This window comes from Neopsephotus bourkii, unplaced genomic scaffold, assembly GCF_033783945.1.
Source record: "Neopsephotus bourkii isolate Nb327-2 ecotype Australia unplaced genomic scaffold, CSIRO-AGI_Nbou_v1 NB_107, whole genome shotgun sequence".
NCBI classification, from domain to species: domain Eukaryota; kingdom Metazoa; phylum Chordata; class Aves; order Psittaciformes; family Psittacidae; genus Neopsephotus; species Neopsephotus bourkii.
Genome location: NW_026900624.1, coordinates 1,754,998 through 1,824,078, shown reverse-complemented (window position 1 = coordinate 1,824,078; position 69,081 = coordinate 1,754,998). Strand labels below are relative to the sequence as shown.

Genomic DNA, 69,081 nt, shown 5'->3' with positions numbered 1-69,081 from the left:
ACTGCCATCCTCTTTCCAGCAATGTGCCATTAGTTCTGCTTACAACTGGATGTGTTGAAGCAATCCCAGTTAGAAAACCCAGGAGAACGAAAGCAGGCAACGTCCGGTGAATGCTGGCTTCGCAGGACATAGTGATGAGAAGTCTTTGTGCAGTGGCCATCCGGTTCACCTCCTGGGCACGTGGTCAGAATTAATGGCCCTAAAAATACCGCCCTTCTTGGTTTTCTCCCTTCAGCATGGTGGCAGAGGCTTATTTTTGGAAAGCAAATAGAGATTGCTGACATGAAACTAAAGCCCGATTGCAGTTGAGTTGGAAGCAGAGACAGGCCGGCAGGACTCGAACTGGTAGGGACCATGTTTTGTAGATCCTGCTCTCCCGTGGGCAGCCGCAGTTATATTTGATTGACCCATCTTTATAGTGCAGAGGCTGTCCCTCCCCGCATCATCACTCTGACATCAACAGCTTGCCAGAGGTGAGCCTGCCATGGCTGTAACACTAACCTGCCGTCCTCCCAGGCTGGCTGAGGTTTGATGAATGCTGTCACCCAAGACCGGAGGCAGGAGTGGGGTTTCATTGGCTGCTGAAAGCAAAGGGGTCAAATTGGTTGGGCTGCCGGAGGCCAAACAGGCAGCTTCCTTATTTAGAGAAGAAGGTGTAAAAACAGTTATGGACCTCATCAGAGAGCAATGAAAACTTTGCAGTCACTTCCTTGGTGGCACGGTCACTGGGTGTACATCAGGGCAGCTCAATATCTGGGGAGAATTGGCTCGAAGTGGCCATTGCTCTGTTTATGCATACCCAGCAAATCCAAGCCCTTTTTTACTGTAGTGGCCCACGTGCTAAAACCTGGTCTGTACCTCTAAAAGGAGTGCTCCTGGCTGGCTAACAGAGAGGTAAGTTATGTTAAAAAGAGGGGCTTGCTCCCACTGTTCTTAATGCAAGCACTTTTCTGCTGCTTGCAGCAGTGATCCTGCTGAGCAGGGTGCACAGGCTGGAGCATTGATTTGAGTTACACATAGCTGGGGACATGGATGCGTTCATGTTTTTCACCGAGGTGCCTTCCATATGATCACATTTCTTTTGGGAGGGTGTGTGCCTCTTGCATAGAACCAATTGTGTTTGTGTTTCCAAGTCAAGGTAATGTGTTAAAGAAAAAGGGAAATAGGACATACCTCCTCACTGTTTCACTGTCTCTTTTCCTTAAGCCCAAATACTCTTTTTATGTAGTAGTTTATGAGAGTCTTAATTTTCCTCTCCTTCCATTTGCTCTTGTTTCCCCTCATTTTGCTCTCTCAGCTTCTTTGGAGCTGGACAGTTTAGACTTCCAACTTCATTATTTTCACATGACTCATTAAGACTTTAATGGGAGAAAAAAGGCTGAGATTTATGCAAATACGTTTTTCCAATATGCCTGTAAACTTTTCACAGCACAGCACTTGCGTTGTCTATGTCATTTGAGATCCCTGCATCTTAATCAGGAGAGTACCTGGAAGTGTGACTGAACTGAGCACACCCGGCATGACACCCAGTTTCACATTAACAGGGGTGTAATACGAGGCCTTGGAAACTGGAGGCTCTCAAGCAGAAGCACCCTGAGCAAACAGGGGGAGACGGCAGCCCTGAGGCAGGTGAGCAGTTAGATTCAGTGACGTGGGAAATACTGATTATTCTCCTGGGAGAAACTATAAAAAGACTGGGAACCACTGGACTAGACCCTGGCTTGTACCAGGTGGTGTTTCAAAGCCTCTCTGCGTTTGTTGAAGCAGCACTAGGAACATCGTCTGCTTTTTTGCTTGCAATGAGAATCTTCAGGCCTTTCCTCTCCTGCCTTCTATTTAATTCCATGATTTATCAGCTATGCAAAGTGCATCTATAGTTTTTAGCATGGAATAATGCTAGTATTCTACACACACACACCCCCGCCTCAGCATAGCTGCAGTCCTTGTGAGAGGCCAGCATCAGGGTGAAACCAAGCCCAGGGTCACTGTTACAAGGATGATTTCCTAAGCTGTCTTATGCTACAGGCTGAAGACCTGCCCATTCCCAATGCATGTGACTCCTAAAAATATCGCCTGATGTCACAGCCATCACTGTCTGTAAAATATGCATTCTAATTCTTTTTTTTCAAAGATTTTGGTTTTCCCCAGAGGCTGTTTCAAGTGTAATTTTGGAGTATGCTTATGATCAGTGTCCTAAGAGGGAAATTAGAATACAGCTGCCAATCAGCAGGCAAAACAGCATTTGGGTTGAGAGACAAAAGTGCAGAGCTGTCTTTCTATCACTGGCTTTTGATCAAAGCCAATTATGTACATTACCTTTGTGTCTCATTTTTCAGGTTCCTCACAGAAAAGCCAAGGTACGGGCTAAAAGATCTTCTCTAACCTGTGCTGGCACATCTGGCACTGCAGATTCCCAACAAGTGGCCAAAGTCAAAGGAGCCCTTGGGATGCACCCTGTTGCACCCTGGTACCCTTGGTCCTAGGATGAATACTAGATGGCTGCATAAAATACATGGGACAAGTTCTGCCAAGCCTATGGGATGCACCTCTTTGGCTTTTAGTCAGCGGATCTGGGAAGTGACAGAACTTATCTGGCTTGATCCAGAAACCAAAACAAACAGCTAAAAACTGTGATTCCATTGCGACATCTGGCCCTCATAAGACCAAGAGTCCTGGTATCTGGTCTAAGACCAAATGGCGTGCAGCTGGGAGTCTTGTAGTCTTGTGGGCTGCTGTAGTTCTTGTAGTGCTCAGCTATCCTTCAGTGGAGCTGAAATGCGTCCTGAAGCATTCTGTAGTCTGATCTGTGTCCAGCAGATTGCTGAGTTTCTGTGTATTAGCAAAGTGGTCTCAAGATGAGCTGCCATGTAAATCCTGGAGCTTCTGATTCAATTAGGCAAGCTGTGTCTCCTCTAAAAGATGTCTCACTGTGGTTAAACTTGTCTTCTTGGCTCATGAAGTAACTGGTTCCAGTTACATTTTGATTTTCAGATCACATTTTGTCTTGACTTCATGCACCCAGTGAAATTTGGAAGGTGTCATGGGAGACACCAACAGCACTGGCAGTAAAATAAATCCTGTGAAATCCAAAAGAGCAAAAATCTACTTTGGCAATCAACCTCCACTTACTCAAAATCTCAAGACCCAGGATGACAGTGCTTACTGCCTAATCAAAGTAACAAGTATTCATTGTCAGTATTTTAGTACAATATTAAAATAACCCCCCTTTGGAACACAGCAGTAGAGATCCACTTTCAGATAGTCTAGGAAAAGCCATGCAGCTGAGCAGTAACGTGATATGGGTGCAGAGCACGTCTTTCAAAAACAAATGATGACTTAGGATCCCAAGTTCCATTTGCAAATCTCAAAAAAGTCTCCCCCTATTCTAAGGCCTGGAAAGAGCAATCCCTCACTCAAACATGTAACGACAGACTAAAATTATTCACCTTGCCTGCGGTGAAGACACAGGCTGCTGGTGGAACAGAGGAGAAGGGAAATCTCCAGGTGACAAATCTGGCTGTTGGGGCAGGGGAAGTATTGCAGGCTCTAGATAACATGCATAAAACCCTGTTAGACCAAGTATGACCACGGAGTCCCATCAGACCATCATTCAGCTAAGGGAATTTGTTGGCCAGTATGTAGAGATGTGTATGTTAGCCTTACAGATACCCAAAATAAACAAGACAACAGACAGCAGCCTTGCCTGAGGCTCTTGGAGGCTGAAGTAAGCAAAGCTACTGCAACAAAAGTACCACCTCATTACAAGTGCTGAATCCTAAAGCAGATAAAAGACCTGTTCAAACCCAGTCTGTCATCACCAGCCAAAAGGAACTCAAGATACACAGTGAAGACTTAACAGAGGATCTACCTTGCCCTTCATGTCAGACACAGAGCAATCCTGGCTAGGCCGCTGGGACACATGCATTTTGGTGCAAGTGAGCACTCGGGTAAGAAAGTAAGTTAAACAATGTGGAAACAGTTATCCTCCCATTTCTCAGCAAGGGCTCTCCCTGAGTGTTCACATGCAACTTCCTACAAGCAGGCACAAATGACAGAACAGCTTCCTGTTATTTTGTGGAGGGAAGAGGGAAAAAGGATCCACTCCTGAAGGAAACCATGGAGGATTTAGGACTAGATTGCGAGCTTGCTTGGAAAAAAATCTTGGTTTGCCACTTATTTTTGCTAAATTCATATTGTGAAGAGGGTATGTCAAGCACAGGTACAATCAAATATACCTGCCATTTCCATTTCACCTGAACCACAGAAGCTAGTTCATAGGTTCACAGAGTAACTTTGCTGTGCTTGCACACAGACAGGGTTATGGGCAAATCTTGCTCTTTATGACACAACCACAAATTCCTTCTTGCAGCAGAGTTGTTCTCGATGTCCCACGATACATCAAAGCAGAACTTGCATCTTTTATCTTTACTGTTTTCTGCACAAGATCTGTCCCTAGGCTTTTGCTTGTGTAAAGCTTGGCATAGAAACCCAAAGGCAGGAAGCCCTCCATGAAAGGAAATTGTCTCAACTTCTATTCTAGGGGGTGGGCGAAGGTTACCCGCAGCTTGCAGAAGCAGTTGGCAAGGAGGTGGAGGGGGAGCAGCCAAAGCTGCCGGTGACTGTGTTGACTCCCCTGTGGAGCTCTTGCCAGTGCAGGTTGAAGGAGACTTGAAGATTTGGAGCTCTCTGGGAGTGCATAAAAATCCTTCTGAGGTGCTGTCAGCCAGAGGTGCATTTCAGGGTACCTGGCTTTCTGGTCCTGCTCCATTCATGGGCACAAGAAAATCCCACCCTGAACAGTTCTGAGATGGCAGTATCTGCCTCTCCATATCTCACTGAGGTTGAAATGGCTGTTATAAGACAGAGTGGTGACTCCCTGGTGAATGCATGGGTTCCCAACCTGGTGTTCTGCACACCAGCCCACACTGCTTCTCTCATCACCTCCTCAGCTGTTACTGCTCTCCAAGGACAGGCAGCCCAAGGGCAAAATGCTAAACTGAAAAGAAATGACAGCCGCCAGCCCCCACAGGGATCTGCTTGGTGTTATTTATTAGAAGGGTGGAATGACATGGAACATGTTTAATTTGGTTTCAGTTTGTTACATGTATGGTTTTCTCATTACATCAGTAATGGGGACATTACAGGAACAGGGACTGCTAAATGTCCCACTTAGGTAACATTATTAATAGGAAAGCAAAAGTAACTTGGTTTTGTTGTAGTGGTGGTGATGACATTTTGTCCAAGAGCCCAACTGGATGATTCCTGACCATGGAAACTATTCAGATGATATGCTGTAATCCAGAATATAAATTTGGAGGCAATTTCTGCCATTTGCCAGATAACTCTGTCTTCTTTGTGTTGTGTACAGTTACCTCAGTGGAAGACTTTTTCTTGCACGTTAATTCTTCATCTGTTGGTCTGGATTCCTCCTCATATTTCAGGGGAAAGTTCTGAATCCTGAACCTTTTGTGCAGTCATCTGAACTCTTTCTTGGTTTTGTCAAGCTTTGCTCCTACAAGGCAGGCAACACTTGAAGATCTAAAGCTTGTAATCCACCTTCAATAGCAGTTGTGATTTATTGTTTAACTTTCATGGAAAGGATCCTATCTTTCACATCTCCTCCCGTCCTTTCCCCTAAGCCTCTTCCCATTGCCCCTGCTGTATTGGTGAAGGAAGAGAAGATAGGAAGATGATGGGTGGATAGAGGTGAGGGAACACAACACTACTTTGTGGTTTTGCTGCACTCACAGCATCTGAAGCATCCAAAATCCCACAAGGCAGACAGGTGTGTAACCCTTGTTGTTGTGTTGCTTTCCACAGTGGAAGGCTGAATTAATTACTGGAGAGTGAGAAGAAGGGGTCAATATGCAGGGCCTCCCACCATGAGAGGAGAGCCTGGTCCTAGCAAAAAAGTCCTTAGGCCTCTTGGAGGGTGGGGAAACTGCTTTGTGTTCAGGCCCCTGTGTGTGGGTCCACAGCATTCAGTGCAGTCACTGTGATCTACTTCATACAGTCAAGGAGCCCATAACTCACACAGCTCACCACCCAGAAGGTGTCTTCTTCGGGATAAGCTGAAGCATTCCAGAGACTACACTGCCTTCACTGACAAGGTTCCACAGGAGCTGAAGCACATGAAGACACCTAAAGAGAAGTATTTTACTCTGGATTTGAATCACTTCCCTGGCACCCAGCAGCCTGTCTGGGAACGGAGCAGCAAACAGACTGTAGGTAAAAGTGTTTGAGCTGGTGTTGGACCCAGAAGCATCTGCAGTGACAGTGTCTGCTTGGAAACCTCTCTCCCAATGGCACTGACATGTTTCCCAATTAGAGTCTGAAAAGCAATCTCAAGTCCATAATCCGAAGCCCCACAAACTCTTCACACACGTTTGCAACCCTAGGTATCCTGACTGCAGTACCTCAGATGTTTTCAGGGTGTTTCAAAGACCATGTTCCTTTGTTTAGTGCTGGAGCATTTGCATATTCCCAGCAACACAAGGGTGAGTGGTTAAACTGGATTTATAGGAGTAACAGTAGATATTCTCTCTTTGAAAATGTGCACATAAAACTGTATCCTGTTCTCATCACCAAAGGTCTAGTAAAGTTACAGAATACATTATCAGAATGGTACCTAGATGGGTGGCTAAATATTCAGTGACCAGATATTCTTCCAAAGGCAAAGTTCATTGTTTAAGTGAAGAAATTGAGTCATATTGAAGAAATTGAGCCAATTGACGAAATTGAGCCATTGAGCCAATTGACCCAGAATAAGTTTTCATACACAAATGCAGCAATTCAGGTTTTGTTCCTATAGCTCCTTTTCTGAATAGGGGAAAGAGAATAGGATAATTTTTCACCCCTCAATAGCAGGACAAGTAATACAGCAGAGGGGCTCAAGCTATGCCATAGCTTATTGAGGAGCTCTGGATTTGTATAGACCTTGCAAGGGACCAGGAATGCAAGAGAGGTGAGCTGTTTAAGTAATATAACTGACAAGACTTAGCTCTGCAAAGAAAGATTAAGGGGAGAAGTCTGTCTAGGAAATGGAGAAAAAGGAAGAATATCAAAACCGCATCTTTTTGAAACATAAAGGTGGTGATGTGGTATTCAGGCTCACGTGTGGAAATTTAGCTGGGGAATTGTGAGGAGCACACCAAATCTGTAGGGCCATACAGGAGAAATCAGAAAAGTGCAGAGCAAACACTAAAAAAACCTATGGAGAATAGGTAGCTAGTAAGTATTGTGGATTACACCATCAAGGACCAAAGATACTTGGCAGGTGGCTGGGATCAACCAGTACCTAAATCTTAGCAAGTCGTACTTTTGGAGTATGTGGTTGTTGGCTCCCATGGAATCTGGGAGTTTTCACACACTTAAAATTAGGCACATGCTGCTGCAGATTGCTGAACTGGACTGACTTACAGCAGTAAAGATAGATAGACACAAAGTAGAAGTGTTTATTATCAGAGCATTAAGGGGCAGAGGGGACAAAATAAGCAGATATGAACCTCTTTTTGGTATCAGTATTAGAGAAGAGGTGAAATAGATGAGATGGCCTGTATCCCAGTGGCATAACAAGATTAATACAGAAATTATAAAAAGAAACATGGAAAGAGGTAAAATATGACATTTAAAAAGGGAACTGAGCCATAATATGAGCTCTGCTCGTTCTATGAGACCTCTTCTTGCAGAGAGCTGAGATGCACCCTGTTAGCATCTTCTGTGCTTGAGCAAGGGATACATTTATGACAAACTTGCAGTGTTCAAATATTGTGAATTCTCCACAGAAGGAAGACAGAATGACTTCCCTGATGATACTCAGGACTTTGTTCAAAAGGCTTTTTTCCAAGACAAAGAGAAGCATTCCTTCTTTCAACTTGGTGAGGTGCAGAGAGCTTCTCTTTGAACATCTTCAGCATGCTCCCTGTGCATCCTAATGGCTCTCCACTGGACCTCCTCCAATCTGTTGACCTCTCTTGTGCTGGGATGCCCTAAACAGGACATAGCACACCAGATGTACAGGAAATAATAACTTCTGTCAACCCCTGACTGCCTGATCGCGTTCTTGCTAATGCAGCTCAGTATGTCTTTGGTCTTCCTCACCATAGCTACTAGTTTAGGTTTGGCTCACACTGCACCAGGATCCCAAGATTCCTCTAAAAGTAAAGCTGCTCCCGCACGAGTCAGGGTACAGCCTGTACTACTGCCAGGAGTAATGTCTTTGCATTCGTTAACGCCAGTCTACATAAGATTCCTACCAACCCATTCCTCCAGCTTTTCAGGGTCCAGATGGATGTCAGTCCTATGCTCACTGTATCAGCTTTTCCTACAGTTTGTTGCTGTGAGGTGCAAACTTGGTGAGTCTGTGAATATAAACTAATCTGGTGCTAGTGATGGAATCTTCCTGAAATGCCTACTGCATTTATGCATCATGTTGTTTCCACTCACCAAATTGTCGTTCAACGTGATTTTGTACTGTGTGGTTATCCCACGGAGTACCCATAGTAAAAAGCAATATGAAAAGAAGTGGTTGGGTTTCTGCCAGAAAAAAACTCATTCTTTAACCTTGTATTTTTAACACCCTCTTTTAATCTGTGTATTGTTTTAGATGTTTTGCTTCTAATCCCTGACTGTACAATACAATTAAACTGACTGAAGCTTCTTCCTCCTGAGGCACAACCCAAAGTTGAGGTGAGATCAGTTTTAAGCTCATTGATTACAATGGCCATTGAGTAATATTTTGAAAGCCTTCAAGTCCCGTTTTCAGAAAGGAACCCACCTCTCTGTGTCAAAACATCCTCTGTTCCCAGTGCCCCATGGGCTCCTCAATACTAGTGCTAGTGGAGTTTGGGAGCTGTTGAAAAGCTGTCTTTAAGTAACCAGAACATCAGTGCCCTCTCTCCAGATATCATGCAGGTTTCATGACTGCCTCCTTCTTTGCCTTGAAATTATAATTTTTGATACTTACTCTGCTATGACAGTAGCAAATCGGAGCACAGAAAAAACACTTTGTCCTTAAGGCTGCAGCCCCCTTGTTGTTTCTTCGTCAGGAACCACAGTATAAGGCATTTCTTGTGATGCCTTTTAACATATGGAAGATCAAGATCAGATTCCTAAAATATTCTAAAAACCAGTTATAGCTTTAACAGTGACTGTAGTTAAATATGAGACTAAGCACTTTGTGCTATTAAAAAGTCTGAGTCTTATTTTTATCAAATGATGTTATGAGGGCATGTTCTAAATCAGCCGAAAGCTCTTGTAGCTATAACAGCTTCACTCCTGCAATTTTTAACAGCCCAATTAAGTCAGTGTGGCTTCTCTGTGCATTTTGATAGCACAGAATTCTTCCCCTGACACTGAGCAGATCAGGCAGACTCTAGAAGATTAAACATTTGAAGAAGACACAGGCAAGGGAAATGCAAGAGCAGAATAACAATGCCGAGTTTAATTTTTCCCTGCAAAGATGAGTGTCACTTGGACAGGGTCAGGTTGTGACAGACGCACTGGACTAAGAAATAAACCCACACATTTCATGCATTCATGTGACACTTCTCCTCTTGACATCCCTTTCCATACTATCGTGCACTTTTCCACATGCACAGGCCCAGTTTAAGATTACGCTGCTAATGATGATATGCAACTATTCCAAGCATCCTTTAACCAGAATGTGTATTCTATGCAGGATTAAAGAACAGTTTGATGCACACTAGACAGGCGGTATGGAGCAGGGTCAAGGCAAGCATGTAGCAGAGCTCTGAAATTTCCTTTTTGATCAAGCAAGTATTGAGCATATGTTCGCAGCTGGAATGTGTGCTCAACTTACTTTAGTGGAGTTTCAGCACTGACCTTTTGCTGCATTCCTCCAGCAGCAGTAAAATGGTTCTGCTTAAGTAAACTGACATATACCACGTGCAAACCCAGCTGTCTTCTCCAGCCCACCATTTCTCCTACTGTTACAAAAAGCCTGAGGCATGGGAATGCTGTAATGTAATGTGTAATAACCTATCATGAAAATAATGTTGTGAAAATTAATTGTGCTCATGGCACAATAAAATCCACCTTAAGAAAGCAGTTTAGGAACTGGCCACAGGAGTGCATCTTAATAGGTCCTAGATTGTTGTACTTTATTACTGTCTGACATAAACACAGGAGGTTAAAGCCTCTTCATCATCTGCTGCTGAATCTTGTTGCTCTCACCAGTTTGACGCATCCTTTCTTTGCTTGCTTTGTGTTTGCCACCTTTGTTCTAGTTTTGTTTTACTAAGTGTCTGGCAGGTCTGGACCATTATGACTGCATTGTAAAAATTAAGATGGTTTATGCAGCAAGTAGGTGATCTAGCAGGCAGCTCTTACTGGGCAGAATGGTTCTTTACAGAGCTATTCATGACTGCAAGCACCACGCTCAGTGTGAGCAGATCACAGGGCAACAGCCAGATTGTGCCCCTATACAGTGGCATCACATTGCGCACAGACCAAGGCTTTCCCAGATGGCTTGTGATTCCAGGTACCCCTATTTATGAGGTGCATTCAACTTCAGACATGTGGGCCTGTGTTTCAGAAAGCACTGAGCATCCCCCATCTGAAAGCCAACATGCTTAGGCTGCCTTAGTTTGGTTCCTCAAATATGAAGACATGGCTTGGAGTCTGGACAGACAGGAGAAAGCTTTCCTTTATGTGCATGGAAATGCTTCTCAAAAGTCATAAATGGATGCATCTTTTCCCACAAAAACACAGAAAATACACAATGACTGATCTAGTGTGTACTGTGTACAGCCTGCACCGTCACATTCTTGGTGCCTTTTTTGGGTGTGGACGCTGAAAAGCCCTGGTGAATGGGAAGGGAAGTCAGGATTGATCCAAAGACTCTCTCTTTTTTGTTTTTTCTTAATCCTCTCATAGGAATTAGGGTGATCTCTCCACTGCCCTGCTCAAATTAATATTCTAGCCTTGATCGAGCTTTCTTCTCAGTGTCATGACATCAGCTGAAAGATTATCAAATGTGCAGCTGCTTGTTGCTGCTGCCTTTCAGTCAAACAATGGTGGGTCAGTTTATACAGGGCAGCAGAAGAGCTCTTCTGACCCACCTCATTTTGCCGGTAGAGGCTCAGGGAGCATCTGGGGGAGAGTTTCACCCTGTGGCACCCTTCAGCAGAGAGGAAGGCAGCTGGGGTGACCAGCTGCAGGCAGTCACCCTCTCCATGGGCAGAGCTGCAGCCAGAGAACAAGTAGGGTTCAGAGCTCCAGCAGATTCCCAGCCTCCCTTGGTAAAGCTCCCTTCCCAGTCCTGGTGTGTTTACTCCCACAGACATGCTCAGCACTGTAGCACTTTGCTTACTGCGTGCTGAATCCAGAGCCCCATCGGGCTAATTACCAGCAGAGAACACTAGTCACCCTGAATGACGACAGCCAGCTGACTACGGAAGCACCATCTACTGTGATTATAAGGGAATACTAATGGGTGTCTGCAGAGGCCACTGGATTCAGGTCCTCCTCTGAGGTCTGTATTTTTAGCCCCAAACCCTTTTTTGAGGATAGGCACCAAAGATGAATGACAGTCAACCTGCTGTTTTCTGCCATGGCAGGGATGCCCTGCATTTGTATATATTTTTTGCTAGTATGTAAGACTACAATCGATCTCTTTGAAGCAGGAAACTAAGTTTACAGGCCTCTTACCCTACTTGTGGGTAGTTCAGTGTGATATTCACCAGCAAGTACACACACACTGACACCCACACCAACACAATAGGCATGGTCTCCAGTCTCCCCAGTTGCTGGCTTCTTAGTCTCATTGACCCTTTATGACTTATGGGCTTCTTGCCAGTGGCTGGCATTCAGACCTCCATACACACACGTGCACCCAGAACAGAGGGGCCCTCACCCAGGAACAATGCTTAGGAACAAGAGCTTAGTAAGAAGAGACTGTTGTGACCAGGAGCAAGGCAAGGCCAGACAAGTGTGCTGACCAGCAACTTGTTATGTGCAAATGTGTGTTTTTCACCCCTTATCCCTCTGGTTTTTTATGCTTGATCCTCCCTAGTCTACCTTGATCCCTCCCTCCCCACCTCTGGTCCTTTCCCTAAACATACCATAATATGTCTGGTGCTATCCCAAAATGCTGTTTCCCCAGCATGCCCCTCTGAGTCCCACACCCCTATAGGGAGCCACCCACCTCATCCTGTAAAGGGGCACGGAGAGAGCCTGGTGGGTCTCATACCCAGAAAAGGGGGCTGATCATCCTCATCAAGAAATACCTATATTGACTGTAAAATAAATGTGGAGAGAAGAAAAACTGTGAAATGTTATCCGCTTTCAGCAAATTATTTGCCACTGTAAGCAAAAGTAAGATATAAATTGTTGTCTGAAGTGTGGTGCATACAGATAAAGAATTAACAGGACTGAATGTCCCTTCCTTTAAACTCTTTGTGTATGAATACCCTGGATGAGGTCTGCACATCCCAAAGATTTTTCAAATATGAACATGGCCCCTTTAATTGCAATATGGGTGTGAGATCATGCTGTCATAGCAATGTTGGTTGGAAGAGACCTCTGGAAGTCATGTAGTCTAACCTCCCACTTGAAGTGGGACTCTTGCCAGCTCTAGAAAAGATCAGGCCATGGCTGACCTTCATGCCATATTTCCAGACGTAGAGAGATAGCCATCTAACTTAACATATGATGATTACTATAGAGCTAAGAATAATTTTGTGACTAGGGTGATCTTTTGAATACACTGGATGGTCTCTAATCCCATTTACTGCATAGACCTTTTGCAATGGATTTTTTCTCTCTCTTTTTTAACTGCAAGTCAAATGTTCAGAGCTTTCTCTTTCACTGCAAGGGACCAGACCTTTTGAAAACATAAGCACCTGAATAACTTTACTGATATGAATTAAACATGTAAGGGTCTATTAATTTGCTCCTTTTTCCTGAGATATGCATGACCTACACTGATACACTGCTAACAAGGAGGCTTTGTATATTTGAATGGTGAGGAGCTGTATATATTATGACCGGAAAACCATCTGCCCACTTGTGGCTTATGCACATTATGACACTTATCCAGCCCTCTTGTACTCTGTATCTCAGTTCTGCAAGGGTTAGCTTCATAACCAGTGGTTTTCAAATGAAGAAGCTGAAAGGGGATATGTTGGCTAAAGATGCTGTGAGGCATTGGTGACACCAAGGAAGTGAGTCTTGTTCTTTGAGACCCAGTATGGATTTTAATTAAGCCTTTAGATCTGGTTGCCAGATTATCTTTCATTTAGAAGAGCTGCAAAGATTTGAAGTTTTGAACACATTCATCTTCTTATTTAACTATTACATGCTGCTAGAAATGAACTGGGAAGTGAAATCTGGGGCCCACTGCAGCCAGTAACAAAACTCACACAAAGTTCGGAAGGGCCAATAGTTAACATCGCTTTGCTGTAAAAAGCCCTGAATATGGTTTAGGCATGCAACTGACTGGAGAAGACTGACTATAAAGTCAGCCAATATAATGGTATCCAGCAAAGATTCATCACATGAAGGTTTTGGGCTTTAGCTTATCAAATTATGTGGTTTCAGTGTAAAGAGCCTTGATGCTGCTCTTCAGAGAGCAAAGAAGTTTAAACAGGTGGGCAGAGATTTTATAGGAAATATCTGGAAAGATTCACCTCTGGCTTCCTCACTTGCATCTCATATTAAGTACTTGAAAGTTACTTGAAAGCCTTCTTTTAGTGTCAGTTGGAGTCATTCTCTTGAACACAAGTCTTTTGTTTATACCTGCATTATTCAGTTGATCAGCAGAGAATTTTCTTGTTTTCACTATGTTTTTCTATATTTTTGAGGTGAAAAATCCTGCTCAGCTCTCCTAGGTAGTATTTTATGTATGTGAGAATTAAGACAGGCTCATGAACAGAACTGTAGTTAATCTGATAACACAGAGATAATAGTCATGGAAGAACAACTGAGCCATTACAGTTCTCATCCTGCTGTTTTCAAGGCAAGAAAACGTAGCTGTTGAAGGACATTGGTCTGGCCAGAAGATCTTAATGGTCTTTTTTCTGGTACAGGACTGCAGTTATAAGTAATTAGCTTCAATTGACCTGTGGGTGCTGGTGTTTTCCTCTGAGGCCTTATCAGAGCATGGGCATGTTACACCACTACATATCACAATGTTCTGAACAGCCGTGGTTGCTGGAGTGTTTGGCTACAGAGGCATAAAAAGCCAGGGTTGTGAGAAAAGTCTGGCCAGACTTTAATAATAAAGTGATCAAATCTCTTTGGATTTGATCTGATGATCTCCAGTGCTCTTGAGCCACTGTTTTTTTATTTTCACTGATTCCAGTAGCCTTTGAGTTAGGACTTCAGTATCATGAAGTACGTAAAGGATTCTGATCTCACAGAACTTTGTGTCCTACAAATAGTGAATTAAGTGTTAAAAACAACTAACCAACAAACACAAAAGCAACAAGCAAGCTTCCTTTCCACTCAGGGTGCCTGTGGTAGGGTTGACATGAACCTAAGGCTGGAGAGAAAGCTATGGGAATGAGGAGTGGCCTCTGCATTTCACAGAGGAAAGCTGCTCCCATCTGTGTGATAGAACATCCTGTCCATCGTCCAGGTGATTTCTAATGCCCAGGTGATTTAAAGATATTTTAACTTTCCTATAGCCTGATAATGCTCCCAGTCAGTAAAGGTTTCCTGATAAACTACATTTTACTGCTTCATATTTTATCCTACCATTATCTGGCCCAGCTTGTAGCTTCATAGAATCATAGAACAGAGAATCATAGAATCATTTAGGTTAGAAAAGACTTCTAAGATCATTCAGTCCAACTGTTAAACTAGCACAGCCAAGTCCACCATTAAACAATATCCCTAGGTGCTACACTTACATTTCTTTTAAAGACCTTTGATGGTCCCTGTCAGTGATCAAGGCCAGGCTGGACAGAGCCCTGGGCAACATGGTCTAGTGTGAAGCACCCCTGCTCATGGCAGGGGTTTGGAACTACATGATCCTAAGGTCCTTTCCAGCCTTAACTATTCCATGATTCTGTAATTCTATGATGACTCCACCATTTCCCTGAACAGGCCTTTTGGTGAAGAAATTGTTCTCAATACCCAGTCCAAATCTCCCCTGGCACAGCTTGAGGCCATTTCCTCTTGTCCTATCACTTGTTACTTGGGAGAAGAGACTGACACCAGCCACATTACAACCTCCTTTCAGGTAGCTGTAGAGAGCAATAAAGTCTCTTTTCAGTGCTAACAGCAAAAATTCTTCAAGTCTGCTGCCTATCTTCTATGCAACTGTCAGCTATATATCATTCAACCATTTGAGTCTTTCCAGTTTTAAATCAACTTAGTAAATTGTTTGATGCCATGGCAGGCAATTTAAAAGGACTATGTAATTTGAAACATACAGAGTTTGACTTTGCTGGGTACTGGGTACTTCACAGTGATGCAGCTAATTCCCATTAAGGCTATGATAACCAGAATGTAAAGCTTTGCCATGGTCCGCGTGCCACAGACTGGATGTCCAGAGTTTTTATGCTACTCATGTTGAATGCTACATCCATCACTTAGCTTTGCCTGTACACAGTCACCTCTGTTGGGTTCCATGAGAATTATCAGATACCATGTGATTCAGAAACACAAGTAGAAAATGTGTTATGGGAAAACTCTGCCTTCCCTGAGGACTGCAGAGCACATCCATTAACAAAGGCAGAACTGAAGAAGCAGTGAATCTGCACAACCAATTCCGTCTATTGAAATGGCAGAAACTGGTGCTAGTAAAAGCATCTGCACCAAGGAAAGCACAACAGGCAGGCAGGTTCCCTGAATTATTCTGTAGGTTTAGAAATCAGGCAAACCTCAGAAAGATGCCAATGATGTATTTTTATCTGGAGTTCATATTTCTTAACAGGAAGACTCCATAAAAAGAGCTGAGAGGCACTAGCTATCGACACAAGGGTGATGTGTACCGTTTTGCATGTAGTAACATCAGCTTGTAAGACTTGTCCATAATTTATGTACTGCTTGAAAGAAAGAACCACTTCCATGGGCAGGAAGAATTTTCCAAAATGGCTAAAAACATATCCAAGATAACAACTGGTGGTCAGGCCGCGGTTTCCAAACAACTACTCAACAGAAGCACTCACATCCTCTTGTGTAGCTGGTCAAGATTGAGGCCAAGCTCGAGGCCAAGCTCCTGTCATGGGCCCACTGCAATTTCCACCTTTTATTGGTGAGCAAGCAAAGATTCATTTCTCAAAAAAGGAGGCTTGGCTGCCTTGTGCTGGTTGGATTTCCGCTGCAGAAATAGGCACATACAAGACTGATAACATGGATGCTGCACACAAGGAGTGGCGGAAGGAAGCAGGCCCCTGTTTGTGGAGCGATGCTATTTCTGCTGGCATTTAAAAGGGTTGTTTGGAACAAAGTTGAAAAGTGACTATAAATGACTTGCATGAGTGAGTACAGAGCAGTTTGGAGGATTATAATTTATGCCGGGCAGGAGCTGTTATGGTTCAGCTTAAAGCAGCTTAAAATAAGACTTCTGGGACACAACCAAACCAGCCTCGACTCTGGTAACTTCCCAGTTCAAGATGCTCCTAAATTTGTATGGACAGGGTTTCTTACTACACAGGGCCAAGGGCTTTGAACTCTTATTGAAACCACTAGGTCTCAAAGATGCTCTGATGTTTGGCACTGTTACGAATGAACCAAAACCCATTAGGAAAGCACTGGCAGTGCCATGCAGCATATGACTATCTTATACCCCTTATCCAAACCTGAATTAATTCAACTTAAGGATTTCTTCCCCCAAGGTTTTGTCTTTCACAGAAAGTACATCTTGAAGGAACAGAGAGCTTTTTTCTCTGCTCCTGTGTGCAGATTTAAAACCAATCAACATATTAAGTCAACCAGGGACAAACCATGTCTGTCTGGACCCAGATGGTCGTGCATGCGCTTCCCAAAGCTGGAACAGGAGGGAGAAATCAATCCGTTTCAGCTGGGCAATTGGGAAGGCAGACGCTTCCCAAGGTAAGCCCTATCTTAACATCTCCCAGGCAGCTTAAGAGTACTTTATAACACACATAGTTGTATCCTCCTGTCATTTTGTAAGTTACACAGTGGGTACCTCTCCATTCTTAGATAAATTTTTGTACATTATGATAGGATTTCCAAGTTTTTAGAAATACTGCTTCTCTAATTCTTACATATTTTTCTTTGCTTACCTTTATCCGTGTTAGTGAAGTCGAAACCCTTCTTGGAAAACACACAGTACAAACCCGCCTCCTCTTCAATCTTTGCACTCTTTAAATATTTACAGATGGTTTTCATATTCCCCTTCAGATGTCATTTAGCCAGGGTTGCTGTATATGTCTTCAAACTTAGCACCCTTGGAAGGGCACACGAGGCCAAATTATGCTCTCAGTTACATCTGTGTAATTTTGGAGTAAGTCAGGGAACTTCAGTAGACTTGAATTTACACCAGCAAAATGTAGATCAAAAGGTGACTCTTAAATAAAAGTGAATGCCAAATAAACCTAGGAAGACAGTCAAAACTAACATCAAGTCCTGCAGGCCCTGGACCGCACAGGGTTGGTGGATTTTCTATCAGGGTATCTTCTGCTGCATTCAGTGACTGAAAATTTACAAGACATTCTGAACCGCAACAGCCACCTGAAAGGTGTCATTACCTACCATGGCTCTTCTGAGAAATGCAGGTAGAGCACTCTGTGCTGAGTTCTTTTATGATTTAACACTGCTAGCTTTGGGGTTTTTTTAATGTGCTACATAGAATATTTGGAATATTTGCTACTACATACTTCATATTTTTATGTCTGTGAAAAACATGACACAAGAACATTGTTTTGTTCTGTGACTCCACCTGAGAAAATGTCTCTGCCTCTTCTGGGCCCTGAACAGGGCTGGTTGAAAGCACTGTCCCGTGTCAGTTCTGAAAGCAGAAACTGGTCAGTGAGACAAGAGCTATGTACCATGTGCTTAAGTCTATAGTGCATTTTCCAATGAAAAAAAACTTCATGTGGGAAGAAAAAGCCCCAAAAAAGCTTTGCTCGCCAAAGCTATTTTCCCGAAGCTGCGCTTGCCACCTCACTTTACACTATCTTCCACCACCTCTGCAGTCTTTCTGTGGCATGCTCAGTTCATTCTGCCACATTCTACTGAACATCTAATGAATGTTTCACAATCTGCAAAATTACATCCGTTATTTCCTAGCCATGTCCTTTGGCCTTGTCTAAGTTGTTGCTGTTCCAGCTGACTTCCTTGTACTATCACTCTTCTGTCACAGCCACATTAAAGACTGTTAATGCAGTCAGTGTTTTTCCTTGTTGAAAGGCATTATTAAACTTAGCAAAAGAAGAGCTGGCTGTTCACTGACAAGTTTTTCTGGGATGTTTTACACTGCATTCTTCCGTTTCCTCATACCAGTAATAGATAGGATTTGTGGCTGCTCTCCATTCCTTGTCCACTCAGCCCAGCTATTTCAGGTATGATGCCTGTCACTGTACAAATTGCCATTACCTCTGCAGGTTATCCACTTCCCCAGCCTTAATATGGGCCTAGTGACAGGGACTGCCTCCAAGGAGGCTGGTAGAGGTTCTCTCCTCCTCCACAGAGAGCAGCCCTTCCTCATACTTATTCAGTGGGACACAGGCAACGCACTCGGTATCTTTTTCCTTGCCAGGGTACACCAATATATCTGTCTGAGCTGATGGGTGGGTCACTTCTGCTTCTTCTGTTCCTCTGTAACAACACTCTTGGTAGGTCCTCCTAAGCAATGCACTTTGGACATGACACTTTGCATGGGACAGCTTACATAGCAAGGCAGAGCTTTCAAGACTTACTTCACATCTTACATTGCCCATTTTCAAGTACTTTTTTCTTTTGGACCCCTTATTAAAAAGGGCGAACACTGTTTTTCTCCCTTTACAGGTTATTCTGACAGATGTGGGAATGGTAATGAATTATGAACCACCTTTCTTTAACCAGAATCTGGCCTGATCTAAAAAAAAAAATCCTAAGAGGTTTAAAGGTTTCTTATGAGTTCCTTTATAGCATAAAATCACCACAACAGCCTGTATCATGTACAGAATACCACCCTGTTGCTGGAGGCAGTCCCTTCTTTCTCTCGAGCATAATGAGTTTTACCCCAGTTCACTGCCATCTTGCTTCTGACGACTCCTTTGGCTGCTCTTCGAGAGCTGCTCCCTGTGATGAGCTCTTTGAGAGCTGCTCCCTTGCTTTGTTCCACTTGCTTCTAAATGTTGGGGTAAAATTACAACTTAGTGTTTAAATGTGATTACAGCATAAAGTCAAGCCCTTCAACTTACACAACCAGAAATAAGGTTGTTTATACTTGTGCATAATAATACATTATTCTAATTCTGTGGTCCCATAATTCCGTGGTTACCACTGGCTTCTACCACATTCAGTGTACAAGTATGAAGTAATAAATTTATTTTTATGCAGCACTGATGGTCTGACCTGATACCTCAACAAGGCAAAGATACAAATAGAGCATAAGCATCTCTCTATCCCTCTGACCTGGTGTGAATACCAGGGAATGGTATTGTACTTTTGGATATAGTACAGACAAGAAAGAAGAGTAAATGTGGCATGTAAGATTAATGCTCAAAATATTGCACAAGCATAAACAAAACTCTGCTCTAATGAGGGGAAAATGAAGTACAGATGAAAAAAAAGATCAACTTTTAAGCTCACAGAAGCTTAAAAGAACTGGGTTGGAACACAATCTTATTCATGATTTCCTCCTTTAAATTATATCCCCTCTTCATAATCACCTTCTGTAGCTTCACTTATCTCTACAATGGGAAATTATAAAATAACATCTTTCAGCTGTGCTTCATTAACTTAGAATCCAGACTGAGCTACTGTAAAGGAAAGAGCTCAGATGCAATTCTTTCTTCTCCAGGCAGTGACATCTACTAAAAGTGAAATTTCTGGAATTGCAACAGGGTAAAAGCAGTCTGGTCAGGACAAGGTCTGTAAATCTAGTTTTCAGCTGTTTGCATTCTTCTCCTCCTGTTTGTCATCAGTCACCATGTAAGCAAATGGACACAGATCCTATAGCTGAGGATTGAAGGTCACTTACTGATGGCCTTGACAAATTCAGACTCTCTAAAATGACTTTTTTTTCTTGTAATAACCTCAGTTTGGATTCTGTAAAGGGCAACTGCAGTTTATACTGGTCACCATGAGAAGGTTAAAGAAGATAAACAATGTTATTTGCTCCTCATCTCTCTTGGGGGCAAGAGCCATTTATACAATTTTATGCAACATTTTCAAGGCATTAAATATTGTCATCCTTCCAAGGAATGCTACACTGCGTATACAAATAGAAAACCTCATGCCTCTTGAGTCATTTTCCTCTTAATCTCAAATAGCTTCTCATGACCCAAACAGGATTTCTCACATGGCTTTACCCCATAAATTGCAGTCTGCATGCTACTGTTCTGTATGGTTGCCAGGTAGAGATCAAACAGAAAGTACACTTTAGGTCATCCCATCTCTATAGTCTGTTTTTAGACAAAGACAGCTAAAAATCTGCTGTTAGCACTACTTCCTTCAGAATAGATAAAAAAAAATGGAAATAAAAGATGTTGTATCAAGAACCCTTTACGCAAAGATTCATTTTGGCTATCCAATTCAGCATTTACAAGGGTCAGGCTTCGGTACAATTTTAAGTAGAACTAACAGTTTTCCAGTACCATTCCTACCACTGATTTCTCAAAACATCACCACTAGAGCTTGCTTGTTCTTTTTAGAATCAAAGACCAGTCAGTTAGTACGCTGAAAAGTTTATATGTAATCCACTGAAGACATACGGATTCAAAAACCGAAAGGTAAAAAGCTCAGTTATTTTCTTAGAACTCAGTGTCCGTTTTACAGAAGTGGTACTAAATGACATGGAGTCTTTGTTTTGGCAAAGTAAGGGAATTTGGTCATAATGTTTATCAACAAAGAGCCTGTATAAGCAAGATGACCTGTTCAAGAACTTTTGGTGTTCCACAGGCTACTTGTTGGTAGATGGGCTGACTGAAGGACTGAAAGTATCAAATATGTAACACAGACCTTTTCCCCAGCACAGATAAGTCTTACAACTTATAAAAAGGAACAGTTCTGTTACCACACCTTTCCCAAACAGAATAGTGGTTAGAGAACGTGCTTTTCTCATACCAGAGTTCAATTTTAGCTTAAGGCAACTAATGTAAAATGAGCTCTAGCAGAATTAATCAAGCTCCTTCTAGATGAATTTACACCCTTCTTTTCTAGAACACCAAATTAGACCACATTACTTGCATGATTCTTCTTTAGAAGTTGCTGGCAGAAATAAAAAAAAGCATGTGACAGTCCAGCAATGGATGTTTGCTAGGTTACTTCTGTACAGCACGCAGGACTCGATAAAAATACTAAGAGTTTGCTCATTACACAGTGACTTCATAAACACCATAAACTGATTTATATTCGATTATCTGTGAAAATTTTAAGTCATGCAGCTTCACCAGAATAGACCTTTGTCATTTTCACATTTATCAAACTAAATTATAATGAGAATTGGGGGGGGGGGGGTGTCACAATGAAGATATAATAGAATCATAGAACCATAGAATCAGCTAGGTTGGAAAAGAACTTTAAGATCACCAAGTCCAACCATCACCCCAGGACTGCCAAGTCCACCATTAAATCATATCACTGAGGACCTCATTACACGGTTTTTAAACATTTCCAGGGATTGTGATTCCACCACTCCCCTGGGCAACCTGTTCCGATGCCTGACGACCCTTTTGGTGAAGAAATTGTTCCTAATATCCAACCTAACCTCCCTGACACAGCTTGAGGCCATTACCTCTTGTCCTATCACTTGCAACCTGGTAGAACAGACTGCCCCCACCTCTCTCCATCCTCCTTTCAGGCAGTTGCAGAGAGTGGTAAGGTCCCCCCTGAGCCTTCTTTTCTCCAGACAAAACAACCCCAGTTCCCTCAGCTGTTCCTCATCAGACTTGTGCTCCAGGCCCTTCACCAGATTCATCGCCCTTCTCTGGACCCACTCCAGCACCTCAATGTCTCTCTTGCAGTGAGGGGCTCAGAACTGAACACAGGATTCAAAGTGTGGTCTCACCCGTGATGAGTACTGGGGCATGCACTGCACTGGCCCTGCTGCCACAGTAGCGCTGATACAGGCCAGAATGCCATTGGCCTTCTTGGCTGCCTGGACACAAGCTGGCTCTGCCCATCAGCACCCCAGCTCCTTTATCCACCGTGCAACGTTCTAGCCACTCTTCCCAAAGCCTGGAGCGTTGCATGTGAGCGTTTTGGCCCAAGAAAATAATTAGCTTTTTAGCTGGCTTCCCGGATCTCCAGTTTTCAAGGGAATTTCAGCAATACATGGAAAGAGATTTCAGATTCAAAGCCAGCTCTGAGAGGATCCCTGTGCTTCCTGTCTAACAGAACTATGGACTTCAGAAAGCTACCTGGGACCTTCACACCCCAGGTGCTTAACTGTGAGCCCGACTCAGTTTCACACAGGGCTTTCTGGGTGCCCAGCCTCTGCACTGCAGGATTGCTTTCAGCCTCCCAGCACAAGAGTCTAGAACACAGTAGTGTTCCTATTAAGTTGTTGATGAAACAGGCTCGTCGATGTGAAGCAAAATGGTAACATACTAAAAAAGGGAAGAAATAATTTAAAAATCCAATTACTGTCACAGGTGTATTATTTTGAATTACTTTTTTCAAAAGAACACTTCTGTGATTTACAAAACACAGGTTAAATATTTGTTTCATGTCTTTCATTTTGTAACAGTGAAATGAGGCTGTAACAGATTTTATTTTGTGGTCACTGATGCTGGAAAGACAATGGTGACAAATTATGTCAGTTATTCTAAGGAGACACCTGACATCATTCATATTTTCTTAAATGTCACTGAGCAAATTCAGAAAATGTTCTCAAAACCCAGCCGCCTGAAGCCCATCCAAAAGATCCTGTTCCTACCATAAGCTCTCCATTCCTACTACTTCAGTATGAGCACCACCTATGTATTTCTGTTGTTTACATACAAGGTTACATTGAATTCTCTCAGATAAAGCTGAGGAATTCAGCATTAACACTGTGATGCAACAAAGCAAGAGGCAAAAAGCAACTGCTACTACCCAAGTACAGACAGCATTTATCTTTTATTATGATGTCATGATTTTTGAAGTTGCAACAAATACCACTTCAGGGTCATCATCCCTCAAAAGACAGACATTCCAGTCCATAATCTCTGCAATCTCACCCTGTGGCAACACGATACGTCTTACTGCCACACAACATTCAGTGCTTAGAGGTCAGAGTCAACGTAGAGGATACTCTGAAGATTTGTGGAAGCATATTACTCAGTTGGTAAAACATTTCCTCAGAAATTGTCTGGAAAACAATATTAAAAAAACACACCAGTAAGCTTTGGCATTTTTGCTGTAGCTTGGAAGAATTAAGTCTCTTTGGTTTTTGATACTTAAGAGATTTGCTGTTTTTCAGAAGACTATAAAGACTGTTTTGAAGCTATGTGTTATAATTCTATTTAACTCAATCAAAAGGAAAACACCCACCTACAAATACTGTTTATGTATTTCTGGGATATACCTGTTTCCAGTAGATTTCTTGTTCCAGTAATTGATTATTTCTGCCCAGCATGACAATGCTGTTTATTATCTACAGGACTCCTGCTCTCTGAATTCCAGGATTAGATTCAACTTCAGTACTCAAGTTTATTCTTGGCTTCCTCCCTGCTCAACAGTTTACTACTTCATCAAGAAATACATGCTCTTTCTTTCCTAATATAACTGATTTTTATATTGCAGTACTACTTTCTAGAACAAATACAAGTTGGTGCTGGCCACCTCTGGAAAACTTCCAGTTTCTGAAGATCAGCCAGAACATCAAATTAAATCAATTCAGAATCTTAATTTCAACTGCCTTCAAAAACCTGGAGTTAATAATGACTTCGGGGAAGCCTGACTGAACACAGCGCATTGCAGTTTTCCAAGTTGTTAGGCAGTAAGACTGACAAACACCTAAACTTCCTTAACGCAAGTTAGTTTAGCCATCTCTAGTAAGTAACAGCAAAAAGATTATATTTTTCAAAGGTGATATACTCCTGATTTGTAAAGGTGAACTTCCCAGTTTGAAAATCTAACATCCTTAGAAGATACCAAAAAAATAGAAATCCCTCTTATTCTTGTTTTACTGGCAAGGAATCAAACCCATAGTGGTTAATATAAGCTCACACAAAAAGAGCAGGGGATAGCAAAGAAATAAAAACTAGATCTGCTGAAATTTAACAACTTCTCCCAACAATCTCCTAGGTTGGTTATGAACTTGATTTAACCTACCTGTGGTACCAAGAACTGTACAGTCCGAGAAATTCCTCCATCCCATGAGGCCATTTCCATCATGAAACCTATAAAACAATATTCATACTATGTGCAGTCTTCCCCATCAATTAGATCATTACCAAGCCATAAGGGATTTTTCACATACAATTAGGATTTTTACTGCCTTAACTGGGAATGTCATTAATTGCACTTAAATGAGACTTAGCCAACCTCCTGACTGAAATCTGCTTTAACTGGAAAATCTAATGAGGAATTAGGGAGAAAAATCAATATACCCTTGAAGACCAGAATAACCAGTCCTATGTATAGCACAGTACTAGCCAGAAGAAGTGTGAGGTTTCTCCAAATACGTGTGTTATGAGTTCTTTCGATGACTTGCTTTCACTGAGAAATAGAACTTTAGCTCTGATGTGACCATATCCACATTAATAAATACAAGCCTGTTGCCAAAAGTACACTGGCAATCTGGCAGCAACAGAGACTATCTGGACCTACTTATACGGAAAAAGCTCAGCACTCATTTACTGATCAAATTATAACATGGCATTTTGTGCTAGTATGTCCTTACAAATGAATTACAAAGTCCAAAGGAACAAACTCATGGCAAATAGGTATACTTAGAAAAATACCTGATTAATGAAAATAGTTATGTGGATGATACTCCATTGTGAATTACTAAAGGTCACAATAGCAAGAGGTTCCTCAAGTAGGTGTAGAAAGAACATTAACAGTATTAGCATTTTAAATACTCTAAATGACTCAAGTATTTAAGTGCAGCACACAGAATGCAGCAAGTAGTAAGACCACTTGGAAAGGCAGAAAACCAAGTTGAGTCACAAGGACTTCTCAGCACTGAGATGAACTAGCCTATAGACTAGCCTTGGAAAAATGCAGGGAGTCTTCATTGATAGAGGCAAACAAAATACAAAAGCCACTGGAAATTATACTGCAGAGAATCAGCAGCTTTTGCCCTCCTTTAGAGACAGGTCAAAGCAGCAGTAAAGGATTTTTCTTCTACTGTCTATGTTTAAGTTGCAGATATTTTCACATTTTTAGTCTCTATTCTAAGTGTCTGAGACTGCTTCCTCTGAGACTGAGACTTCTATGATTCTATGATTCTACGACAGTTAATAATTTTAAGAGAAAATTATTTATTAACCATCAGTAATTATTGAAAAATCACTTTTTTCTGAAAATACTCAGCCTCAGCTAAGGCTGGATGTGACCAAATGAAGCATAGACAAAAAAAAGAAACAAACCCAAAACAGTGTGAAGCATTCACTGACATACCTTTTACGCACTTGAACACAAGTTCTGCCCTCTTCAAGCACCATGGAATAGTCATTTCCTAAAAATTAATAAATGAAAAGCCTCAATGCTCAATGGATCTAACCAACATGAGTAGCAGTGAAGACAATAAAATAACACATTTTTGCCATAGAACCCCATTTTCCCAGCAGGTATTCAAGCACCATTACAAGCCATGAAGAGGCCTATATATCTTATAGGTGACCATAAAAGCCTGCCCCTGCCTACTGGTAGAGGAGAGCCCAGTGTTTTTTAAGCCGAGATGTTGAAGAAAAATACTGTTCATAATACTATTAATATGATTGGAAATATGGTTATTTAATTCCCCTATGGAGCTTCAGAAAACTGTGTAACATCCAATGGATAACTGTCAGATTTATGCCTCAGCCAGCCAAAGATAGATTCCTGACCACACCTTAGCAGAAGTAACTGGTAATTCCTAGCTCTTCTTGATGACTGTTTTAAGGTTTACTGGCATACCTGTCAACTTCAGCAAAAAAATCTTCTCTAATATCAGAACTGGAAGAAGCCCTTCACCATTAAAGATACATTTATGGGAAGTGTTAAACCAAACAGAATTCATCTTCATCTCATGGTGGAGTTTCAGATATAAACATACAGCAAATACTTACCTAACTTAAATACCAAGATGGGATATGAAAACCACAGTGGTTTAAGTTACCTTAAGATATGGGTACAAGCACTGGTCTAAATAATTTAAGCAATAATTTAAATGCTTTAGTTTATTAAAACATTCTTTGTCTGAATGTTACAAAGGCAATTATATTAAGATGAATATTGCTAACCAGAGAAAGTCAGTGTAAATGCTTCACAATGAAAGAATGCTTATGTTTGTTCTGATGTACTCTTCAACATGAAAAGGAGCACTTGCTAGTCTGAATACAGGAATACAGACGTGGAAACAAAAGTAACATTCTATGCACCTTTTCAAACGTAAGCCTTACATAATTTTCCATTCAGTACAGCCAGCCTTTATTTTGCGATCTGTCATTATCAAAGAGGTTAATTTCAGGATTAAAGTTATTTGAGAAGCAAGATTATCCAAGAATGCCAACCAATGACCCCCAAACAGTACACTGAATATGGCTGTACTAAACTCTGAAAGACAAAGTTCCTACTTAAATGAGAGAGCCTCTTGCGCTATGTTAAAACCAGCATAAACTAAAAATATCTTTCCAGAAGTCTTGCTTTTATTATGTAAATCAATGCATCAGTAGATGATGTTTTTAGGGTATACAACAGAGTAATCACACAAATGTTGTTGGACATTTTTTTTTTCCTTCATTTCTAAGCTTTCTGAAAAAATACTTGATTCTTGGTCTTTGCTATAACTTATGTGCCTATGTGTCACAAGTAATGTAGGCATTCATTGTTAGTTCTGATCACTGTTTTGGCTTAGATAAAAAAAAAAAAACAGCGTCTAAAAAGAAAGGTCCTGTTGCTCTGAAGGCAACTCAGAAGTTCCTTGCGTAATCAGTAAAGGGAACTAAGCCTTTAAAGGACTGATTGAAACAGCAGGATGTGACATTATCCCTTGGACTATTTCAGAGGAACATAAGTTTTGTGGGCACTTATGGAAATAACAGGTTGAATACAGAATGCTACTCCATGCAAGCCACAAGAACTGAAAATGACACAGTAGTGATTCAATTCTAATCCATCTTTAAAAACCTAAGTTCTCAGGGTTTTGCCACACTGTCAGGATTCTTCCCTAGACGCAAACTAAGTAAGGGTTGTGGAAATGGTAAAGGGTCAGTTACGTACCAATTCAACATACAGTGCAGGAGATGGGGGGGAAGGGGTGGGGAACAAACACCCCATCTCCTAAAGTGACTTTTGGTTAATAACATTCAAGAGAGTAAAAAAAAAACAAGAACACCTGGGACTCCTGGGTTTGTTCACTAGCAGAAACCACATCACTCCTTAGCATGCAATTATTTTCTATCAGATTTCTTCCACTTATTAAAAAACAAACAAAAAAAAGGGGGCAGGAAGACCAAGAGAGAAATCTCCACCAACTTGGAAAATGTGCTGCAAACCTTCTGATGCAAACAAATTTATGACAGACTTTCTATATGGGGTTGCCACTTTTACTAAGCTAAGGGTTTCATGCCTTTGCAGATGACATCATAACCAGGTAATGAAAATGCTGAAGTCTGTAAGTGCCATGTGGGATGAAGATTTCAAAACAAATTTCAATGTTTAATTTAGTAAGTTAAGAATTAGTAAGACGTTTATTCAAAGTACATCCATGTAAATCCTATATAAGCAGCTATACAATTAAAGGCAGGAAACTCAGACAAGTATTTGAGGTTAATACACCCATCAATAATTTCTTTGTATACATAAATCATGTTCATAAATATTTAACAGTTATACCTCTTTAATTTGTACTTTCACCCCCCCAAACATTTTTGTTATGGTAGTAGAGACATGTTTCTCCCAGTGCTGCTGTGAGGACAGCAGCAACAGCTCCTATGTTGAAACTACCAAAGAAGTGTGCCAGCTCTAGCAGCATGGCATTGCTAAAAATGCTATGAGAGCCATTTTATTCTCAGTTTATGTATTAGTTTATATCAGGTTCAGAACAGTGAGCAAACAGTAACATCTAATTTGCCTGAATTTGAACTTGTCTGCTTTTGCCTTTGCCAAGTATCAAACCCAGTTTCTTCCCTTCATTTAACTTAATGATCAGAACAGATGAATTTGATTTTGTTGTTCTCATCATAAGAAAAACTAAGGAAAACAGAATTCCTTTTTTTTTCTTCATAGAAATAACAAAATCTAATGACTTCATTACTTCTGTGAGGATATAAACACTATGGTTCCATCCATAAAAGACGAAAATCTCTGGGAAAAGCATAAAGAAAAGTCATGATGAATGCCTGTCACAGTGAAGCATGCAAACATCTCTGCAGCTGTGCTCCTGGTAAACCACTTTACAAAAATGTTCTCATGTAGGTGGTAAACACAGATTCAAAACCGGGGCTGCTGAAGGCATCAAGTTCAGGTTAACTTTCAGAAATCTGCTATTATTCACTTTTCCCTCAACAACATGTTACATATGTGTGTGTTTCAAATTAGGTCAGCCAGCTGCAAAGCACTGTAATAAGCAATACTGCTAATACATTTCACACAGTACAGTTTTGGCTAAGCATACACTTACAATACAGATCACTTTCTGCTTACTCTGTAAAGACTTAAAACTTAATATAAAATATAAAACTCTTTTGCCAGGACCCTGCAAGAATCCAGCACTAGGCATGAAGCTAATTCCTCAGTTTCAGACATCCCAGCAACAAAACACTGCCAAAGTACACTGAACAGGTGGTGGTGTGTTTTATTTGCACGTTAAAATACAGCTATGCAAATGAAAAGCTAAAACTAACCAGATTTAAAGAAAAAAGAAAAGAATATAGTCAGATGGCAACACAATTAAGAAAAAAGGAATAAATTTATGAAACACAGTAACTGGGTCCCACGAGTAACCCAGGCTGCTGTCCTGCAAGTTGATTATTTGTATTCGTGCCCCCTCAAAAAGTCTTGATATGACTTCAGAGATAAAAATTTCAGAAACAGTATCATCAGTTCCTAAAAGTCTACTTTTATGTATGGAAGTATATCCTTCAGAAGTTTCAGATTAGACATTTTTAACTTCTGCACTGCTTGTACTGTCACATTAACAGATCCTGCAAAGATCTTGAAAGGGGGCCACTTTTACACTGCGTTCGAATCAAGTTTCCCCTATAAAAAAAGTCACTGTTAAAGGTAATCCTTTATCACGATCCTTTACTTTGCTGTGAGCCAGGCACTTTCAAAGAAGAAAAGGCAGTATTGAAATTTATAACTGAAAAAAATCAAAGGGTTACTTAAGAAAAACCCACAACAGACTATAATTACACATACAAGGTTACAGTAATGGCAGTATTATCTTGTTTTTCTCATTTTTTGAAGTTTATAGTCTTTCCACCTCCTGAGGTGAGGCATATGGCTGCAGTGTTTGTCTACTGCTTCTCACCCTGCCTCTCCATCCCCTTTTCATCTCCGCTAGTATCTTGTCAGCCACATGTGACAGTGCAGAGAGTGTCAATGGTATTAATGTAATATGCACTGTTCAAAGTTACAAAGTACAAAGTACAAAGTTAAATAAGAGACGCTTACGTTGTACTTTAGTGTCCGCTGAAGAAGTAAATACGAAAAGTCAGCACAAGGAAGCACACTCGTATCCACAAAGAGCATTAGCAATACGCTGCTTCTAGCCCAGCTGATGTTTGGGGGACTTAAAAGAGAAAGTAGGGCCAGAAATTAAGGATGCAAGTGATTAGGCAGTGAAGACCACAGTTCAGAGCATAGGTGAAATTCAATTGCTGCTGCATAAGGTTGAGATGGTAAAGAGTGCTATTTAGGGATACAGAACTCTAAGGTCAGCTTTGCTAGTTCTCCTTCTCATAAAGCTTAGTTTAAGGGATTCTAGCTAGCAACAATTAAAACTGGGGAGCTGGTATCACTACTGCATCAGTGACTCTGGAGGTACACTTTCTAAGCAAGAGATGTTGCCAGAAGACTTCTAGTAGTTCCATCCTTCAATAGTACAAGTTTGCAATGAGCTGGATCAAGGAAGCAAAGTGTCCAAAATGAGGGGTGGGAATAAAAAGCCAAAGTCATTCAGCTGGCTGAAGTGCTTGTAACCGGTTCAGTTCTTAATTTGGGTCACCATATAAATGAGTGTCAACATAATGATGTGACAGGAGCCAGTGCAATGATGTGGCAGGAGCATGTGACTGACATAAACTGTCCCATGTGGCTTAAACTGGCATGAAACATACCCTTTTCGAAAATCACTTTTGTTGCATCCTACAAGATAAAGCCAAGTTAAATCCTTATATTTACTTACTTCTGACATATCATGCACCAATAGGAGAGGAATACTAATGGTAGTAATGTCGTGTGTGCAGCAGACTTTGAGAATGTTTCTGAGTCCCATGATTGCAGGATCCCGAGCAGTTACGTTACTGGATCTTACATTATCATCCACACAGAGATGAAAAGCAACATGAATTTCAGAAAGGTTTGAATGGCGTGTGATGTAGAATTCTCCTGCAGAATAATATAAACCAGGAAAGCAAGATGATATGGTAGTGATCTATACTGAAAAACAATTGTGAGACAATGTAAGGATAGGGTCAATTAAGACAAAAGGGAAATACAAATACACAACAGAGATCGTAACACATAAATAAGAAGATTAAAAAAGTTAGAAACCAACTAGCCCTTTCACAATTTATGTCATCTCTTAGAACTGCATCTGTTCCTACTGCATGGCATGAAGGGTGATTTCTTTGGATATTTCAGCCAGTACACAGTATTAAATAGGGTATGTGCATTAGCCAGTACACAGTATTAAATAGGGTATGTGCATAGACCTCATAGCAGCCTTCCAGTATCTGAAGGGGGCATACAGGGATGCTGGGGATGGACTCTTCATTAGGGACTGTAGTGATAGGACAAGGGGTAATGGGTTAAAACAGGGGAAGTTTAGATTGGGTATAAGGAGGAAATTCTTTCCTGTTAGGGTGGTGAGGCACTGGAATAGGTTGCCCAAGGAGGTTGTGAATGCTCCATCCCTGGCAGTGCTCAAGTCCTGGACGAGGCCTTGGGTGATATGGTTTAGAGCAAGGTGTCCCTGCCCATGGCAGAGGGGTTGGAACTTGATGATCTTAAGGTCCTTTCCAACCCTAACCATTCTATGATTCTATGATCTAAGAATCCCCTGGAATATCATTGTTCTATAACATACCCTACACTCACTTTCCTGCTTTGATGGATTTCACTGGCATCATGGACACCTGGTGTAGTGAGACGTAACAGTGCCAGTACAGGCGGATATGATCTATATATAGTATGAAACAGAAAAACAAACACAGAGGAGGTGTAATACTCAAAATATATAATGTAAGTACTGAATTGCAGACAGATGTGGGAGGCGGAAACACCAAAAAAGGATGGGTTAAAATAAAGGATGCAAAAACTCTGCAGAAAAAGATAGCATGTTATATAACATATGAGATATGTCCTAGAAGACAAAGGTATCACTGATCATTAGAATTCAAAATAATTCATAGGAATGGGAAGATTAGTTAGACTTTCAAAAGAGTTACCAAGATACCTCACTGGGGTATTTTTACACTTGGTATTCATTTACTACAGGTAGAGGAAGAGTAAGGGGCAGTGAAATGCAGATCTCCATCTTACCCTTCTGCTAGAGATCGAAAAAGTAGTTACACAATATCCCTACACAGATAAACATCTTTCTTCAAACCCCTTCTCACTGGTCATTTAAGATACTGCCTTTGTATTGGGACTGCTGAAGAATAGCTATGTACTCCTTTCTGACCACAGCTAAGGACATAGTAATCCAAAGCAATGACCCAACTAAAAGTAGAAATACACAAGCCACTACAGCAGTATTCACCCTAGTTTATCTGTTAAGGACCCAAGTTGATTTATAATCCCCTTATACCAAGAAGATCCAAAACAATCATGAAAGCAATTTTAAGCCCTCTTACTCAACCTTGAGTCGTATGGATTTAACTCCTTCCCCCCTCCCAACTGTGTTTTCATCTTCAAATGCCACAGAAACTTTCCTTAATAAAAATTACAGTATATACAGAAGACACTTTGTCTGATAGGAACGGATTCATACTTCTCAAGGTTCAAAAAATACATTCTAAAATGTTTTGCTCTATCACAACAGTGACATGTATATAATTATTAAAAAAAATAAAATTAGTTGCTAGTATTTAAGTTTTACCTTTTCCCATACAGAAGTTAAATGATTTGCCCCAAGTCACATGATGCAGTGGCAAAGCTGGGAATAGAAACCAGATGTCCTGACACCCAGTTCTCTGCCTTAGCCACAAGAACATCCTTCTCCTCTAATTGAGGTCAACTTGGGTTTAGTTTATAATTTATGTTCTGACTTTAGAGCTAAAAATGTGCATCTATAAAACATGATTTGCTTTAAGAAGAGGGGGGAAATGCAACAGAACTCACCCGGCAAAATGTTTGACTGGTTTCGTTCTATATTCTTTAATTTATCTTCGCTTCCACTACTTTTGTTTTCTGTATATAAATATATATCACAAATATTAAACATAGCTATTAGTTATGCTTTGCCATGAAAGTTTGACGTATTAAGATGATACCTGGCTTGAATTTTTACTATAAAGTTACCATAAAGTCCTCCAAAAGCAAGGAGAAGGACAGGAAGTGGTTTTTCTGTCTTCAGTAGGCACTGAATTGTATCTTATCTCAAACCATAAGCTTTCTTACTTAATCATCTTACAGTAACACTTCATCTGGACAGAGGAAAACATAGTATTCTCAGACATAAAATGAACCTTTCCAAATTGTCCCACAACTGCATAGTACCTTGCTATTGCTTTTGAAATAACGTAACTATTTAAAGCAAATTTGTTCCTAGTATTACAAGACATAAATTTAGAGATATTTACATAAATTAGCAATATAAAACCAGCTCTCAGGATTTTGCTCAAGACTACACCAATATGCAGGATCCAAAGAAAACTTGTTTTTCTCTATGTACTCTTACATATCTATTCATGTTACTGATGTATTTAAATCAAATAAGTAGTTCTCTGCAAGAAAAAACAAAGTTTCATGATGTACAAGTACTAATCATGGTCAGAAAATTTCACAACCATTTGTAAATGCAACTGCAAAGTAAACCGTTCACAAGGATTTAGTCAGCACTAAAAAAACATGCACATTTAGTCAAATTATTATTCAGTTTTTAGCGCTCACTTTTAAGGAAAGGAAGAAGTCATAAATCTCTTCTGCAATTTTATCTCTATTAAATGTAAAGTCAGATAAAGTCTTACTGCTGCAGGCAGTTTAAACCGCAGATGACAGCACAATGTCCTGTGCCTATCACTTCCCATGCTGTTAGAGCATGATCAGAACCTAAGGATTTACACTTGGTTTTTTTGGTAGGGTATTTCTGTTATGGCAGCAAAAGACACCATGTGGACATGGTGTCTGTGAAGACAATCTCATGCAGACTTCTCAGAGTTTATCAATAAACTTGAACATTCCATTTTATAGATAAGGTAACTGAAAAAAAAGGGAAACCAGCTTGCCCAGAACATAAACATTCAGCTGACCGATAATTCTATTTCAAGGAAAGTAATTGCGGTTGTTACTGACCATGATGTCTTTTCGACTTACTGCTACGCTGTGCTCTGGCCTTAAGTACAACCTTCTGAACAATTTCAAGCTGTTCTTGAATTCCAGGAAAATGGAAATCTGTGCATTCTTGGCAAACAGTTGCAAAATCTAGGAAAAAAGTAAGATTAAAATCCACGTCATAAGGCTGTGTTTAGTAACGTTACATAATCCCGCTCTCTTGCTCAAGCAAGCCCAGCTACAAAGACAACCCCCCAAAACCAGAAGCAGCCCTGCTATACTCCTCTTTAAATTCTAAAAAAATGTATGTCAGAGACAAAACATTTTTTGAAAGAAACTAATTGCTTTGGGAAGCAAACAAACAAATCCAATCAAGAAAAACAACTCCGCACCAAACACACACACACCAAAATCCCAAGAACAGTTGGCAGTGTTGTTGCTATTCAAACAAAATCACCCAAAGAAAAACCCAATCCCAAAACATCAGCAATAATATGTACTTATTATGTGCATTAAATGTACATGTGCTCTAAAAATGGTGCCCTATTACTAGGAGTCCTTCAATCTGTGGTAGTTTATTAAAAGATACACAATAGATACTTCCAACAGCAACAACAGCATTCCAAGTGCTTTTTGAAAACTGAGGGCTATTAATGAAGTTCATAAACAGTGTATCTGTAAAGATGAAATTACAGTTCTTTCATTTTAGTTCTCAAAACACTGATCTGAAAGCTGAAGAAAAGTGTCATCAGCCAAAAAGAACTGAAAGTTCATTTTCCTGGTAAGTGAGCATTATGTCAGACTTGGAAATATTTTACTGATAATGAGGATCATAAAATACTGCCCCTGTAACTAGTATTCTAAGCTCCTTACCCTAATGCCCAGCCTTCTCTCCAAGCAAGTCAATGGAGCCAAACTAAGCTATTAGCAAGGAGCTAGACTATACTAAGTGACTTCTACTTCCTGTTTTGAGGTACCTGTTCTAATCCTCCTTAAAGTTCTTAATGTATATTTTTACATTAAATCTCCACCACAAAATCTATTTTCAAAATAGACTTATTAAATTCTGGTGTTCAAAACCAAGGGAGAAAGAGCTCATATTCCAAAAGATTGTGTCTTCTGTGTTTACCCAGATAAAACAAGGTCACAAGACATTTTATTTGAAACAAAGAAATCTCTCTTGTATTTAAATTAACTTTCATTTTAGTTTATTGTTTGTCTGAGTGTGCTACACCTACTCAAAACCCAAGCAACAGTAGCCTTACAAAGACCTAATGTAAGAGACTTGAGTGAGGCAATGCATGAAGTCTGTGAAGAAACTATTCATCTAGCTTAGAAAAAATAGTCTGAACGAAATCAGCATGTTGAAAGTTCACACCTAAGTTCAACTTTCTGTTCAAGGCTATTTTGTAGAGATGTGTACAAATCTGGTTTCAAAGGCATATTTTGTTAGTTGCCATTTACACATTGTAGGACATAACAGAAAATGTTGCAGTCAGAGTTTTCAGTCTTGCCTCACATGGTATACAAATGGAACCATTTTTGGATAACAGATTTACCTAAGATGCAGCATCAAAATGTTTGCCAGACCTTTGAAAATCTCATCAAGATCTGAGGTTGCTTCTAGCCCATCACAAAATAAAGGCTATTAGGTTTGTATTTTTCCCCAGCCTTAAAACAGAAGCAGAAAATTGTTTCTATGCTTTTGCAATCCAGAAATTTAGAGTGCACAAGCCATGGCATCTCTATTTAAACAACAGCATTAATGAATTATTTAAAAGTCATCTATATAGCAATTTTATGAACCTTTGAGACCCCTAATGTATTTATCTCTTAAAGAGCCTTTTAGGAATGGGAACTGTTTCTGGCTAGTGCAAGGAAATCAACCCTGAAGTGTTCATTTCAACATGTTCCTTACTCGAACAAAAACCTTAGGAAAGAGGTGAGAGATTAGCATATCAGAGCACAATTCTGTCCCCCATCCTTACCCGTATCTCTTTTTGCATTTGTCACCCTTTTGCAATACCATGTCCAAAACATTCGGATCTCCATTAAATTTTAATTCTACAGGAAATATTTTTTGTGACAGCAAGTTTGAGTGACATTTGTTTTTACTGACACGATACACCCCATTAGAGGACTCACCTCTTTTGATGCCACTGTATGAACTGATACGGTTATCTACCAACAAAACCAGTCCACAGAGAGAAGCTGAATAGAGAGACATTGCAGTTTGAAGTCTGTGAAGTTTTACTCCACTTCGATGATTGCGCTTATGTTTACAGAAATCTAGCATATCAGCTCTCAGTAATCTCAAGTTATGCATGGTCTTCAACTGAGCTCCTGTAGGGAGTATCAATGATTTGAATACATACAGTGAAAGGCAAATTGGGATTGTTATTGAAATGCAAGGGATTAAAGTGCTTCCTTAAGTTTTCTGATAAAGATCTATAAGGGAAATACAATCAATAATACTCAAATAAAGTTTTCAACCCTATATTCTGTTTTACATACATACCAGCAACTTACAAAGTAAGAGTGAAAATGCAGTATTTTCACATGCTGTCACAAGTAAGGCCTCGTTCGCTATTATAAGGCTATGGATGAAATACTAATGCAGTCAAAACAGACAGCATAAGAAGTCTCTACTGCATAAACAAAAAGCAAAAACTTTAAGTATCTATTTTTCTGTTAATTGATCATGGGAATTGAACCTAATACCAGCATTTGCTTACCAAACATAAGAATACTTAAAATACAATTTTTAACCACTATAAGTTTTGATATTAGTGAACCTTGCAAGGGTGGATAAAAACTTGCTCCTAGAAAGCTCACCATTAAGTATATCTCAGGTAGTTAGATACTATTTGATACAGCTTTCACCATACAGCTTTCACATACAGAACAATTACAGTTTCTTTTGTATATATTATGCACATTCATGGTTAATAATACATGTCATACTGTAAATAATACAAGGTTTAGATACATTATTTATTAGCATTTGTCATGATGTTTCATTTTGGTGTCAGTTTACTTACCCAAGTGAATAGTAAAGCTTTCTTCTAACAGCCTCTGCTCTTCATAAATTCTTCCGTTTCCTTCTACAGATTCTCTCAGTTGGCTGGGCTGAATATTAATTTCATCACTAAAATAATGAAAAATGTACCGAAAAGTTTGCAGTAATTTTTGTTCAACCCAACAATATCTTGTGAAAGCTATACAAAGTTTTCTTGGCTAGTCTGTAGAAGCCAAGGGACCAAACCTATCGGCATGAACTCCACTTATCTGAGCTTTTGCCTTTCTGGCATGTAATATTCTAGGTGCTTACCAGCAGAAAGAGCTAACTCCACCATTAGATTTACCTAAATAATTACAAAGCATTTTGAGATTGAGAAATAAAAACTAATCACTATACCTATTTATAAGATAATAACAAAGAAAGAAAAAGAAACACAACAAAACAAAACATTCTTCTCAGCTTATTTATCATAGCCAAAACCTTATTTATGAAGTTACAACACAAAACATTTCTATTTTGACCCATATACAAAACAGGATGCTAAAAAAAACAGATTAAAAAAAAATAAAAATCAAACCAAGCAAAATCAAACACTCCACTGTATTCAAACTAGCTGGAAATATTTCCGATACCAGGTACAATGATTAAAACACTATCACTTCACACCTATTATGAGCATCCAAGATTATGACACCAAAACATCCTCACATCCTCACTCTCTCTTAGAGGTCCTTGCCTCTGGACCTTTAGCAGTCCTTTTGCTTCAACTGTCCTACTTAAATGGCTAACATGTAATAAAGATTATGTAAAAACAAGTACTTTGAACTATTAGAGATGGAAGTAAGCATCACAGAGGAATTAAATACCTGACTGTGCTGTTGTTGGGATTCTTTAGGTCCTGATGAAGCTTTATCACCCATTCCTGATATTCCTGCTTCTGGATGGCAGTAGACTGTTTTAATTCATTGGTCCACTTGTTCTCCAAATCCTAACAAGATGACAGTGATAATTTGAGTAGTTTGTGTTGTCTTTTTAAACTAGTATTGGCTTGACATTCATATTCTACTTCACTGAAGTCAGTTTACCTGCTGAGATTCAAAATGCTGAGCTGCTAATGAATTTACATCTTGGTCTGTTAGCGATTTCCCTAGCTCCTGCATGACCTTATCCATTTCAGCTCCTTGTCTGAAATCGAAGCAAAAATAGATTTGCAATTAAAACAAACAAACAAAAAAAAAGGCAAAACAACAGTGTCGGGGTTTAAGCTCAGTCGTAAATCAGCCACGCAGTCCTCGCTCACTCCCCCCTATCCTTTCCTCCCCCCTCTCCCGGAGGGATGGGGAGGAGACTGGAAAGAATGTAACTCCCAGGGTTGAGATAAGAGCAGTCCAGTAAGGTATAACACAAACCACTGCTGCTACCACCAATAATAATAATGAGAAGGGAAATAACAAGGGAAGAGAATACAGTACCACCCACTGACTGATACCCAGCCCGACCAAGCAGTGAACTAGCCCTTCCGCATAATTCTCAGTTTACATCCTGGGCATGACGTGCTGTGGTATGGAATACCTCTTTGGCTAGTTTGGGTCAGGTGTCCTGTCTCTGCTTCCTCCCAGCTTCCCCCCCTCCCTGGCAGAGGATGAGACTCAGAAAGTCCTTGGTGAGACTAAACATTTGAGCAGTAACTAAAAACATCGGTGTTATCAGCACTGTTCCCAGGCTGAAAGTAAAAAACACAGCGCTGCACCAGCTACTAAGAAGGAGAAAAAATGACTGCTACTGCTGAACCCAGGACAAACAGCTATCATAAAGTCAGTGATACAATGATCAGTTGTATCAGTGAGCTGGTCAATGCTCATCACAAGCAAAGATACAACTGAATGCACAGCTGAAAGCTATGTCATACACTACTTTGTCCATCTGCTCATTTTGGAATTGGAATTCATATATTTAAAGTCTGCCCTCACAGTTGCTCTAAAGAAGGTACAACAGTATCTCCAGATACTCTAATACAGCATCTAATTCACTATCCTTATTATTAGAAGAGGTTTTGAAATGGACCTGTTCAGTCCCTTGCCTTCCTCCCACCCAACCACACCACAGTTGATCCAGACAGGTAAACACCAGGAAGTAGGTTAAACATAACCATTTTTAACAGTCAGATGAGCTTCCAGCTCAAACTATGGTCAACATGAGGACCTGGAGTTAAATGGCTGTCCTGCTATCATCAATTCATCCAATACCTCATCCCTCCTTAGTCTTCTTAATCCCTGGCTTCACTTAATCTTTCACATTCATCTTTCTTCAGCAAGGAACTGAATTCCCTAGCACTGATTTAGTAATGAATATCCCCAAAATAAATTTGGGTTGAGGGTCAGGGATTCCAAGTCAGCTCCTGTGTAAACAACACACCTACACTTATCTGGGATAGTCTCAGCTGCCACCAACATATGGAGTGCCTTGATTATGACAAATGGATATGACAAATTCCACCAGAATCAATGCACAGCTATACCACACCAGAACTCTGCAACATTAATGCTCTTGGGATTAACTTCTCTTTCTTCTATATACTACTTGAGAAGAGCCAAAATGGATTGCTAACATGTTATCAGCAACATCTATACCCAAATTAGAAATATGTACAGCTCAGTCTATAATAAACTATATAAACAGATATGCATTGTATAATGTGAGCTTAAACACACACAATTCAAGAGTCATGCTGCCACACTGAATGCTAAAACAGACCTACTTCAGAATATCCTGGCACTTCACAAGCATCTACAGTATTTAGTATCTACAGTATTGTACGTGTTCCCTCTTGTGGACAAAGCAGCCACATGCAGTTATGCAAGTTTATTCGGAAACGTTGGATCCCACAGAGGACTTTCCTAAATTACAAATTCAAAATTTTCTGATTTAAAGTTGGTTCAAGTCTATGCTCATCTTTTCATATCCTTTATTTTCATAAATCATAGAGTGATTAGGGTTGGAAAGGACTCTAAGACCATCTAGTATTAACTCCCCTGCCATGGGCCGCCTCACGCTAGACCATGTCACCCAAGGCCCTGTCCAACCTGGCCTTGATTTTCTAGATATCCTAAGCACTTTATGTTGCTATACCAGTTAAAATGTGGATAGAACAATGGACATCAAACTTTCTATTACTTTGATGGCCTTAGCTTTTATTATTTTCAGTGTCTGAGGAGAAAGTAATATAGCGGACCCTAACAGTATAAGGCTAAGTATTATACAACTTTAAAGAGGGAAACCTTAAACTAAATAGGGCCTACGCAGACAAATACAAGTTGACACACATTGTCTACAAGTTGTATACACCCAGTGGCATGCACCACTATTTATTAAGAGAGGAAAAAAAAAATAAAAATGGAATACCTTTCCCGAAGTTTTTTCAGTTCCACATCTCTTTCACTTATTAATTCTGAGATGCTAACAAAATAATTGTGTTCCAGGTTTAACAGCATTTCAGAAGCTGGAGAATGTATCAGATCATGATAAACATCTGCAAAATCTTCATCCCAGCTGGTTTCTTCAGGTTTTGCATATTCTAAGGTTGTCTAAAAATGATAAAAGGCATTTTAAAGCATATGGTACCTTTTAGGACATGTAAGGATCCCTCACAATGTTGGGGCAAAACCAACTGGGCATTCACACTGTTGCTGAACCTTAAACATACGAAAATTATCTTATCAAAAAAAATAATTTTTGCTTTAATATTATATTATTTGAATATTCTGTTTTAGAATATAGATAGCTCAATTTTAAAAAATGTTTTAACTTTTTTTTCCCTTCCCATAGCCTCTTTCAAAGCAACTAACAACAGAAACATTAAGGTTTTGACTACAATGAGGAACTGCCAATTTTCAGCCATCCCCAATTGGAAAGAACAGTATCTATAACAATATTTGCAGTTGATGAATTTCAGATAGGGTCCAAAACACCAGCTGTGCAAACAAAAATGTTTTTCTAGAAAGGCTGACTAACCTCTGACATCACTAGAATTTGATCAGCAACACTGATTTAAGAAAAGCTGGGTTTTATTGCACAAAGAATGGCCCAAGGATTCCAGTTTTTCAAGCTCCTTTTTACTGGAAAACTCCTTACATTCGTAATCATTTCCACCATCATGAATTGAGATTATATCATTGATGTGCAGGTTAGAAATGTCAACAAATGATCTAATCCTAACCCTTGCACTCAGGCCAACCTATTCGTAGAGACCACTAGCAGAGAAGATAGCAAATTCTTTCAAATGTTCTATCACATTCCTATGCTCACCCAATACAGATTTTTGTTAAGCTAACTTAGCTTTGTTGACATTCTTTAAGACAGATGATTTGCTTCCAAATATTTTTATAATAGAAGAATTTTTCAGATTTTTTCACAACATTCTTCTACACTGCATGAAGCAAATTCAATTCCCATAAACTTTTCCTCAAATGCCGCAGTTTGTCATTTTGGGGTTTTTTTTTCCTCTTTGCTAGAACTCCTCCGGTTCTTTTGCATTCTTCTGTTTTGAAGAACACATGCAAAACTGGATGCATTACACCAGCTAAAATGTAAAATAGCTACATGAACACAGAAAATGAGCTAAAGAGTATCCCCCAAGTACATACTATTTCTTTGGAGACTTGATTGTCACTACTAAGATCCAGGACAGGAGTGCTAATTTACTATCTCTTGCTTCGATTCTAATGCATTATAGCCATTACACCTATTTTTGTTTGACTATTACTAGCTATTTACCTGTCAATTTTCTGTCTCTTCTGAATTCAAGAAATACCTGATCACTACTAAATTCTGTCTCTACTAAATTCAAGAAAAACCTGATCACTTTCAGATAAAAAAGAAAATTGCAAGAATTGACCAGTAAATTTCACTGTAATTTTGCATCTTCACAGATGTAATTGTCTGTACATGCATACACACTCTCACAAAGCAAGTCCTGAATATTAACTTTTCAGCCTTAATCTTACCTCTTTATAAGCTTTAGCCCAAGTATCTGCCAGCTGGTTTATATCTACTTTTCCCGATTTCACTGCTTCCAGAGCCATTTCAGCTTCTCTATCATAATCTTTTATAGTTTCCTCTTCTACAAACTTCTGAAGAGATTGCTTCAGGTCTATTACAACAAGAAAAGAATGCCCCATCAAGAAAACATGCCAGTAGAAGTATCAGTAACCATCTGGGAAACAGACAAATAAAGTTTTTCTGAAAACCTTTTACGTGGGTACCTTACTTGCTACTACTGACAGTAATGTTTTATTGTCTTAAAAACAAATTTTTTAAGACTGTTCTAACAAGCACCCTTCTTTGGGTTTCTTAAAGTATGTTGTAAGACACTTGTGGACATGGACATATGACATTAATTTAAGAAATCAATTCTTACCATTTTCTATAAAGCATGGCAAATTGTGCAGCAGCATTAGACGTCCATGCAAATGACTAATATTCTCTTGCACAGGGAATTTGAGAGGCACGGTAAGCACTAAATGTTGATTTCCAGCAGTGAATTTGTACATATAGTCTCTCTCTCTACTGCACATCTTTCCTTTATTAGGCTTCATCTTCTTGAGTTGATTTCCTGCATTAGAAACAAAACATAACACGACCTAAATTCTTGTAAAAATGTAAGTAAAAATGCTAACTAAAACCATGGCTTTGTTAACTATTAACAGCTTCTGGAAAGAAAATATAAACCCCCAAATTTTTCATAGTCATCTCGACTTCCAAATACATGGGTTGGAACTGTAACATAAATAGCAGTTTACAAAATACTGAATGCTTCTAAACTGTACCTGAGTGTATCATTTTATGAATTAGATATCAAGAAGATGCAAGTTAGATAAAAGGAAGAAGTTCTTCCCTGTGAGGATGATCAGGCACTGGAACAGGCTGCCCAAAGAAGTGGTGAACGCTCCATCCCTGGCAGTGTTCAAGGCCATGCTGCAGAGAGCCTTGGTGGACATGGTCCAAGGTGAGTCATCCCTGCCCATGGCAGAGGTACTGGAACTAGGCGATCTTAAGGTCCTTTCCAACCCTGACCATTCTATGGTTCTATGATTCTCTAATTTGGGTACTCACTGTTACAATCACAGTATAAGCATCTTGACTTAAAGGCAGAACCAGGACAAAAGGAACAAACAGCAAACTAAGACACTGTAACTGCTGCCATGAACATCTCAAAATCTAAAATCCCTCATTGTACATTAGGATTTTAGTTCCTCCTTTCTGCAGCTGGTAGGTTTGAATTGGCAGGGGGGAGGCTGTGGAATTTTTGCAATCATTTTTAGAAAAAGCTTATTTTTTGCACCTACTTTAGGATAGATTGTCATTATTTCTAAATAATACCACTGAAAATAAGCCAGGAGAAAAGCAAGATAACTGCTTACAGAATGAAAATGCTGGATGGGGTAACGTAACTGTCAGTAATTCTTCCCTCTACTCATTTACATTCCTCCTTCTAGAACATCACCTGCAAAGCAGGACACATCACTCCAGCTGAAACCTATGCAAAAAACTACGCTCCAAGCATAACTATTTTTCACGGTATTTTCCATGGCAAGATTAATGGGGCCAGTTCACATTTTTCGTTTGTATTGGGGTTTTTTGTTTGTTTGGGGTTTGTATGTGTGTGTGAATAAACCTATGTATTGGAAACGCGATTAAACATTTGAGTTACAAATTGCTTCACTGTAACACTAAAATGTCTGAACCCAAAGCAATCCAAAACGGTCTCCTGGCCCATCAGAGAGGGATTTAAACGGCACCACTTAGGAATGCAAAACTTACGAACTTTTTTCTGCAACTTGTCGACAAAACAAGGCTTAGCGGGGAAGAAAAGTGCAGCTGAGCAGCCGATGTGCCCCAGCAGAGAGGCCCAAACCCGGCGGTTGTGCCCCCAGCCACACCAAGGGCTGTGATGAGCCAGATCTGCTGCTCATGCCAAAGGAGACGACATAAGCATCCACCGCTGAAAACACATAAACAAAGACAGCGGCGGGAAGGAAACACCTGCAGGACCCCATCCACATTTACCCTGCCGGGAAGGCTCCGACACCCCAGGGTAAGTACAGCCCCACAGCTCGGATGGGGCAGCACCCGCGGGGACTGCAGCCGGTTCCCCCGCCGCCGAAGGCAGGACCGATGTCCCCCTCCTTGTGCGCTCACCTGCGTGCCAGGCGGGCAGGAGAGGGAGCGCGGCGGCCAGTGCCCCCCGGGCAAGAACGGCAGCGAAGAGCTTCCGCCGCTGAGGAAGGCGGTGGCGGGCGGTTCCCTCCTCCCCTTGGACCCTTCGCATCCGGAGCCGCAGATTCGCCGCCCACCCTCCCGCTTTGTAGCGAATGTGCCGACTAGCGCCCGCTCCCGCGCAGTTGAGTGCGTTGCCGGCGCCAAGGGAGACACGGAGGACGTGGGACAATACCGTCGTTAGCGGCGGGTGTGCCCCGCGGCCCGGAGCTGGGATGGCGCGGCCGGTGAGGAGGTGAGGGCTGCGGCGGAGCGGGGGAGGACCGAGGACCGAGCGCGCGGAGCCCTGAGTGACGCTTCCTCGAAAGCGTGAGGCGCGCGCCACCGGTGGCGGCCGTTTCTCGATGAGGGGGCGTTTCGGGTCATCTCAGCCTCCCCGGAGCCCTGTGCCTCCACACCGAGCCGCTTCAGGGCCCCTTCTAGCGTTGGGGCTTAAGGACAGGCCTGCGCCGTTTTCCATTCCAGATGGAGGGAAGCGCGGGGCTTCTCCCTGGGACGGGCAGCGGAAGCATCTGTCTCAGGGAGAGCAGCGGGCCCCGGGCTGAGGGGTGGGCCTGGGAGCGCCGTTTGTGCTTCCCGCTTTAAAGGGTAGCGCCTCACTGCAGAGACGGCAGTGCCACACGGGAAACGGGCTGGAAGGTGCGCGGAAGACACAATTCAAATGCCTAAAAGTGACCCGAGAGAGAAGTAATTGCACTGTAGCAGCTCTGAGATGGTGTGGATGTAAGCAAAATGTGATGCTCCCACAATACGGACGAGAAGCACTGTTATTTTAAGATTTGTTAAAATATAGAAGCTATTCCCAATAACCATATTGTATACACTAGCACTGGTTGGTTATACATATATTTAAACGTGTGTTGCTTTTTTCATGTAAAACGTGATCCGCCCAAAAATAAAGTATTAGCAAGTCAAGATGCTCAGTCTGAAAGGTTTAATAGTGTATGGCTTTTTTGCCACAGGAGCAAGAAAATTGTTGATTATTCTCAGTTTGGGGATTTAGAAGATGACGGTAAGTAACATATTCTTGTACGTAACAAAAATGCCAAACACTAATGTAGCCACCCAAAATGTCATGAGAGTGTCTTTAATGCATTAGTTCATTGAGAAGGCTGTGACTGTTTTCACTGGAAGTGATCTGGGAATGCTGCTGAATATTCTAATTCAACAAGAGTATGATGGCTGTAAGCCAGAGTATAACAACAGTATGTTAGGAAACTGGTGAATACGCTCTGTCTTGTTGCAGGAAAATCAGTTTCTCTCCCTGCCTCAGTTTTCAGTGGTAATTTGTTACTCCATGTTCTGATTACCAGTTCAAAAGGGTTTAAATGAACACAAAAAAATTCTGTTCGTTTTTTTGTTTGTTTGTTTTTTAAGTGTAATACCTATTAGGGCTTAGAAGCAAAGGATTCTTGAAAACAAATAATCTACAATCTATTTTTCTTATCAATGTAACTTGGCTGCTATGTCCTTACCCTAAACCTATCAAGACAGAGCTGCAGCTTAGATCTACATACAAAACTGTTTAATGAAGAAGAATTGATAACTCTTCAGCATATCAAAAGGTGAACTTCTAGTTACTGAAAATCAGGTAACATGTTGGACATTTAAGCTTTATTGCCTTATTGGTAATAAAAATTGAAATCATTATCTCTTGAATACAAGCATGTGCAAAAGAGGTCTTGTTAAATTTTCTTTTAAAATTCATTTACGTAAGGATACTACAGTTCCAGTTGTATCCTTTAAAAATAGAATTAATTTTAAAAAGGTTACTTTTGGTATATTTTCAGTCTGTGATGAAGTTGAATGACTTCTTCTGGCCATACAGAAGAATATAAGAAAACTTATTAAAGTTTGTTGCTGTTTCCCAAACAGATGAAGACTTCACATGTATAGCTGCACCTTCAAGCAAAAAATCCAGAACACAGCTCAAGGAACCAAAGGAGAAGAAGGAGAAGCAAAAAAAGCCACAGAAAGAATTGACTCCACCGCCAAAGCAGACGCCTAGTAAAAGGTAAGAAACACTGAAATATGGTCAACTCTGTGTAAATCTGGATTTCAGTAATAGTTTGGTGTCATGTTGCATCCCACTCCCCAACTCCCGCAACCCCCTTGAGTTTTAAGCAGCTGAAAATACACAATAGCACATTAGCATAATAAAAGATTGTCAGCTTTATTGATACAGTTGCAAATCAGGGATAATGTAATTATGCATAGAGTTGGGAAAAGTTGCCTGAGTTCAGTAGTGAGCTGTGTCTGTTCCATTATAGCTCTAAAAAGCTTCAGCAAGCAGCTTGCATAGGTGCAGAAACAGGTTTGCATGTCTTGATCTTGTTTTGGTATTTCTACAGCGCATGATGACTGTAACAATTCTAAGTTACTTAAGGACTCCTAAAACTGAGAAATATAAAGACACTTAAAAATTTACTCTTTAAAACAGAACATACTTAAAGCTTGATATATATAAAAAAGTCAGGGTCTATGAGAAAAGAAATCTGATTATTTTGGTAGTAAAGTTGTATATAAATACTACATTTCAGTGTGGGTTCTCAAGCAAAAATAACATTTTCTCTGATAATAGCAGTTATTAGTTTATATATATATCTATACATACAATGTTTTTCAGTCATAAAACCTTTATACATAGTGTGCTTTAAAGATTAGTGTGTACTTTGTCTAAATCATTTAAGGAAGTAATATTCATAATACGCTGTACCTACTGAAATATTAATATCTTTGCAAGTATTTGAATTTTACAAAGTTCAGTGAGTCAGAAATAGATCTCTAACACTCATGCCATTCTTTTATTATTTAGCATATTTGGTTTGGGTTTTTTTTCAGGATATCTTTGGATGACAAACTTTATCAAAGAGATTTGGAAGTTGCCTTAGCCTTATCCATCAAACAAAAGTCTGCAAATATTGCTGAGGTGCAACATTCAGAACAAGGTTATTTTACACTTCATTGCAACACTATTTATATGTAGTGAATTTGAACATGACAGTTTATTTAACAGTGAAATACATTGAAAGTCATGTTTTATTTCAAGATGTCATGATTAGGAAATGAGAATTTCTAGGTAGTCTCTCTTATGTTTTGGGGGTTGGGTTTTTTGGGGGGTTTGGTTTGATTGGGGTTTTTTTTTCTGTGTGGAAAAATAACTTTTCTGTAAGAACATCCAAACATAGTTTTCTTAATATCTTAACCTTTTACAATGTGTTTTTTTGTGTACTTATGTTTTTATCCTTTTTTGTTTGTTTTCTGGATGCTAAAACAGGTAAGGATTTTGAATTGGAAAATGTACAAAGGAGGACCCTTTTTTCCAACTGCAGTGTAGACAGTGAACTTTTAGGTAAGCTGTTCTCATACTCTGTCTTTTCAGAGACAGAATTTCAAGATATATTTAAGTATTTTAATGTCTTCTTGTTTCCATTGGTTTCTGGTTTTCACTTAATGGAGAAAAGAGTCTTTATCTTAAACAAAGACTGAAGGATGCAGCAGCTTTTTCATCCAATCTTAAAATGGGAAGACGTGGATTGCTGAATGAGTTTGTTACAGATCACTAAAAGTTTGTTGGAAAAAGAAACAGACATGTGATGGTTTTAGATGCTGAGTTGATTTACTTCTTCAAGAAGCTGCACTTGCCCTCAGCTCTGGAATGGGTCCACGATAGCTAAGCATCAGCTAAACATAACCAAAACATGTGCTGTACCGCTGGAAACTTTTTAATTTTTCCAGTTTTGTTTTTGGTCTCCTGTCCTTTTGTTAACTGCATTACAAATAAATATTGATAACTTTCACAACCAAAATTTACAGTTTGGTCACTTACGAGAGTAAAATGAAAACAAGTGCCAATGATACACTTCTGTATAGTATACTTCAAAATCACAAAAATAAATTCCGGGGGCTCAAATACCTGCTTCATTTTTTTGAGAAGAATAATAGTTTTACTGTGAATTTGAATTAGATCAAGTTCTGCTTTCTAGGTCTCAATCAAGTTATGGATGCTGATGTACCTAAGGCTGATGATATACAAAGGACAGCAGCATCTAACGTTCCTGCACATCAAAAGAAACTACTGACTGTTGACAGTGATGACAGAAAGCATGCTACTGACTCTGAGCCAGAGTGTGTACCCAGTAAGGTCTTCTCTATAAAAACCCTTAGATGTGTTTCGAATGTGGTGCCTTAAATGTGGTTAATATTTTCAGTGAAATGCATACCGCTTCTATTGTATATTCCCCCTTGACCCCTTACTGAAGCATTATTTTTTAATACTAGTGACATCTCAGTTGCACTTCGGCACTAAATCTAAATATTGGAGCTTGTTCCTACACATTTGCCAAACTGGCAGAAGTTATCCTACTTCTCTGCATTTGCCAAAGTACGTCAGAACAAATTTCTTCTGCCATCTTTGTCCAGGAAGGTTTCATGTCTTTAGAGAGCCTCTGTTAATTTTTCATGTTGTTGTCTGAGGTTTGCATCAAAACATTGACTCTGGAGTGCTCTGTGGTATTAGTGCTCCTAGTATTTGCTTTGTTTAAGCGTACTGAAAAAAAGTAAGTAGCCTTCCTTCTTTCCCTGCTTTAGTCCTCAACTCTCAGAAGACAATGCTGCATCCAGTGGGAGGTCAGGGTAGCCTTGTGCTTTGCTTCTGGTAGAAGTCTAGTATTGAATGCCTGCAGAGCATGACAGTCACCTCATTCCCCAGTGGTTAATGTGTCTATCCATTCTTTTATTCCTTACTTTAAGGATTATTGCAATGTATTTCCAGAATTGCTAGTGCAAAAGATAGATCAGGGAAATCATCCAGATACTCCTGTTGATAGAGAACTATTTTTAGGATTTGCTAATGTCTTATTTTATTTTATTTTTAATAGTGAATCTGTGAAATCTTTCTTGCAGCTGAAATTAGACATAGTATTTTTCCACTTCAGTCATGACTAAATATGTAAAAATCAGAAGCCCTGCCAAATGACTTTAACATTTTCATGTTGCACACATGGAATATTGGTAATTCTGCTGTTAAATTATTACTGTATGTGGTTTATATCAGGGTGTTCCATTATTAGGGTTCAGAGCAAGAATTCTGTAAATACATAATGTTTTATGGAAGTTATTTCTTTCTCAGTTCACCATATAAATAACGTTCAAATTTGGTTTATTGTATCTTGAAGGTAACCCAGGTTTTTATGTCCAGAGTGTGATTAGAAGGCCCTGGAGTAATATAATAGTAGATTGTATTTCATGTAGAGATGACATCCCTTTTTCTTGCTGTAGGTGAGGAGTCAGAAGAAGATTCAGATTATAGTGAAGACGATGATGAAGACTTTGCTATGGAAAAGAAAAAAGGCAAAGGAAATAAAAAGAAAAGCAGACAAAAGATGCCAGCGGAACGAGAGAAGAAAACTTCCAAATCCCAGATTAATACTACAGGTAAATTTGCATGATGAATTTGAAATAGACTTTTTTATAATGAACATCCCTTTTATTTTCACTGAAGAAATAGATAGATTTGGCTGACAGCCTGACTGTGCAGGGTTATGATGAAAATAAACGACTATATGCAGAGTAAAAGGAGGAAAGCAGAAAAAAAATCCTGAAAGAACATTCTGTAATAAATTAATGCTTCTTACAAAGAAAAGGAGGCAAAAGTGAACAGGCAATTCATTTCTGTTTTTGTAACTATATCTAGCTTTTAAGAAAAGGCGTGAGTGATCTGAGGATTGTTATTTTTTTAAATTATAATCTCAGATCTTCCTCTTTCAGTTGCATTTATGAATGTTTAATTCGAGGATAGCTAAACAAAGCTAGTCCTACTATCCACTTGGCGAAAACTAGTAAATAGTCATGTTCTTCAGAGTTAATTGTTCACTGTGTCACTAGTGCAATTTATTTTAAATATCTTAAGAAAATACTTAATCATGTTGTTAATTTTGTGTCTGACTTGGTAATGTGTTTTAGTTTCAGGACTACATTGAAAACATGTAATTTAGTTTAAAATTACTTTCGGGTATAACAAAGAATGGTTTGCTTTGTGTAGCTGACGGAAGAATCTTCCATCTTATAAATCCAACATTTGGCAGGTCTTGAAGAAGAAGTTGTAGTCCTGCTTATTTTCAAACCAGGTTTGAAATTCTAGAGTATAACAAGACTGACTTTATAAATATATACTGATAAAGATGTGACAATGTAGTAACATTATTTCACTCAATATAGAGAGCTCATGCTGCACAATGATCAATCATCTTATGAGGTGTGTTAATTTCTCTTCTAAAGAGTATTCTTCTAAGGTTGCTTTTTTCATTTCCAACGAAGTATCATCTGTAGTTTCTCCTTTGGGGAGAACAGAACAAAAATCTGAGCAAACACAAAAGATGATCTCCAGTTCTTCAGGCCCAGTTGGAAGGCCTCTACATACATCAAGTCCTGTAACAGATAAGAAGCCTAAATGGATACCACCAGGTACCTTTAAGATTGTAATTATAAACAGATAGGTTAGTTGACTTAAGTTTTTAGCAGCCTCTTCTAAAAGCAAGCAAACAAATATTTCAGAAAAATGACTGACCTCTTACAATGAAAGTTATTCTTTTGAACTTATATTTAAAAGAAAAGAAAAAAAGGCTCTCTCTCTGCTTCTTTTTCCTCTTACAGCATTATTCTTAACTGCTTTATATGGAGAGGTTAATTAAATGTTATACAGAGTGTGGATCAGATCTTAATCCAGGATTGTTTTGTGGCCATTTCTCTCTTAATAAGAGTTTTCTTTATCTCTGGTATGTGCTGCATTCTTACCTATTCTAAATAAATAATACTACCAAAATGCTGGAGTGTTTTAACTGCTGTAGTAGAGTGAATGCTTTATTTTCTTAAGGTATTTGAGCATGCTTCTGCTGACTCCTGCCTCTTACTTTGATTTTCCTTCATATTTGCTCTTCTTTCCTGTACATGTTTATTTCTGTTTGGCTCCTTTCTCTCAAGTCTTTTTTTCGCACTTGGACTTGTGTTCAGTTGTGTGATTCTCTGTGGAACACCTGAAAATGCATAGTACTCTGGAAACAGTATTTGCTTGTGCAGTGCTGCTCCAGTGTGTTGCTGGTAATTAAATTGTACACCATACCTGCTGCACTGGCTCCCAGATAGATTGATTCCCAGACCTTTTTGCAGTATCTTTAGAATACGGTTTTTGTTCTACTCTGACAACTATAAAAAGACAGCAGTCATATAATATCCCTCCTCCCTTCTCCCCAGATCTCTTAAGCTTTCTTTTTGGTTTGTTTTGTTTTCTTGGTTTTTTTTCAGCTGCATCAGGAAGCAGTAATAACTCTATGAGATGTGTTTCTCTTAAGTCACCTACTCAGTGTCTTAGACTCGGCCTCTCCAGACTAGCAAGAGTCAAACCACTGCATCCCAGTGCTGCCAGCAGTTAAGTGGTCAGTGACAAGGTGACATGTGACAGAAAAGACTTTGGAAAGTGTTTTGCTTATAAATAAGCAAAAACTTCATGGCATCATCTGTATTGGGGAACTGTTGTTTATGTATGTATCTTATAATGATTTTTATTCTGCAAAATGCTAGGTATCCTTAAGTGCTACTGAATAATACTACTGTTTAATCAAGGTGACATCTGGGTCACCAGCTCTTTCATGTATTATATTCTGAGACATGAGTTTGTGGTAATTTTAATTCTCTGATATCTAAGCTCTTGGCATTAAAATAGTCTACACAGCACTATGTCAGTTATAGAATGTGATATCTTAACACAGTGAAAGTCACAGTTTAAAAAATATTTCTTGGAAGAGTTGCCACTTTCCACCCCCTTCTTGGGAAGTATGTCACCACTCTCCAAATCTGTTAATGTTTGCATATCTTATATGTGGATGTTAATTATTTTGAATGTATTATAAATGGGAGGTTTCTAAGAATGTTGTATTTTTTAATAAAATAAAATTATTTATATAACCAAATTAATCATATTAATTGACTTTATTACTTTTGAAAATCACTTATCACTTCTAAGTTTTTGCTGCAGTCTGGCAGATATTTTTGCCTATGCATACTGTTACTGGAAGTCAACAGCAGTTAGCCAGGCTTGGACAGTGAGACTTTTGCTTTGAGCTCTTTGGTTTTCATTGAAGACCATGATACTGTGCATAGTTAGATTTTGTAAAGCATTGAATAATGAAACTGAGCTTTCAAACTTGTTGTTCACAATGTAAATGATTTCCCACCTACGCATAACGATTGTGTCAGATGACACAGCAGATGCATTTCCCCTGTATTGCTAAAGGGATCTGGTTATGACTTAGTGAATTGCATTAACAAAGGAATATACAGCCATATTCAGAGTAATTGCACAGACAAAAGTGTGGTGTTGCCTACAGTAAAATTATGGTATGACAAATAATTTTTAACAGTATAGTACTTACATTATTCAAATAAGATACATGTATATTTATTATATTTATTAAGAACAATGTACGGATTGCCTTAGGAGGAATGAGAAGGAATGAGAAGAAATCAGTGGATGATATCTGTTTCTCATAAAAAAAGGAAACGTACGCATTGTGACATAAAATCTCCACATTTTGGATTCCTGGCATGGAATCACATAGCCCAGTGAAGTGTGATCCTGTGAGCTGGGCTAACTGAGTTAAGGAGGGCAGGCAGTACCCTGGTATCTCTAGTGCTTGTCTGACTCTGTCACAAGTCATCCTGGCTTGCTAAAGTGACACATTGGTAGACTAGAAGTTGACAGCAGGTTGCCATCAGATGAGCTTGAAACTGATTCCAAACAAAGGTGATGCAGGAGTACCTACAGGAGGAAAGGTAGGTATCCAAAACCAATGCTTGTGACAACCAGTATGTTGTATGTATGTTACTTTATTCCTCTCCATTCCTTTTCTTTGTGCTTACATTCTGCGGTGTACGGTGGATAAGTGGCTGCTACAAAATGGGAGCCTCAGGCCCAGGGTGGTTTTTTTGCAGCACCCCATCCATGGCCCCCATTCATGCGTCAGTCCTTTTCTTTCCATGGGAGTTCTCATGCAAAAGAACAGCTCCCTCACTGCATCAGGTCTCCTTCTGTTGAAAGTAAATGGTCATGAATTGTTTTGCTTTTGTTTTTTTCAGGGATAAAGATAGTTTTCATGTGGTTGCACGTTTTCTTGCTACAGGGAAATATATTTAATGGTGCAAAGTATTTTCTCAACCTCAGGAAAATATTTCTACAGCTGAAAGTTTTAGTACTGGATTTTTGCCCCACTCTACTTTCATCCTTTTTTCTTTTTTCTCTCCCCAAAACACATTTGTGTTCCTCTGGTTTCCAGCTTGGCCTCTTTCAAAACTAACATAATTTTCAGCCTGCCACCTGTCCTTAAGCCCCTCCTCAAGTTTGTGTATATTTCCCATTCATGAGGATTTTCCAGTATTTCTCTGCTTGCTTTTTTTTTTTTTTCTGAATGAAAATTTGAACCATTCCCGTGAGTTGTGTCACTGAATACCACCAAGAAGAGACCAGCACTTCCCTCTCCACTTTCCCTCCTCAAGAAGCTGCAGAGAGCAATGAGGTCCTCCCTCAGCCTCCTTTTCTCCTAACTAGGCAGACCAAGAGTCCTTTAGCCACTCTTCACAGGACATGCCTTCCAGCCCTTCCACCAGCTTTGTTGCTCCCCTCTGGATACATTAAAGGACCTTCACATCCTTCTTAAACCATTGTCACAGAACTGCCCACAATACTCAAGGTGAGGCAGCACTGACTCAGTACAATGCAGCTCTTCACCCTACTGTCAACCAGCACACCCAGGTCTCTCTCTGCAGGACTGCTCTCCAGCCACACCTCTCTCAGTTTATACTTGTGCCCAGCATTACTCCACCACAGGTACTGAATCCAGCATTTGTTTGTGTTAAATTTCACACAGCTCGTGACTGCCGAGTGCTCCAATCTATTCCGATCCTTCTGCCAGGCCTCTTGTTGAATTCAAGAGAATGAAAACCAAGCTCTTGGACCCAGTTTCCTCATTTACATTCACTGACTCGTATTCAAGCTCAAGCTCCAACGTATAATCTGCATTCATAGTCCATAGAAAAGTCACATAGTTACATTTACAAGATGCACTGTCTCTAAACAGATAAATGTGAGCTGTCTTCCATGTTTGATCACTTGAGTAAAAGAACTTCCTTTACACAACAGACTAGTAACATACCAGTGTAAACCACAAAGGTTAAAACCCTATGTTACCACTTCCTGTGTTCCTCTGGGCAGAAAGCTGCTCTTTGTATTTTAAAACACTCCTGAAGTGTTTAAACTTAAGTCCTGCTACTTCAAAGAATAACTGATCTGTCTTCACTCATGTGTGGCATCTTTCTCTTGAGAGAAAGCCAAAAAAAACTGAGAAAAACATCTTACTTGAATTGAGGCTATTTCTGCTGTGCTGAATCTTTTCAGTCTTCACACCAAATATTCACAATGCTTATGTACATTTTAAACAAAGACTTTGAGCACGCGTTATTCCCATACATTTGGGATATGTAAAATCTGAAATTTCATTTTCTTTTGTTGTTTTTTGTGTGTGTCTGTGTCTGTCTTCCCCTCCATTTATTGGTTTTCTGTTTGTGGTTTGTTTGGTTTTGTTTTGGTATTTTTTATTTAATTGCTTTTAAATGTAACTAATTTCTTAGAAGTTAAAGATTAGTTTTCCCTAATCTTGACTGAATAAGAGCACAAAAAGGCTTAAAGCTTGTCTAATTGGCATTGTGTGTAAAAGACAGAATCTACATGTTCCTTAATATATTTAAGCTTCTGTTTAATACTCAGGCACCACAATTCCTCTCACCAAATTCCTTTTTGTAATTACAGTCCTTGGGGCAAGGCAATCATATTTATGATGTCATTAAAAATTATAAGACTCTGATGAACAAAGAAATCGTCTGATATATGAGACAATAGAACTATCAAACATGAAAGACTATCTGCTTGGAGATAGACCATCTTGTGAAGTAGAGCCAAAGATGACAGATTATCTTTCTGTGTCGCTCCTTGAACAGATGAGGGAACTCACTTGGGTATTTCACATTTTTTTTACATCCATCTAGTAAATCTGTGTAAATCTTGCTTTCATTCTGTTAACTGTGCAGGATTCATTAAAGTGAAGGATTCTAAAGAGTTATTACCAAGTAGTTCTTCTAGAAATACTTGTGAACCCCATCTCAGCAGAAAAATTGGAAGATAGGTGCATACCTTTCAGAACGCAAACAGAAGCTGGTAACTGTAGGAAATCGAGAGTAGAGGCCAGTACATTAACTTCTTCCTGTACAGTAGAGCTATATGGTGGACATTTGCTCTTGCAAAGTGTACACATATCAGAGACTTGGATGACATACGTGAGCACCAAAGGATGTAAATGGAAATAATGCATTAGAATTAAAGAAAAAAGCTAAAAATGGACAATGAGACTGTTAGGTGGCAGTTGCCAGCACAGTTGATCTGCTGTAGGGTTTTTCTGAGGTATATGTAGTATTTGGCAGAAGGCAAAATAAGAATGAAGGTATTCAGATATCTGTACTGTGCTTGCATTAGTAACTTTTCAGGTATTAACAGGCTTGCATTTGATTATCTTTTGATTAGAAAATGAGATTTCTACTCTAATTCCTACAGAAAACAAATACACACTGACATGAGGATTAACTTATAAAACTTTTCTGTATTTGATGTCTATGATTCTTTGAACACAAGTGTTTTATAAAATATTCAAATAAGACTTAGTAAATAAAATATTACAGTCCTAATGTACCCTGCAGCTTGAGACATGTAGTATGATTTGCCAAACAGGGAACAAATAACCAGAAGGTATTCCAACTTTCTAACTATTTCCCAGCTATTTGTTATGAATCCAAAATATCTAGAATAGAAAAACAGAAATAGAAATTTAATAAGTATTAAACTCTTACCTCTAGTCAAAATATATCAACAGCACAGTTTTACTCTAATACATGTTCATAGATGAGTAATGTAGGTATTTCCTGCATTATTTCGTTCAGTTCTAATCTAAAAAAAATAGGTCTTTTCTGGATGTTTGCTATAATTTTTCTAAAGCATAATAAATCAACCCCCATTTGGGTAAAAAAATAATTTGGATGTAAGTTGTGAGCTAGTTCAGTTTCTTTGTCACCTTTTCATAGGAACAAAGTCACCTACAAGTCAGAAAACAGATCTGTCATCTTCCACAGTAGAGCTAAGTTGGGAAAAGGGATGCATTCAGCACAAGCAGGAGGAGGAGAACTGCACTGAAGTTGGAGGCATGTATTTAAGTTACCAGTAAATTCAGAATGTCATAGTGCTTCCCTGTATTGAAATTCAGTAGCAGTTGGCAGTTATTGCCCAGGTCCAGATGGTATGTAGTCATTGAAATCCTCCTTCGTTCTCTGTGCTCCTCTCACAGAGGCCAGTTTCAATTATGCATTTGAAGCAGTGCAGGGAAATCTGTCTTCTTGTGCCTTAAGACAAACCTCCCTCTGAGGAGTCGGAGAGGACCAAGGCCCCTGTGGTGGCAGGGTAGACCATATCTTAGCTTGGCTTGCTGCCTTCCCCTTATGCATTTGATTGCTGTCTCAAGAAGTTGCTTCTTTCCTGTTTTGCCTGTGTAGGATGTTCAGAAGAGCATAGCAGGAATCTTTGCAGCCTGGCACCTCATGTTCTTCAGTGCATTGCACCTTCCAGCTTCCTCTCTGACACAGCTGATGTATTCTTGACTGCCTTCCACCCTTGTTGCCCAAAACTTTCAAAGATCTATTAATGACTACATGACTGAAGGAGACCTAGAACTCCACTGACCGGGGCAACGGCTAGCCGTGGTTTCCTGGGGTGAAAATATTGACACTAATAATGCAAGATTCTTAAATAATTCTCTTTTTCAAAATTGATAGATTTTTCTAGCTCTGGATTGCAGAAATAACAGAAAAATAAAACTGTTGCTCTATGCTATAATTTATGTATTTTAGCCTATGCTAGTAACGAACCATGTTGTGCCATGTGTTACGTGTCTGGGATTATTATAAAGGGGATTGGAAAGACTGTGTTTTCCTGGAGGACCATGAGCAGAGTCATGTTGCATATGCAATATGTGGAAAGTATTCTTTTAAAAATTTTAAATGGCAATGAAAGTGAGAGAATCAGTCACTTGAGAGATTTGTGGAGGTAGCAACAGAACAAAACTGAGAAAAAAATTCAAAATAATATCTTTGTATTGCATGTTTGTTCCAATCAAATTTTGCATAAGGGATAACTTCTGTACATCAGTAGTTTCACAGGTGTCTAAAATGCTGACTGCAGAATAGCTGCCTTGCTTTTACATGAACCCAAGTAATCACAGTACTTCTGATGTTGTCAATTCCGTCTCTATATTAAGTCATTAATAATTCATAGCTGTTTTCATGAGACTGTGATTTCTGTTGGGTGCTACTTGTGATTTTCACTTTTGCTGAATTAGTCATGTCCTGATTAACTATTCAAATTCTGATGATTTTCATCAATAGAAATAATCTATGTTTGAGTGTTGACAATTATTCTTTAAACTATAATCAATGTTTCAGCTTAGATTTCAATCTGGTATTTTGGTGCTACCAGGGAAAATCAGCGATCCAAAGAACTGACTGTTGGAAATATTAATGTTTGTGTGGACCTTCCTATTGAATAACTACACGTTACAGAATATGAAAGGAACAAAACGTAAGAAACAAGAAGCCAAACAAGTTCCTGCTATATATAACATGCTGTACAGTAATTTCAAAATCAAATAAGAATGAAGATTGTTAACACTGCCTCAGCTAATGTTTCACAGCTCTACAGAGCAGTGACACACACCTTTACGTTCTTCCAAACATAATCACAAGAGGGATAGCACTTCAGTGTTTAATATAAGTCCATTTTAAAGTAATACAGTCGTCCAAGTTTTTAGGTTGACACAGAATTCATGGCTAAGAATTATTCATAAGCTATAAGACAGTATCTCTTTTTCCCTCCTGTCTTTCTTACCTGATACAGCTGCCTTTGAGAATATGAGAATATTAATTATTCTACTTTTAAAAATCCCAGCAAAAGAGAGAGATATTTCTGTGCTCCATTTTAAATGTCAGACAGTAATGGCAGTGTCAAAGCACAGCAGAGATGCTACCAACAGGGTGATTCTATCAGCATGGAAAGGCATGGCATGTACCCCCCTGACCCTGATCATTTGTCCTTAACAGCAGGGATCATTTCTGCCACTGCAGGGTGAAGTAGAAGAGGACTGATGAGGTTAAAACTAAGCTGAGTTTTCTTTGCTGGTTTAATTTTAACCTGAGTTATTTTTTGATCCAATTTATTGTAGGATTTCTGAACATTTGTGCTGGCATGAAGAAGGGGACACCTGAGGATTAAGAATAAATACCAAAAGGAGAAGCAGACTTCTCTTCCCACCTCCCCAGTCCCCTTTTAGCAACAGTGCTGGTTTAAAATGCTCATGAAGCTATGGTGTTGTTCTCTGTCCTCCTGCGGTCTGTTTCATAGGTGAGAAGATAAATCTTGGGTACCTCCTTGTTCTCAGTTGTTCTCAGTTTGGACTCATCCAGACTATTGTTATTCATTCGAAATACTAGTTTGGTGTATGAAACAGCCTTTTAAAATGTGTGTTAATTAAACCCATGGTGGTGGGGAAAGCAAACAATGGCAATGTTGGATATATAGTTTCTTCTGTGTATAGCATTTTAACTGTGATAACATGTCCCAGTAGAAGAAGAAGTGGTATGTGGGGGATATCTACCAATTACCTACATTTTATCCTTGCAGAATATGACACTGAGTATCAACCAACTCAACTTGGGAATTTCACTCTTGTCAACAGCAACATGATTCAGGCCAGGTCCAGGTCCAGAACTCTGAAGTTTGCCTCAAAGGCATCTGAGGTTGTGATTGGTCTTGTTGTCAGAAAGCTTTTGGTCAGGTATTTTGAGAATAATGGCCAATAATAACAAATATTATAATTTTTTTTTCTTTTTCTTTTTAAATTAATAGATTATTGCCCAACAGAATTCACTGAACAGAGCAATTCTGAGTCAACCTATGATGGATACTGTAGGAAGAACTTGAAGCAAGGCTTCATCACAGGCTCACAAATAGAGACTTAATTTTATCATGGATCTTTTGCACTTGGTCCTTTTTCTGTTTTATTTTTTTTTAACACGGTGTATAATTTCTCCTGGCACTGGGGAGAACCAAGATGTTGAGAGTTGCCTTTTAGGGTGGCTCAGCCATGTTGTCTTCAACGCGGAAGATTTTGGCTGAGCATTGAATATATCTTTGTTTAATCAGGTTATGTCACGAGGACACAGTCTTACTAATAGCTAGTAGCTCTGTAGTGGTTTTGGGTAGAACCCGATTCCCATGTAAAAGATGTTCTCTTTGTGTTCACACTGCTGTGAAGAAGTAAGCATGAAGCCACTGCCAGCCTGCAGGTTTTGGAAAGGCAGGCCAGCTGCTACGCTTAAGAGAAAGATCCCTAAGTGAACACTTCTGAGCTAATTTTCCTGCCATGTGGATGGGCCTTAAAGCTCTTGTGCCTTGTATGGCTCCCACCACCTGTTCCATCAGCTCTTCTGACAGATTCCTGCAGCCAGCACTGGGCAGACACAATGGCCCAAAGCCTTTTCTAGGAAGGCTGAAGTCTGCTCATAAAGCAAAGGCAGATGAGATGTATTTACCAAGAGCTGGCTGAATTTAGGCTACCTGCAAAAGAACTGTCAATGTGGAGAGCTGCCAAAGTTCCTGGCAACATTTAAATCAGCAAGATATAGATATAGCACTGAATAGTTTTGAAATCAGCATTTAAAGAAAAACATGGTCTGCATGGGGTATGTTTTCCACCTCTAATCTATGCAGTTATGCATAGAAAGTGTGGTTCTCCTCATTCATCAGCTTTGTGCACTGTATCTTTATTAGCCTCAGTGAGGCTGTAATAGCGACAATAGAGCATATATTCTCTGCTGAACTGTGCACGCTTTGTAAGGTGAGTGAATTTGTCTGCACCGAGATCAGCTCCTGCTTCCCCTTTTTCATTTGCTTTGATTCATCTTTCTTGCCAAAGAAATCTTGAGGCAGATTTTTTCCAGCTGCTCCTGCAAGAGTGGGGAAGTACGTATTGAAGTGATGTGAAGCATTCTGTCCTCCATACATCACAGCCAGCCTGTTCCTAAGTGGGAATTGTGCCTAGCTGAATTTTAATCCATATCATTCCTGAGACATGTTACACAGCACATACTGCAGTAGCTCCTCTGTACACTCTTTATGCTGAGCTTCTTCCTGTGAGAAAGGATTTATGAGCAAATTTGTGCTTTGTTAACATGTGATATAATGTATTAGTGTTCTGATTATGACATTATTGTTTTACGTGCTGTAGATGAACATGCAGGGGATGTCTTTGACACAGGGTAAGAAAATGAGTGTTACTGTCCAAAGTGTGAGACAAGACTGCAGTAACACTAGTAAAAAGAAAGGTCAACACAACCTTAATATGTATGGTAGGCAGTGATACTGCACTATTACAGAACTGTTTAGGTTTGAAAGCACCTTTTGAGATAAACTACTTCAAACCAAATTATTCTTTGTACAATAATATGCAATGGGTAAGGAAATAGTTCTCCTTTGAAATCTCCCTAATTTTCTGTGTGTTTATAATGCCCATGAAGAGAGTATTATTAAAATATTTTCCCTAAATATGAAAGCTCCTGCTGCCAGGAGCTGTTAATTCCCCCAGGGAGGCTGCAGTGGGGATGGGAGTGCTGCTAGTATGTGAAGCAGTCTGGACCCTTCCTCCTCATGCTATAGCACCTCTGTATCTCTGGCTGGAGCTGTAGTCCTGTGCCTCTACAGAAGCTCAGTGCTGCTGCAGGTCTGGGGAAGAAGGTGGACATGGACTCCTAAATAAGGCACCACGTGAGAACAAGATGAAGTGGACAGCAGTGAACCACTGCACTAAGCATGCACCTGTGTTTCTGACGTTCTTAACTGCCTAAAGCATTTCTGAAAATTGGCTTTTGGCCACTAGAACCTGTGCAGCTAAGTGTAGATATCTTGCAGTATCTAACAGTAGGCAGAAGTAGACAATCCAGCCTCCACAAATAAGGTCTCTGGACTTCACATGAAGCCCTTTCAGGAAGGCAGAGCCATTCAAAACACACAGTCACTTAGAACAAATCAAAAGCAAAATGTAGTTGAAGGCATGTGCCTGGAATTTGCATCCTGCCTTTAGATACTTCCACCTAATCATTAGATCTGGTTTTATTCCTAATCAAAAATATATGGAATGAGCTGTCTATTTTTTAGTAGAAGCCATGTCATTGCAACTGTGATGACTAAGGATGCAAGTGAAGTAAGGCTTGGAAAGAGAGGTTATTTCTTCCATCAGCCTAATTCAAACTGCTGGAAAGTCAGACTTCTCTTTGTGCTTGTTGTTGTTTGTTTTGTTCTGTTTTTCTTGTTTGGGTTTTATTGTTAGGTTTTGTGATGTTTGGGGTTTTTTTTCTTAATCTGGGTTCTGTTTTCTGGTAATAATTAATTCATCTGCAGAGCTGAAGTTTCTTTCTGTACTTATCCACTCATTCAGATTACATTTGCCGTGTCTGGCAGCCTTGCTGCAGTTGCCCAGAAAAACTGTGCCATCTGTTTTATTGACTGGGACTTGATTTCTCTTAGTTTAGGAGTCATAGAAGATTTCACATGTTCAGATGATTGCATATACAGCAATACAGCTGCCTTTAAAAAAAATAAAAAGTTATCTGCTTTACTTGTACTTTGCATTCAGAAGTGGATTGTCCAGGTTTGGAAATGTTTTTTCTTTAATTGTCCCTTCTTCCAACATTTTTCCCAGGCTAGCAACTATCAACCTCTGCTGCTTAGCTGCAAAAGCCTGTGACTGCCTCTTTTGTGTAGCAATTCACTGTTCTGCAGTGCTCTTCTCTTCTTCCTCCTTTTCTACCTTCTTGTTGGCTGTGACTGCCGATGTCAGCTTTATGTGAAACCACATTTTGTGGGTCAGCCTTCACCTTTGTATCATTAACAGCACAAAATTGTCCTGACACCTGACTGATAATTCCAGTCAAATAATGTACAAAAATATTAGCTAAGAAGATTCCTTATATAAAAATTCCTCAAGGAACCCCAAACCTGGACAGCAAACAAACGTAATTCATTACATTCATCTATGTTGATTAGTATGCATTAGGGTTTTTTGTCATTTTTACCTATAGGTTTGTTGTATATAGCAAAGAGTTGCTCCATGCACATAGCTGCAAGAGGCGTAGTGAAGCAGTGTGCAAGCATAGAGGAGGGTCTTGAACTGTTACATGTATGGTTTTAATTAACCAATGATTTTATTTTACTCTGAGCACCCTATATGAAGAAATGAAGGGGAAGTTCAGGTTAGATATAAGGAAGAAGTTCTTTACTGTGATGGTGATGAGGCACTGGAATCGGTTGCCCAGGGAAGATGTAAATTCTCCATCCCTGGCAGTGTTCAAGGCCAGGAGTCTTGGGCAACATGGTTTAGTGTGAGGTGTCTGTGCCCATGGCAGGGGGGTTGGAACCTGGTGATCTTAAGGTCCTTTCCAACCCTAACTGTTCTACGATTCTATGATGACTGTAGAAGAGACGTGGCCTGTGATTAGCAGCAGGTCTGTAGAAACTTCAAGGGAAATACACATAAATGATTTGCAAGACCAACATGAAAATTTTACTATAATGTAAATGGGAGAAGTATGGGAAGACACTTAATATCAATAGCATTGTTGCTTGAGTAGGCCTGTGTTCTGCTCAGTAAAGAGTCAGATATCTGCGGTAAGGTGGGCAAACATTTAATCACTGGAGTAGGTGCTGCAATGGCAGACAGCTCTGTCAGTTTTAACTTGCAGGAAGGTGGTTTAGCTCTCAAGGGTCTGGCAAGTGCCTGGTTGGGAGATCCATGCTAAGGAACTGGGAGTCATAGAATCATTTAGGTTAGGAAAGACCCTTAAGATCATAGAGCCTGACTGCTCACCTTGCACTGCCAATGCCACCACTAAACTACATTCCTAAGAACCACATCTACATGTCTTTTAGATACCTCTAGAAATGGTGACTCAGCCACTTCCCTGGGCAGCCTGTTCCAATGTCTGGCAACCCTTTTGGTGAAGAAATGTTTCCTAATATCCAGTCTAAGCCTCCCCTTGTGCAGCTTGTGGCCATTTTTTCTTGTCCTATCACTTGTTATTTAGGAGAGGAGACCAACACCTACCTCGCTCCATCCTCCTTTCAGGTAGTTGTAGAGACTGATAAGGTCCCCATAAAGCCTCCTTTTCTCCAGACTAAACAACCGCAGTTCCCTCAGCCATGCCCTGCTTAGACTCCCATTTGTAGTACTTACCCATTCATTTTTTCACAAGTGCAGATCAAATTATACCTTTATAGGATATAGCAAGTTAAATTTACACACCAGCTCAGCACTTCTTAATATCTGTTATTTTCCAAATGTCAATAATACTTGCTCTAACAGTATACTGATGTCAAAGCACTGCCATGCACAGGCACTTGCTGAGTTGTAGAAGGAGCTGATGCAGATTCATTTCCTCTCCTCCCAAATAAACTTAGCTTTTTCAAGTAGCTGAAAACAGTCCATTTGACCCCTCCCAGCACCTCTAATTAATCTGGCATGTATCATAACCTACTCTAAAATGATCAGAGTTATTTGGCACCTTTTGGTTTTCAGGTTCGTAAGTATTGTGTTTGTGAAAACTAGGGGAGTCGTGACAGGTTTCTCAGTGCTTGAATGAAAGCTCTTTTTTCAAGCTCTAAATTTGACTCTCAGAAACAGAAGAACACTTCAGTGTTGTGAACTGGAGCAGAATATGAAGGCAAAAGCAGAACTTGTTTGTTACAGACTTTCTCATGCAAGTACTTCCCGCTATTATTTTATTGCTGTATCTAATGCCACATGGGACAAATTCTTTACTGATTTTCTAAAATCTTTCTCAAGCTTTGAGATTCTATTTCTTTTGTAAGAAAATTTATGGTTCTCAGATTTTATTGGTTGTTGCTTTGGTTTTTCTTAATTAAAAACCAGTTTTGCATTCTGACTTTTTGGCATTTGTATTCTGTCATCCAATTGTCTTTTATTCCCTCCCCTTTGTTTTTCAATTTTACAAAGCAATTAAAAAAAAGCTAATAATGAGAGTATATTAATTCCAGTCTTTTCCAAAAAGCAGATTTGGAAATTTCTTCCTTGTTGTTATTCCAAACCCACGATGGCCTTTTTTTCATAAAGCTTGTGTTGCTGTTCTGCTTTTTTAAGTCTTTCTCTTTGGCAAAGAGCATTTTTCTGCTCTTTATGAATTGTGAATTGCTTTTTTGTTCTCAGAAGAAAAGTAAAGAAAATAATGAATTGAGACTGAGTATTAGTTATACCCCATGGAGCCTGTCAGAAGTGCAAAAACAGGTTACCGCGTGCTGAATAAAAGATCACTGAAGACTATTCCCTTAACATTCTAAGCTAAGGCTGCTCCATCTGCAAACATTTGTTTTGCTGAAGGAGTATCTAAAAGGTTGTCAGGGCACATAGAAGGTTAAAATTTAAACAGAGACAGGACTACCTAGAAACAGTCATTCCAAGTTTGCAAGTAGTTTTGAGGGCTAAGAGAAAGCTTTGAGTAAAATGCTTGGGGTGCCCCATGGATTCTCTGTGAAACTCTAGATTACTTTTGAATTCATTAATGAGACAGTTTCTGTTTACAGCAATAGAGCTAAAGCTATGGTCCTGTCTTTGGAGAGAAAAAAAGAAAGAAAGAAAAGGAAAGCAAATGATGCACCTTGTGGTGCCTCAAGGGACAGTTTTGCAATCACGCTGAGCCTAACTGATGAACATGTTGTGCCTGTGCTAAATCCTCAAAGATTTCACAGCACGTCAGCAGATATGCTACTATTCACAGTTCAGTTTGATATTATTTAGTTTGTGTCAGCGCTATGGAACTGTGGTAAAACAACATGTGATTTCATTCCAGCCAGTTCCCCCATAAAAATCATCCATCAGCCCATGGTATTATACATGGAGGCACACCTGTGTGGCTGGGTTGGATTAGATGAACAGTAGCATCAGGTTTAAATAACAAGGAGAACAGTTTAATGGAGACTGATTTAAAACATGGAGCTTTGTCATTATGGGGAAGGAAAGAAGCAGCGAGAGATGCTGTGATTTCAGCTTCTTCAGTAACTCTTGTTTACAAATGAGAAGAAATAGGAGAATCCAGCCTAAGGTAATAATGCTTGGCATTTGTTTTTCTTGTTTGATGTACAAATGTTTGTATTAGATTATGGCATACCTGTTGTGAGGAATGGAAAATAACTATTAGAAAACAGAAGAAAGACAGTTTGATCAGTTCTACCATTTACCATCAATTTCATATGATATCGGACTAGTCATTATTTAAATTTGTTAAAGTGGAATTAAGATGACAATTTTTAATGAATGCATTAACATTATTAATGCTACAAAGTTAAACACAGGAGTATCTTGTAGGTTTTTGCATAAATGGTAAGCAAATAATTAGTTTGTAGAATCTCAGAGTACCTAGGGTTCTGCAACAGATTTCAGATTGACCTTTAGGCTTACGTGAGAGGATTTTTGGTTTATTAAAAATATACGTATATTGTAAACTATGTAGATTGTATACTGTATGTATATTGTAATATGTATGTTGTAGAATGTGTATATTGTGGGTCTATTTTTTATATAGAAATCCCAGTGAGTTGTATTAACCTGAAATCAAAAGTTCTGCCTTTTTAAAAACGTGTGTTTCTCAGTTTAAAACTAACATTGGGTTGTTTTGTTTAAACTGACCTTCTACAGGAAAATCGATTTGAGGTGCTATTGATTTTACATTAGAATAACCCCTCTGAAAGTAATATAGTTGTGAAAAGATGCCCCTGGTTTTCTTCCCCAAGAGGTCCCTATTTAAGAAGTATATCTGAATGCATATGTGAATGTCTGATGTCAGTAATATTTGAGAAGGTATTTGGTAAGTGTGGTTCTGAACTATACAATGACTGAGACACCTTGATTCTTCTGGACTAACTTCTCCAGCTTCCACTCCCAGTCATTCACAGAGGTGACACAGGCATTTCCCAAGATTGGTAGAAACAGCTGGAGCTCTTGAAAGGAAGATCTTGCAGGCTTTCAGGGCTTGACAGGAAAGCTAAAAGTTTTCTTCTGTCATGATAATGATCTAATTTGATTATCATTTTTGTTTTGCCTATGACTTTTCAACGTATCTGTGTTTCATCTGTGCCCCCACTCAATTTAAATCAGCTTGTCTGGTCTTTATCCAATTCCTGCCTCTCATGTGATTCCTCTTTAGTTTGTGAGTCCAGGAGTAACCGTATTTTCTGTTCATGGAATAGTCCTAAGAACAGATTGATGCTTTAGAAAAAACTGTTTGAGCACTGATTTCTAGGCTGTCCTTTGTTTGCCTAGTCAGTTTCCTAGAAATGATGATGTTGCTAGGGTCCCGATGACTTTGTACAATCAAAGAACTGTTTGGAAAATCCCCATGTACTCAAATTCTGTTTGAATTCACTTGTGGACCTTTGCTCAGACACTAGGAATTATCTCTCAAGGTTGTAATAATTACATCCTTAGCTATATAATGCCTTAATTTCCTCTTATGTAAAATTGCATTTGTATTTCTTATCTAGCTTTTGAGCTCTTTTAGAACTGAACAGCATGATTAACTTTGGGTGGGGTTTTTTTTTTGTTATTTGCTAGGAAAAAGAGCAGATCCATGGTAGGAATTAATAAACTTTAAAGAGCCAGTATCCTAGCAAGTAATTCCAATGTCAGAAACTTGACTTTATTATACCCCAAGCTTTTGCACTCTTCTGTGGAAGACACACACAAAAGAAGACACATTTCTTTTGTGTGTCATAGACACAGAAACTAATTGGCTTTTCCATTTCCGGTAGACTTGGGATAATTGGTTCAGCTGATAGAATCTTTGCCCAAGTAAATGTATGCAAAACTTTAAATCAGCCATTCCCTTTGCACTGGTTTTGCAGCAGTCTTATTTTTATTACAGCAAATAGAGCAGGAGCAATGTAAAACATTTTCTGGCAATTCCACTCACATTATACTTTAGGGATTTTAGACACCTTCCCTGCTTCAGCCTGCAGTGGCAGCATTTGACTTTCTCCATGCCACTGGTCAAGCCTGTACATATGCCACAGCATAGGGCTGGAGACAGTGTTCAGTTCATTGTTCTTCCGTATCTTTTATCCTTGCTCAGATCAGGAGTGCTGAAGTGCAGGAGGAGCTCAGTAAACAGCACAAAGAGCAGAATTAGTCTAATCTAATTTTAGGGATGTAAAAATTTGGGATAGTTAGTCTACATTATATGCATAAGCTTGTTCTCAACCCAAGCCAATAAAAAACCAGGAACACTTTCGCAGGGAAATTCATTTACCTTGAATATTTAGGCTAAGATGAAACAAAACCTCTACTCACTGCAGAATGCCTGATCCTTTACAGGAGAAGTTCTTTAATTTCCTGTACACCTAATACAATAGGACAAGGGGTAATGGGTTAAAACTTAAAGAGGGGAAGTTTAGATTGGTTATAAGGAGGAAATTCTTTCCTGTTAGGGTGGTGAGGCACTGGAATAGGTTGCCCAGGGAGGTTGTGAATGCTCCATCCCTGGCAGTGTTCAAGGCCAGGTTGGACGAGGCCTTGGGTGATATGGTTTAGAGCGAGGTGTCCCTGCCCATGGCAGGGGGGTTGGAGCTTGATGATCTTAAGGTCCTTTCCAACCCTAACTATTCTATGATTCTATGATTCTAATACTATTCTACCTCACAGAGGTGTTGGCAAACTTAACAAATTTGTAGTTAAGTCTTTGTCTGTGTGATCACAGCTAGTGATTGCATCATTGAGGAATTTATCTACCGTTGGATTTACCTCCTTTAATTAAATGTATTTCAGAAACAGGTATTAAAAAGAAATAGAGTTACAAAGTCCATAAATATTTTCATCAAACTTAACAAAACTTTTTTGTATTTTATACCTGAAACATTTTATGCACTGCTTTTTATTTCAGTGTACCGTGACTGAAGCTTAGTAATAATCCTGAGAGGTTTCTCTTGCTTTGAAAGTATTGCTTAGAAGTGCAGGAGAAAACCTTATACAGTTTCTTGTGTTGTCAAAAATGAGTTGGTCTTCTTCAGGTATGAGGAAAGAATCACCCTGAAGATGATTTTTATTCCTGCATGACATAACACAGCAAATTTGAATGTTCTTACAAGAAAGTAATAAAATAAAATGAGAATAGAAAGCATTACAAAGAACGGAAATAAATAAAATAAAGTACAGGGCATTATTCTTAATGGGGCATAGTTGAGTCCTTTGGATTTGTCTTTTACTCCTTTCTATGTAGACTATCCTGGGAATGCTAACAGTTTTTCAACAGAGTCAAAACCTGTGTAAAGGTGTATTACAAATCCTCTAATTAAAAGAATCCCTGCACTGCAACAAGCCAAGGGAACGCAGTGTGCCGCTTTCTGCTACATTCCCACCTCATATACCTAGCACAGCTGGTTGAAAGATGAGCACTGACTGTTATTAGCAAACACCAGTAGTGACTGCGGTGGTGCTTCATCTATGTAGTACATAAATGTGATCTCAACAGCAGACTGCACTGAGAATTTCTACTATCACAGACCTATATTTTCACAGAATATATGCCACACACTATATTAATTAATTCCCTTCCTGTGAACCTTAGTGAAAATTGCTCTGAAGTGCTTA

At 39.6% G+C, this 69,081-nt stretch overlaps 3 protein-coding genes and 1 long non-coding RNA gene across 5 annotated transcripts in view; 2 read left to right on the top strand and 2 right to left on the bottom strand.

Annotated features, from left to right (window-relative positions):
- Window positions 1-662, bottom strand: part of FGF6 (fibroblast growth factor 6) — a 4,852-nt gene extending 4,190 nt beyond the window's left edge. The window contains exon 1 of the mRNA XM_061356600.1: window positions 1-662. This exon is cut by the window's left edge and continues 180 nt beyond it. Coding sequence (XP_061212584.1) covers window positions 1-160 — 160 coding nt within the window. The 5' untranslated portion in view covers window positions 161-662.
- A 22,518-nt stretch (window positions 663-23,180) lies between these two features.
- Window positions 23,181-44,173, bottom strand: CUNH12orf4 (chromosome unknown C12orf4 homolog). 2 transcript variants are annotated; one of them, XM_061357800.1, is made up of 14 exons: window positions 43,775-44,173; window positions 42,372-42,566; window positions 41,959-42,104; window positions 40,358-40,539; window positions 38,041-38,140; window positions 37,822-37,943; window positions 36,975-37,081; window positions 36,079-36,276; window positions 33,976-34,083; window positions 32,782-32,850; window positions 30,623-30,825; window positions 25,690-25,747; window positions 24,397-24,464; window positions 23,181-23,431 (listed from the first exon to the last, which is right to left on the bottom strand). In XM_061357800.1, the coding sequence occupies exons 2-14, from the start codon at window positions 42,547-42,549 to the stop codon at window positions 23,339-23,341; spliced, it is 1,632 nt and encodes a 543-aa protein (XP_061213784.1). In that variant the 5' UTR covers window positions 42,550-42,566; window positions 43,775-44,173; the 3' UTR covers window positions 23,181-23,338. The 2 variants fall into 2 exon arrangements, with proteins under 2 accessions (XP_061213784.1, XP_061213775.1); XM_061357791.1 differs by having other exon boundaries at window positions 33,955-34,083; window positions 43,775-44,172.
- A 61-nt stretch (window positions 44,174-44,234) lies between these two features.
- On the top strand, window positions 44,235-52,139 carry RAD51AP1 (RAD51 associated protein 1). The gene is made up of 8 exons (XM_061357775.1): window positions 44,235-44,465; window positions 45,193-45,242; window positions 46,106-46,244; window positions 47,072-47,178; window positions 48,217-48,369; window positions 49,511-49,666; window positions 50,549-50,695; window positions 51,533-52,139. Exons 1-8 carry the CDS (start codon window positions 44,326-44,328, stop codon window positions 51,658-51,660), a joined length of 1,020 nt encoding a protein of 339 aa, XP_061213759.1. The 5' UTR covers window positions 44,235-44,325; the 3' UTR covers window positions 51,661-52,139.
- A 6,198-nt stretch (window positions 52,140-58,337) lies between these two features.
- Window positions 58,338-68,841, top strand: LOC133214663 (uncharacterized). Its single transcript, XR_009726190.1, has 4 exons — window positions 58,338-58,775; window positions 64,083-64,187; window positions 65,295-65,542; window positions 68,375-68,841. It is a non-coding gene; the product is annotated as an uncharacterized LOC133214663 (long non-coding RNA).
- The last annotated feature ends 240 nt before the right edge of the window (window positions 68,842-69,081 follow it).

Bases quoted from the DNA above. Each gene is read 5' to 3' on its own strand.
- CUNH12orf4 (XM_061357791.1), bottom strand. From the start codon at position 42,549: ATGAAGCCTAATAAAGGAAAGATGTGCAGTAGAGAGAGAGACTATATG. The intron at 42,105-42,371 runs GTAAGAATTGAT...TTGTTGTAATAG, and splicing joins GCCATGCTTTATAGAAAATG to ACCTGAAGCAATCTCTTCAG. The intron at 24,465-25,689 runs GTATGTCAGTGA...ATTGTTTTATAG, and splicing joins TGTGTTCAAGTGCGTAAAAG to GTTTCATGATGGAAATGGCC.
- RAD51AP1 (XM_061357775.1), top strand. From the start codon at position 44,326: ATGTGCCGACTAGCGCCCGCTCCCGCGCAGTTGAGTGCGTTGCCGGCG. The intron at 45,243-46,105 runs GTAAGTAACATA...TTTCCCAAACAG, and splicing joins TGGGGATTTAGAAGATGACG to ATGAAGACTTCACATGTATA. The intron at 47,179-48,216 runs GTTATTTTACAC...TCTGCTTTCTAG, and splicing joins GGTGCAACATTCAGAACAAG to GTCTCAATCAAGTTATGGAT.